The 72,089-nt window shown below is 41.0% G+C and overlaps 1 protein-coding gene across 1 annotated transcript; it reads right to left on the reverse strand.

Annotated features, from left to right (window-relative positions):
• Positions 1–4,498: 4,498 nt before the first annotated feature.
• LOC308365738 (E3 ubiquitin-protein ligase TRIM35-like) lies at positions 4,499–30,876 on the reverse strand (the record flags this gene model as incomplete). The annotated part of the gene is made up of 6 exons (XM_080839298.1): positions 4,499–5,040; positions 28,154–28,272; positions 28,358–28,380; positions 28,651–28,881; positions 29,952–30,047; positions 30,496–30,876. 6 exons carry the CDS (start codon positions 30,874–30,876, stop codon positions 4,499–4,501), a joined length of 1,392 nt encoding a protein of 463 aa, XP_080695424.1.
• Between the last annotated feature and the right edge of the window lie 41,213 nt (positions 30,877–72,089).

Here is a 72,089-nt window from a genome sequence, read left to right on the forward strand (position 1 = left end):
CAGAGCCCAGAGCCTAAACCCCCTTAGTGCATGCACAACGTCAACAGGGGCAAGGAAAAACTCCCTGTTGGGCAGGATGAAACCTTAAGCAGAACCACGGCCCATAAGTGGGGACCCATCTGCTTGAGGTCGGCCGGATGGAGACAGGAAGGTGGGACGGGGGGAAAGTGTCCTGTTGCGGTGTACTGTTCCCGCTAGGTATTTTACACGTCCAGTGTGTTAACGTAGTTCAACAGACAGCCAAACTCAATTTCACAAGCCAGGTAGCCAGCACCTTGCTCCTTTATTGATATCAGGTGAAAACATAACACACACGCAAGCACACATGCACACAGACACACACAGACAAACATACTCACACACAGACACACACACACACACACACACACACACACACACACTCACACACAGACAGACACACACACCCACACATCACTTTCACCTTTCACCTTCACTCGTGGGCATCTGTCCGTCACCCAGCATAAGCTACTTCACATAGCATCACTGTTTTATAAAACTATTTATTAATATCTTCTCTGAATTTCTCATTTCAGACTGTTGTATTTAGCAAAGTGTTATACAAATATAATATATGTTTAAATTAATTTTAGGTTGCAGTCATTAAATTATCAATAAAATATTTTAAGGTTATTTTTTAAAAGCACATATTCTTGTATTTTGAAAAGAAGCTTAAAAGGTTTTGTTTATTGTCATGACAGCAAACTGAAATTCATTTAAATAAATTAATAAATATGATATCCTAATATTTACTTGCACTTTTAATGTACATATTTGTGAATATAGATAAAACATTAATTACATCCAGTTACCATATCTTTCAGTAAATAGCTTCATGTCTCTTCAGTTTTTCAGCAGTCCTGCGTCTGTTTATCCTGTCATTTCCAAGGTCATACCTGCAGGCACTACACTGCACCTGCCAGTAGGTAGCACTGTTGGCATTCAGCACTAAACTTGATGTGCTGGATAAATACCCAGACTAAAGCCTTTCTTGCACAATCCTCCATGATGAAACCACAACACACACCTGGCTGAACTCAGAACTCAGAACTCAGAACTAATCTATTGATTACCTGAGGACGCCATTTTCTGATCAGAAGCTTTGGAAAGCATCAGTATGCAGGAATGTGCTACTTTTTGACAGTGTGGTTATGATGGATGAAGACAGTGTGATGGATGAGGACAGTGGGGTTATGCTGGATGAAGACAGTGTGGTTATGCTGGAAGAGGTCAGTGGGGTTATGCTGGATGAGGTCAGTGGGATTATGCTGGATGAGGTCAGTGGGGTTATGCTGGATGAGGTCAGTGGGGTTATGCTGGATGAAGACAGTGTGATGGATGAGGACAGTGGGGTTATGCTGGATGAGGTCAGTGGGGTTATGCTGGATGAGGTCAGTGGGATTATGCTGGATGAGGTCAGTGGGGTTATGCTGGATGAGGACAGTGGGGTTATGCTGGATGAGGTCAGTGGGGTTATGCTAGATGAAGACAGTGGGATTATGCTGGATGAGGTCAGTGTGGTTATGCTGGACGAAGACAGTGGGGTTATGCTGGATGAGGTCAGTGTGGTTATGCTGGATGAGGTCAGTGGGGTTATGCTGGATGAGGTCAGTGGGGTTATGCTGGACGAGGTCAGTGTGGTTATGCTTGATGAAGATTAAAGGAGATTGTGTTGAAGAGTTTTGCCACAGGATCCCATTTGTCAGCATCAGTGACTATTGGCCACAGCTCTAAGCAGATGACATAAAACATGAAAGACAATTTTGGCCAATTCGATTTTATTTTACTTTTGTACAGCGACAAAACAATACAATTTTCTCAAGGTCCATCATTCAAGATGAAAAGAAAAGGAATGCATCATATCAATGACAAGCCCATTCAAACAGCTTTTATTTATTTTTCTGATCTGCTCCACTGCTTCAGGACCTCAGAGTCTGATCAGACTAATGAAGCTGAAGCTGAGCTGCTCCACTTTTTCAGGACCTCAGAGTCTGATCAGACTAATGAAGCTGAAGCTGAGCTGCTCCACTGCTTCAGGACCTCAGAGTCTGATCAGACTAATGAAGCTGAAGCTGAGCTGCTCCACTGTTTCAGGACCTCAGTTATTCAAAAGGTTATTGTTAAACTATGGATACATTCACCAACTTCAGTTAGTGTTTGGAAAATAAAGTAAAATACTATCCTCTTAGGAAATCATGATGAATTAAACTACTCTCAACACAACCCATGCTCTTAAATTGGTTACAGATTCTCCATTACATTTATAATCATGAACACCATATTTCTGTCCGTATTTGCTGTCTTCAGATCATGTGATTCTTCCTCTATCTATGGATATTCTTAAGGCAGTAGCCACAGAGCCGGTCAATCAGAAATAATATGAAGACATTTTATTAACCTGGTAAAAGGAAGTGACATCATCTCTTGCTGTGCTGCTCTACCTTCACTGAAGCTCTCACTGGTAACATCCTCAGAGGAGAGAGTTTACAGGCAACATTTAAATATGGAAAGACAGATGTGTTTGTCTTTTTCATTAAATTAGTCTTGTCTCTTCAGTTATCAGAGCCTCTGACTGTATAGGTTTGTCTCCGTTCTTTTCTGAGGTCGTTCCTGCATGTACTACTATATACTTGACAGTAGGGGCACTGTTGACATTCAGGACAAAACAGGATGTGCTGCAGAGGTACCCAGACTAAAGCCCTTCTTACACAATTTCTGATTAATTTATTTATCCTGAGGGAAATATAGGCTAGACTAAAACCTTCTCACACAATTCTCCCTGGTTTAATCAAGCAAAAGAAAAACTAAATTGTATATTAACTAAAAACATTGTAAGGGAATATACATCTCATCTGTTACACATTGTCAGTGCTGGATGGTTCAGTGGTATGGCAGTGAGGACCATAGTGATGGTATTAAAACAATGATCAAGCTCAAAGCTGTTCTGCTCCACTGTCTCATGGACCTCAGTTATTACACAGATAAATAACTTAAAAACATGACTAAATTTCACCAACTATACGGGCCATTCTATCGAATTCGTGTAATATGCAGTCCCTCAACAATAAAATCTATTTACAAAACAATTAGGTATTTAGGCATAGATATTAAATTAGAAAATGTTATGGTCTATATAAACCCAATGCATTACATGAGATAGTGATAAGCTAAATATATACAAAATCATCATTTATAGGGTACTTTCTATTGGGAAGTAGCTGTCCCCAACCCTGACATCTAAATTTCAATGCCTTTAAATAACACTTTTCATTTTTTTTTATTTTTTTTCAATGATTTAATTTCAAAGATCTTTATGATTGGGTTGAAACAGAACTTGGAATATTTAGATTTATTGTGGGTTTAATTTTTAAATCAATTTACTATACTCAAAAAATCATGTCCCTAGTTTTCATGTCACTACCGAAACACAAGAGTTTTAGTCCATTGGCTGAGCCTGTGTTTTAGCCACGACTCTGCATTTTTGACCATGCAGTGACACTGCATCTCTGTCCCTCATGGTTGAATGGTAAGTAGCTAAATCCCATAGTTTTTATATAAATGTGTTCCAAAGTCTGAAAATCGACGTGTAACCTTAAGAATTGTCACTACCGAAACGCATGTTTTCTTAAGTAAACCTTTTGGGGTTTCATGGAAAATCTTATGTTTGTATGTGTGTACACCTCTTCAAAGATGTGTTTGCAAGCCGTGTTCTTGCTAGAATTCTTTATTTATGCTTAAAGTTAGCTAGAATTGTCACTACCGAAACAGTCACTACCGAAACATATGGTAGTGACCAGATGATTTTGGTAGTGACAAAATGAAATGGCAAGTAGTTCAATCCCATCATTTTTAAATAAATGTGTTGTGTGGACTAAAGGGAGGCCCAGAGCACATTTTGGATGATTTTGGGAGAGAAATGAACATCCATCCAACAGTGCAGTCACTACCGAAACAGTGAAGTCACTACCGAAACAGATAAATTGACCTTGAAAATTTGGTAAAAAATTCATTTCTATGGATTTCATTGTGAAAATCTTCAAGAAATATTTGTAAAAATACTCTTCAGAGAAGGGAAGGAAACACAATCTGAACAGGTCAATAATAATACTTTTTTACTATAGTAAATGTGATGTTTCGGTAGTGACAATTTTTGGAAGAGGAAAAACATTCCAACACATTCTGAAAATACAATATAAAACTTGACAGTTCTTTTACTAGATATGTGTACTTTAGATATGGTACAATATACATACGGACAAAGTTTTGGGAAAAAACCATACAAAAATTCTAAATATATCCGACATGACTTTGCATCAATTCGGTAGAATGGCCCATACACAAAGTGTGGAAAATAAAAGCAAGTAATTATTAGGATTAGGCATATTATGTTGAAAAGGTTTCTGTTAAGGTATTCATAATGAATGGGGACATATTAACAGCAAGTCATCATTAACCTGACAAAGGGAAAGGGACATTGGCTCTATCTGAACTGCTCTACTGTTACTGAGGCCTTTACTGGTAAGATCCTCAAAGGAGAGATCCTACCGATATTAAAGTATGGAAACACTCTCTCAGTAAAAGTGTGTGTGAGAGTGTGTAGGTGTGTGTTATTATCAGGGTCAGAGAATGACACCTTTCCTCTGTCCCAGTCCAGCTGCACTCTGATCCTCTGGAGTTTCTGCTTCACTGTGAGGAGAGTGGGGGGCTGTGGTGTAGACCATTCTATATATTCACCATCACCATACCACACAAACCACAGTCCACTCATGGAGTTACAGTCTCCCTTCCTCTGGCCAGACTCTGTCATCACACCCACACTCCAATATGTGTTCTCTCCAACCTCCACATCCCAGCAGTGAGTCCCTGAGTTAAAGCCCTCAGAGCCCAGGATGTTGGCATACACATCAAATCTCTCTGGGTTATCAGGAAGCTGCTGGTTCTCATCACCATATCTCACACTGGTCAGATCCTCAGACAGGATGAGTATCGGGTGTGCAGTGTTGGGATCCAGAGTCAAAGGAGCTGCAGAGTGAGAAACACAAATGGTTAAGGAAAGAGCACACAAACAGAGATACATGCACAAATACAAACTAGAGGTCATTATCTGTATCTGTATTTGTATCTGTTAAGCCATCAAAATGATCCATCTTTGGAACTGGATTCAGATAGAAGACCTGAAGTGGGTGTGGTCAGTAGTCATGTTTAAATCCCATTCATTTATTGTATTAATTAATTTATTACGTAATGCAATTGGTGTGCTTTCAAAGCATTAAACTGAATTATTTTATGTATTTATTATATTACTATTATGAAACATATTTTCACATCGTCATACTGTACTCTTAATCCCTCTTTATTTTAATTTGTAACTGGATTAAGTTTCATGAACTGTCTGAACCCCCAGCTTGTCCATGTCTGTGGTACAGTGAACCACATCGCCCTCCATACTTAACAGGGATTTCATCATCTTTGCTTTAACATCACAGTGCAGATGCGTGTGTCTGGGTGTGTTTGTTTGTGTGTGTGTGTGTGTATGTGTGTGTATGTCTGTGCATATATGTGTGTCTGTGTCTGTGTCTGTTTCTGTCTGTGTGGAGGGCTGTTCTCAGAAGGGCAGAAGCAAAGTTGCTATGAGCTCTATTAGGGGAGATGCCTGTGTGTGTGTGTGTGTGTGTGTGTGTGTGTGTGTGTGTGTGTGTGTGTGTGTGTGTGTGTGTGTGTGTGTGTATGTGTGTGTGTTTGTGTGTGGTCTTATGAGAACAGAAACAGATATGCTATGAGCTCTAGTAGTGAAGATGTGTGCATTGATCATGATGTTTGATGTATGGCCCCTTGTCTGTGTCTGTGTCTGTGTCTGTGTCTGTGTCTGTGTCTGTGTCTGTGTCTGTGTCTGTGTCTGTGTCTGTGTCTGTGTCTGTTACGATCACCTGTGCCCCTGCGCACCCTGCCTGCAGTCCCTATACTGGCCATATGGAGGCAGCAGGCTGTGGACCCACAATGGAGCATGATGAGCAGTGACTATCCACACCTAAAAGGACTGCCACGTCTGATGGGAGGCCCTTCTCAACTTCCGCAACTCTCACACATACTTTTGGCAAAAACTCCTACTCACCTACATACCCACTTCATGCATCCACGCATCTATGAACACCCTTAGACTTTTACCTTTGGATCAACCTTTTGTCGTTAATAATAGCCTTTTTGTTACAAGCTACGTTTTATGTTGTGACCCCCGAGCCGGTCGTTACATTGTCTGTGTAGGTGTATGTGTCTGTTTCAGGCAGTACTTACAGTATTGGACAATCTCCTGCATCTTCTTCCAGACTCTGAACTTCAGGTTGCCCAGGTGTTTTGCCACATTGATCAGAGCTCCTGAAACCCTCTCTGGATCCTGCAGTGTGCAGTGGGCTCTGGAATAACATTCAGGAGTCAGTGCTGCTGTGGGTTTGGGTTCAGAACCACAGAGAAAAGAGAGACAGGAGGCAGATCACTCACCTTTTCACTGTGCTCTTGTAGTTCTGGACAAACACCAAAGAACAAAAGATGTAAACATTGCATTAACACATGACATTAAATTATCCTACATTAACCACTTAAAGCAGCAATAAAGAGTTATTTTTCAAAACTAGCAAGCTAACTATCTAAAGGCATGCAAAAACCTTGAAAACACTACCTATAGCCCAGTTGATACTGATAGAAGCTTGCCAACACACTAACTTGTGTCTTTTGGCAGTATAGCTGGCAATGAGCTTACCAACACACTAACTTGTGTCTTTTGGCAGTATAGCTGGCAATGTCATGCTGTGAAAGTTTTTTTTCCCATTTTTGCAGGGTGTACCAGCCGTTACACAACACTACATAGGGCATATCTTGGATGGTTAGTGGGAAAGACACTGGCATTTATCTGTCCTTTCCATGACCATATGCTATCAAAATTAATTTGAGGATGATACCAAAAATTGTTACATAGTGTTACTTTAAAGGAAACTTGGGCAAACTTTTAATGCCAGTAATGCTCCCAGGATCTCAACTAGCGGTGCACGATTCAGAAAATGTCACAATTCGATTTGATACCGATTTTTAGGCTCACGATTCGATTCCAAATCGATTTTCGATTCAAAAACGATTCTCGATTCAAAAAAATTGATTCACAGTATGTAAATATTAGTGCTGTCAAACGATTAAAATATTTAATCGCGATTATTCGCATTTTTTGTCATAGTTAACTCAAAATTAATCGCGATTAATCGCAAATTAATTAAGCGCAAATTTTATTTTAATGCTCTTATCATGGAAAAGTGGATTGGCTTGCTTTATGCAATGTTTTATTTAATTGAAAAACAAAATTGCCAAACAGGGCAGTACAAAATAAATGTATAAAGTGCACATTTCAGACTCAGCCTATAGTGCAGTTAAACCATGGCTTAATATTTTCTTTTTTTCAAGTTTGCTGTGAACAAGGCCTCTTTTTTCAAAAACAATGAACCGTAACAGTTAGATTGCAAATAAAAGGTAAGCCTACTATTTCTGTGCTTTCAGCCAGCTGTCTGTTGACATTTTCAGAACACAGTGAAGCTCGCTTCTTTTGCACAACACAACTTTTAAAGGTAAACTTTCTATTCAAAAGCATTTGATCAACCATTTCGCCGTATCGCGCTCACCATCACTCAAACCGTTAGCATACAACTCAGTTTGCAAAGCCAAAAAGAACGTTTATCTTTAAAAAATAAATAAAAATAATCATATTTATATGAATCGATTTTTAGAATTCTATTAAACGATTTTGAATCGGAAGCACTTAAATCGCGATACGAATGTGAATCGATTTTTTTGCACACCCCTAATCTCAACACTATCATTAATTAATATATTAAGTCATTAAGAACTTCTAATCAGTATTACTTGCCGTCTTTATGGTAAAGTATAGGATATGTAATCCTGAGTGTGTTGTTTACATAATGCATAGCTTTTTAGCCACTGACCCATTCATGGAACCCTATATTACTATACTTTCCATACATATAGTGTATAAACCTTTTTTCTTTGTGGATTTAGAAATGATTTACTCCTGTTAATGACACTGGTTTAGGAAAAAAGAAAAACAGGATTGGTTCTTACCTGCAGAACTGTGATGTCATCAGCTCTCATCTTCTCTTCTATGGCTCTGATTGTGTCTGAAAGAGATGAGATCTCTCTGTTCATCTTCTCAATCTTCTCCTTCATCATCTGACTCTTCTGTTCCTCTTCCTCCCTAAGTGCAGCTAACCTGGCTGCCTCTTCATCTCGTAGAAACTGGTGAAGCTTCTCAAACTCCTCCTTAATCATTTTCTCTGTGTGCTGGGCCTGAGTCTGGAATAAAGTTAATAACAGAGAAAGTGTCTACTAAGGAATTCCTCTGGATTAACACACCTCATTAAAGCCCCTTCCAACATCTGATATTCTATTCATGCTTGATTCTTGACTCTCACCTTAATGTGTTTTGCTGTTCCATCATAGGTGAGTTCTACTTTTTCAAAAGCCTTTAGTTTTTCCTTCAAGGGATCCACTTTGACCTTGAGCTCCTCCTGGAAGAGAGAGATAGAGCGAGATAGAGCGAGAGAATGATACAGCTGTCTTTTACATGCAAAGCAATTAGTGACGCCCCTCAGAGATGTCTTGGTGACTATTCCAGCATTTGCTGGCATTTTTATGAAAATCCTGAATGTAAAATAAAAAAAGACAAATTAAATCCTACATGTCAGTGATTCTTAAATGTGACTTTGGCAGAACATGGGTTGCCACCCCTAAAGCAACAAATGGATGCATTTCAATGGGATGATTGTGAACACATTCTTGATGGGGCAGAGGAGTGAAATGATGGTGCTGCCACCAAGTGTTGAGTTACAGTAATAACAGCAACCACAGGGATTTTTTAATTTGTGATTATTATTGTTTATAACGCAGGACTAAATATTAGGCTGTAGCTTGTTGTTAATTAGCCAATACAAAATTGTTTTCATACATTTGTATCAAACTTACCTTGCGGTCAACTGCTGCTTCGGCAATGGGACTGAACTGGTGGTTCCTGTGGAGTTTTGAGTCTCTACACACCAGGCACACAAGCTGCTGACCGTCATGACAAAACAGCCTGAGTTTGTCGCCATGGAGACTACAGAGTGCTCCTCTCTCACCTCTCTCCTGTAAAAATGTCTCACACAGGTTTCTTAATGCAAGGTTGGTTGGTGGCTCAGCCTTTGATGACCTCCTCCTGCAGACTGGACAATCTCTGGATCCTTTGGTTTCCCAGAACTGCTGCAGACAGACTTTACAGAAGCTGTGACTACATGACAGAAGGACTGGGTCCTTGAAGATGTCAGTGCACACAGGACAGCAGAAATCTTCCTCTAGCTTCGAAGCCATTTTCCAAGAGTCAATGTAAATCTCATGCAAGCTTCCCTCTCGTTGTAACTTTTCCCAAAACTTTACTTTCACTTTCAGGAGTTTGCCAAATCCAGTCAGTTTCTGAGCTCTTGTGATTTTAACCTATGTATGCAAGCATGGCAACCTCTCCAACGTCTTTATGAAAACAATTATGTCCAGTTTGAGTGTTTTAAAATAGTCTCTCACCTGCTAGAACATTTGTAGAGGTGTAACGTGGAACAAAGCTGCCGTCTGTCACTGAGCTTCACTTCCTCATAACCAGTTTCCTCTATAAAGCTGTCAGTGTTGGCTCCTCCTATCTTCTCCCACACACTCTGCTCAACCCCGCCCCCCCTCTCCCTCTGTCTGCTGTTTGAGTATTTTTAGTTGATTCTCACCTGACCTGCTAGAGCAGTTTTGTGACGGTGTGACGGGGAACACAGCAGCTGTCCTTCACTGAGCTTCACCTCCTCCTCCAGGAAAGGAGAGTCAGAGGGAGGGATCTGGAGGAGCAGGGAGCTGATTAGTCAGGCTCACAACAATCCTCCAATAAACAGTTCTTTAGTGCCTCCTTGTCTTGAGGATCAGAGGTCAAAGTACCTGGATGAGTGAGCTCTAACTTACAGTCATAAACAGGCTTCATGTCAGTGTTTTTCCTTCACTATCCACAGAAATGTTGTTCTGATCTCATTCCTACTGCAGAACTGTTCCTTCACAGTTACACAGAGAGCTGTCTGTGCTGTGAATGACACCTCCAGTGTACACACTCTCAGCACATCCACTGTGTCTGATTTTTCAGTAACATTATCATATTCTTTAACCTTGGCCCTACTAAAAGCTGACATTATTACTTAGTCATTATTTTATTGCTCATGTGCAGTTTCCAAGGACTGGATATACAGTATAGGTATATATTAGTGCTGTCAAACGATTAAAATATTTAATCGAGATTAATCGCAGTTTTGTCATAGTTAACTCAAAATTAATCGCGATTAATCGTAAATGTATTAATCGCAAATTTGTATCTATTCTAAATGTCACTTTAGATCACTTTTTTTAATGCTCTTATCAACATGGAAAAGTGGATTGGCTTGCTTTATGCAATGTTTTATTTTATTGAAAAACAACATTGCCTAACAGGGCGGTACAAAATAAAATTATAAAATGCACATTTCAGATAAACAAGGACTCAACCTATAGAGCAGTTAAACCATGGCTTAATATTTTCTTTTTTTCAAGTTTGCTGTGAACATAGAAGTCAGGCCTCTTATTTCAAAAACAATGAACCATAACAGTTAGGTTACCAATAAAAGGTAAGCCTATACTTGACATTTTCAGACAACAGTAAAGCTCGCTTTTTTTTTGCACAACACAACTTTCAGAAGCTTTTTATCATCCATTTCGCCGTATCACGCTCACCATTCACTCAAACGTAACATTAGACTACTACACTGTTTGGGAGAGCAAAACGTTTTTTTATTTATTTTTTACAACGCGTTAATCGAGCGATAACAACATTTACGGCATTAAAATGGGCTTGCGTTGACGCGTTCAACTGACAGCACTAGTATATATATATATATATTTATTATACGGCTCTTCAGAATGTTCCAAAAAGTACCGTTGATTTGAAGGGGCCATCCCAACGTTCTTTCATACATTAATTCCTGCTAACAGACCGCTGCGAAACTCTGAAAAAATTGCTTTCACGAGAGCAAGCATAAACTGCTAAATACCAAATTCTCTTATCACATTTACAAACAGAAATTCAAAGTGCCTTCTGAATTATCTAAACGGCATTAAATGTACTAACAAGAAATATCTACTCACAGACAAATAATGTCCAAAGTCCAAGAGAACGTGATGCTCAAAATAAGTTCTATTACTTACTATTCTATTCTTAGTTCGATCTAGCAACTTTCTAATTACTATACGACCTCTTGTACCACTATCGCACCATGTCCTTAATACCAGCGTTGTTCAAGTACCGAAGAAAAAATGACATTAATTTAACTTCAGTTAATTTAACTTATCTGGAGAGGCACTGAGATGTAGACCTACGCTTATTAACTAGCATTAACCTGCCCCTGACAGGACTCTGTCCTAACTGTCTAGCTAGCTATCGTTAATACATGCATGCGTGTGTTATCGGCAAACGTTCAAGTTGTCATGTCAATCCATTTTTAAACGTATACTTGTGCATATTGATTGGAACTTCGTAAATGGAGTTTATAAAAACTACTTCTTTACATGTTCTTACTGCGTTCGAGAATGAGGTAAATCTCTTTACATTTCTTTTATCATAATGGTAGTGGTGAAGAGGACGAAACAATCTCACAACCTGACCATGTACTGGGCAGATTGACTGAAAGATGGAGCTGTCTGTAGCCCCGCCCGTTGGAAACAGCATGTGAACCAAACAACTTTGAGGAATAGGGGGATAATGATTTTTCAACACTTAAAAAGCACATTATTTTACGTTAATAATAAGCACCGCTTGTGTCATCGTGCGTTTATTTCATATTACTTTATTTTTCTCCCAAAAAAATGTTTGTTGGGGGGGACAACAAACTTCATGGTAGGGGGACACACGTCCCCCCCGGGATCTCCGCCTATGTTGTGAGTGTGTGATCTGTGTGCTTAAAGGCAACTCATCCACTATGCTTGTGTAGGTGAAATTGGTATCTTACCCAGTGAGCAGGTGCCGGGTGAATGTGGGTGCAATTGTGTTTGAATTGTGATATTGTCTTCACGATGGCCACCAAGACATACTGGTGCTGTCCTTGCAACAGCAACATTATGTTGGTAATCTCACCCGATTGGACAGGGATCAACCATTCAACAAAAGGCAGATCAATTAAATTGAACACCTAGGGGGCGCCACACAAAGTGTAGTGTTCTTCACAGTGGTCAAAGTAATGATAATCCACAAATCAGTCTCATTAAATATATCAGTCTCATTAAATATATTATACTATGTATATACTATGTAGCAAAACGTTTTTTTATTTATTTTTTACAACGCGTTAATCGAGCGATAACAACATTTACGGCATTAAAATGGGCTTGCGTTGACGCATTCAACTGACAGCACTAGTATATATATATATATATTTATTATACGGCTCTTCAGAATGTTCCAAAAAGTACCGTTGATTTGAAGGGGCCATCCCAACGTTCTTTCATACATTAATTCCTGCTAACAGACCGCTGCGAAACTCTGAAAAAATTGCTTTCACGAGAGCAAGCATAAACTGCTAAATACCAAATTCTCTTATCACATTTACAAACAGAAATTCAAAGTGCCTTCTGAATTATCTAAACGGCATTAAATGCACTAACAAGAAATATCTACTCACAGACAAATAATGTCCAAAGTCCAAGAGAACTTGATGCTCAAAATAAGTTCTATTACTTACTATTCTATTCTTAGTTCGATCTAGCAACTTTCTAATTACTATACGACCTCTTGTACCACTATCGCACCATGTCCTTAATACCAGCGTTGTTCAAGTACCGAAGAAAAAATGACATTAATTTAACTTCAGTTAATTTAACTTATCTGGAGAGGCACTGAGATGTAGACCTACGCTTATTAACTAGCATTAACCTGCCCCTGACAGGACTCTGTCCTAACTGTCTAGCTAGCTATCGTTAATACATGCATGCGTGTGTTATCGGCAAACGTTCAAGTTGTCATGTCAATCCATTTTTAAACGTATACTTGTGCATATTGATTGGAACTTCGTAAATGGAGTTTATAAAAACTACTTCTTTACATGTTCTTACTGCGTTCGAGAATGAGGTAAATCTCTTTACATTTCTTTTATCATAATGGTAGTGGTGAAGAGGACGAAACAATCTCACAACCTGACCATGTACTGGGCAGATTGACTGAAAGATGGAGCTGTCTGTAGCCCCGCCCGTTGGAAACAGCATGTGAACCAAACAACTTTGAGGAATAGGGGGATAATGATTTTTCAACACTTAAAAAGCACATTATTTTACGTTAATAATAAGCACCGCTTGTGTCATCGTGCGTTTATTTCATATTACTATATTTTTCTCCCAAAAAAATGTTTGTTGGGGGGGACAACAAACTTCATGGTAGGGGGACACACGTCCCCCCCGGGATCTCCGCCTATGTTGTGAGTGTGTGATCTGTGTGCTTAAAGGCAACTCATCCACTATGCTTGTGTAGGTGAAATTGGTATCTTACCCAGTGAGCAGGTGCCGGGTGAATGTGGGTGCAATCGTGTTTGAATTGTGATATTGTCTTCACGATGGCCACCAAGACATACTGGTGCTGTCCTTGCAACAGCAACATTATGTTGGTAAGTTCACCCGATTGGACAGGGATCAACCATTCAACAAAAGGCAGATCAATTAAATTGAACACCTAGGGGGCGCCACACAAAGTGTAGTGTTCTTCACAGTGGTCAAAGTAATGATAATCCACAAATCAGTCTCATTAAATATATCAGTCTCATTAAATATATTATACTATCAATTTGGAACTCTGATTAATAATTAAATGAATAACTACAAACAAAGTTACCTTATTAATTAAGTGTGGTTGAAGGTCATTGGAGTTCTGATTAGAAGAGGTTGACAATGTCCATTCTTGTGTAACATTAAATAAACCAGCGTATATAAATCAAAGTATTTATTTACACAATGATAAGAGAATAACACACAATATGTAATCTAGCTAACTAATTAATTGAAGGAGTATATGAATGTGTAAGGGAGAGGGAGTTTTTGTGTGCACTGTTAGGAGCACGCCTGAAAATATGTGTGTGTGTGTTCCTTTGTCTTGACCACCTTAGTTCTGCGTGCATGTGTGTGCACGTTCGTAAACATACATGTGTGGGGTGAAAAAGGACGAGCCTATATGTGCAGCGCGAAGTTCGAGTATGTGCTTTGCATGCATGGCTATATGAAGGCCAAATATGTAATCGTGTGTGCTTACGATGCCATGTTAGAAGAGGGAAATGGTTAGTAACGTATGCAAGTCCCGATGAATATGAGAAGCAATCATAACGTTAACCCTTAGATGGTGTGGCAAAGCCAACTACCAACTAACAATGAAAGTATATAGCAGTTATGTTTGGTAAACAAAACAGATACAATACATGAACAATGGCATATGTAAACAGTCCTATGCTTAGCCAGGTTGTGAATAAGCTACGATAGCTAACTGCCCAGTTGATGTTTACCAGTCCCTTGGAAAGAGTCGTGCTGGCGAATCTGACGCTGAGGAGGCAGAGAGGAGATGATGCTGTCCGTAGATGGAGAAAGTTTTCCTTGCTGTGAAGTCTTTGTTTCACTGCAGTTAAGGTCGGGGGAGTTGATCGCTCGGAATGTTGCAGAATCGCGAATTCTGTTGTGCCTCGTTCCCGTTACAGTTAGTTAGCTAGCAGGTCTTTTGTTAGCTGCTTTGCTAAGATTACTTCGTCTCAGTAAGTAGTTTGTGTTTGGCTAACGAGAGATCTTAGAGAGAGTCTTGTCTTTGTTGAGAACAAAGAGAGTAGGCCTTCACCAGTTGATGGTGGAAGGACAGAGATGCTCCTTGGCCGACGCCAGGAGGTAGAGAGAGATGAGCCTGGCAAAAGCCAGTGTTGAAAGAGAGAGAAAGTTGAATGAGTTCACCGCAACTTTAAAGGCAAAATTGCCTCACGATTTTATGACCTTGTTCGCAGTCAATGCTGTCTCAATGAAATGCAGATAAGAATGTCAAAGTGATAAGGGAATTGTGGGTAATGAGGTCTTTGGTGGGACTCCACCTACACTTGTGTGTAAGAGGGCTTTTTGTGTGTTTCTGTGTATGTGTTGTGAGAGAGTGTGTGTTGTGTATGTGTGAAGGAGGAAGTGGCTTATCACTTTTTGTGGTCACCACACAGACAAGTCAAAGCCAAACAGCGCTATTCAACTGAAATGAAATCTAGTTTCAAATCACAGCGCAAGAGCAGACTGTCAGAGCTCTCTGCCAAACTCAGCCAACATCATTCTTCAGCCAGGGCGAGGCTTGCTCAAGAGAGAGAGGCACCTGATTGGTCGCCTGCATTACCAGGAGGAACAGTCTTTGCAGAACTGGTTATCATGTGTTTACCAGCACAGAGGGAGGGAGAGAGAGAGAGAGAGGAGAGAGAGAGAGAGAGAGAAAGAGAGAGAGAGAGAGAGAGAGAGTGGAAGGGAGAGAGAAAACTGACTGCAATTTGCTTTGCTGAAACTCAGGGCTTGTGTCATTTCCATCTTTTGAACATGTCTTAGGAAGAAGTAGTTCCTCAAAACTCAAAAGCTTCCCTCTTGTTGTAACTTTTTCCCCGAACTTTAATTTAACCTTCAGGAGTTTGAGAAATGAAGTCTTGTTGGTTTAACCTATGTATGCAAGCATAGTAACCTCTCCTACGTCTGTTTGAAAACAACTATGTGCTGTTTGAGTGTTTTTCATTAGACTCTCACCTGACCTGCTGGAGCAGTTTTGTGACGATGTGACGGGGAACACAGCAGCCGCCCTTCACTGAGCTTCACCTCCTCCTTCAGGAAAGGAGAGTCAGAGGGAGGGATCTGGAGGAGCAGGGAGCTGATTGGTCAGTCTCACAGCAGTCCTCCAATAAACAGTTCTTTAATGCTAGAGAGAGGCACCTGATTGGCTGACCATAGCATAACCAGGAGGAACAGTCTTTGCAGAACCATGAGGGAGGGAGATAGAGAGGTAGAAGAGAGGGAGGGAGATGGGGAGGGGAGGAGAGAGAGAAATGTTTAATGCTTGTTTATTGAAGCAATATTAAAATCTTTACATTAATGCACTCTAAAAACATATAATGCATGAGGACATCCAATATAGACATCCTATAAGATCCACATGTATTACATCCTCAGATTGAAAAGACAACAGTGAGTCAGCCTGCCTTCATGGCAGTCAGGTGGTTGTGTGTGTATGGTGTTTTTGAATTGAACATTGGTGGTTGTGGCTGTGTATTTTCCACTGCTGGGGGGGCCTGGGCAGACATGGTCACAAAGAGATGTTTGAGATGCATATGGTTATGCATTACTGATGCTGTTAGGTGTTTCACATCCCTGCCTTATCATGGCCTTTGTTAACATTTCCTTCTCTGTCTCTGACCGTAGTCTGAGATTACAGGGGAGACTTTTGTTTACTGCTCCAGGGTCGCAGTGTTCTATAATCTAAACTCCGTGGTTAAGTCCCGTCTGCAGTAGATGAGGAAATAGATAAGCAACTTGTTTGGTCAGAGGATTCATTCTCCACACTGGTTGCACAGAGTTTAACGTTACACCAACATAACTTTGCTCCGGTCGCTACATCTAATCTCTCTGTATGCATCACTCTCTCTCTCTCTCTCTCTACCACACCCACCCTGCTCATGCTTAAAGGAGCCGCACCATTATACAACACCCTGTACAATTTGCAGCTAACTCTAGTCTTATCAGCTGGGCTGTAAAGTGCTCCCAGATAGCAATTGTGGTTCGAGGGGTGCTGTAGAATCAATTGTTAGGTCCTAAAATAGTGTGTGTATGTGTGTGTGTGTGTGTGTGTGTTTTCCAGTGATGATCTTCTCCTTGAACTGCTGCAGACAGGCTTTACACAGACTGTGACTGCATGAGAGGATGACAGGGTCCTTAAAGATTTCACAACACACAGGACAAGAGAAATCCTCTTATGCCTCTTGATGCAATTTTTTCTCAGATGTCTGTGTCTTCCTTACAATGGCTGCTTATACATTTGGCTTTTACTTTTTAAGTCACAGTTTGAAAATGATATCAGTCTCTAAATATGAAGATGAAAATCCAGACTAAATCCACAAGGCTATGTCTCCTCCTTCATGCAATAATGACTGCCTTGCTTGTTCAACATAGACATGTTACACACCAGAGAACTCTAATCACTTGAATCTCAAAGAAAAGAAAAACTCACTCAGCTCAGTTCCTCACCTCCTTGTCCAATGAGCCAGAGGGCGAGAAGAAGATTCTGATTGGTCAGTTCAACCCCTCCTTGCCCAGTCAAGGTGAACCAGAGGAAGGGAAGAAGATTCTGATTGGTCAGTTCAACCCCTCCTTGCCAAGTCAAGGTGAACCAGAGGAAGGGAAGAAGATTCTGATTGGTCAGTTCAACCCCTCTTTGCCCAGTCAAGGTGAACCAGAGGAAGGGAAGAAGATTCTGATTGGTCAGTTCAACCCCTCCTTGCCCAGTCAAGGTGAACCAGAGGGAGGGAAGAAGATTCTGATTGGTCAGTGTACGTAAAGTGTGTGTAAAGTTCAATGCACATTGCCATCTACTGGTGAAATGTGAGTATTGAATTTGCTACAGTAATGTGATCTGCTTGCAGAGTACACATTTAACACCAAACCATACCCTTTCTTACGTCGGCACTAGGTTGTTTCATAACTACAGCCATTTTGTGAGCATCTTTGAACATTTATTCACAAATCACCCAAGCTTTTCAATCATATTCACTATGGAACCTGAGGTCCTTATTGTGCACAGTGCAGGGAATGAATGATTGAACAAAATTAATTAAATAATGTCTTATTCAATTTGAAGCGTCTCTGACTTTTGTTTCATGTGTTCTATCTGATAAGAGGGTGGGAAATGTGATCCCTGGATCTCTGAGCAGGTGCAGGTTGTTCACATTTAACTTTACTTCTAAACCTGATTGTTCAAATCCTTGATTGTGATTGGCTAAAATCCAGCATTACCTTACAATTTGACCTGATTACATTCCATATTACTGCGCAGCGAATGGCAAGGCATTCATATAGCGCATTTCATACCCAGTGTTCCATCTGGCTGTTGCGTTGCTTCAAGGGTTGCGTGGCAACGATTTATTTAGGAACTATAATTTTTAGTGGCGGAAGAATGACGGTTTATCATTAAACTGTTGTTTCTTAAATTTAATTGTCTTTAATTATGAAACCATATCAAATATGTGTAGTAACAGGTTTAGAAAAGCAATAAGCCCCGCGAGTCCGTGCTTTGCGCTGATTTTAGAACAGGTAAGGGGGTTTAACGGCACTCCGCTTCGCGTCGTGCCTAACAACTCCCTTACCCGTTCTAAAATCAGCGCAAAGCACGGCCTCTTGGGGCTTATTGCTTAAATTTACATTTAATCATTTAGCAGACGCTTTTGTCCAAAGCGATGTACAAGGGAGGGAACAGTTAAGCTAAAGCCAGGGACGTGCACAGTCATTTTGAAGGGCAGTTGCTCTGCTCTGATTTTTGTCACCGCCGCTGCCACACCCCCGTCCCCTGGACGCATATTTTGCCTATATAATTTTAAACTCTCACTAACCGCCACTGCCACGCCCCCGTCCCCTGTCCCATGGACGCTTATTCGTGATCATTTTATTTAGGCATACATGAAGTTCTGCAGCCGTAAAACTATTCTTAAAATATATTTCCTTTGGAGGGGCAACTTATGTCGAGGACGGCGAACGCGCAGTTGCCCGAGCAACCTTAGAGAAATGAAAACCTGATGTAACAATAAATACTAATTTACGTAAGAAATAGAAAAACAACATAGAAAAGAAAAAAAAATGCAAGAATGAAACTGCTGTAAGTGAAAGGTAAGCACTAGTCAAGGTGCACCAAGGTGGAACTACAAATGAGAATAATCTGGTTTGCCGTACTTGCACAGACGGCAGTGCCAAACGACGCTCACTAGATGAGCGCAGCATCCTGGTTGTAACATTTGCCCTTACAAGAGCATTTATGTGGTTATGCTTGATTATGACAGTGGGGTTACGCTGGATGAGGTCAGTGGGGTTATGCTGGATGAGGTCAGTGGGGTTATGCTGGATGAGGACAGTGGGGTTATGCTGGATGAGGTCAGTGGGGTTATGCTGGATGAGGACAGTGGGGTTATGCTGGATGAGGTCAGTGGGGTTATGCTGGATGAGGTCAGTGGGGTTATGCTGGATGAGGTCAGTGGGGTTATGCTTGATGAGGTCAGTGGGGTTATGCTGGATGAAGATTAAAGGAGATTGTGTTTAAGAGTTTTGCCACAAGATCCCAATTGTCAGCATTAGTGACTATTAGCCACAGCCCTAAGCAGATGACATAAAACACGATAAAACATTTTTGGCCAATTTTATTCAATTCAATTTTACTTTTGTACAGCGTTAAAACAATACAATTGTCACAAGGCACATCATTCAAGAATTAAAAAAAAAAGAAAAAGAAAAATATAAATTACAAGCACATTCAAACAGATTTTATTTGTTTTCCCTCATCAGTGTTTGTGTTCTCAGCAGTCCTCAGAGTCTGATCAGACTAATGAAGCTGAAGCTGAGCTGCTCCACTGTTTCAGGACCTCAGAGTCTGATCATATTAATGAAGCTGAAGCTGAGCTGCTCCACTGTTTCAGGACCTCAGAGTCTGATCAGACTAATGAAGCTGAAGCTGAGCTGCTCCACTGTTTCAGGACCTCAGAGTCTGATCAGACTAATGAAGCTGAAGCTGAGCTGCTCCACTGTTTCAGGACCTCAGAGTCTGATCAGACTAATGAAGCTGAAGCTGAGCTGCTCCACTGTTTCAGGACCTCAGAGTCTGATCAGACTAATGAAGCTGAAGCTGAGCTGCTCCACTGTTTCAGGACCTCAGAGTCTGATCAGACTAATGAAGCTGAAGCTGAGCTGCCCCACTGTTTTAAGGACCTCAGCTATTCAAAAGGTAAACTAAGGCTTAATTCATCAACTTCAGTTACTGTTTGGAAAATAAAATAGAATATTATTCTCTTCAGAAAATCATGATGAATTAAACTGTACACTCAACACAACCCATGCGCTTAAATGGTTTAAAGATTATCTGTTTAATTTATAATCATGAACACCATATTTCTGTCTGGAGAATTTGCTGTCTTCAGATCATGCGATTCTTCATCTACCTATGGGTATTCTTAAGGCAGTAGCCACAGAACAGGTAATTCAAAATTCAAGACATTTGAACACCATGAACAAGTCATTATTAAGGAAGTGACATTATCTCTTGCTGTGTTGCTGTACTTTCACTGAAGCTCTCACTGGTAACACCCTCAGAGGAAAGAGTTCACAGGCAACATTAAAGTTTGGTAACACAGATGTGTTTTTGTTTTCATTAAATTATGTCTTCTGTTTTTCAGCGCCTCTGACTGAATAGGTTTGTCTCCTTTCTTTTCTGACGTTGTTCCTGCACTACTCTATACCCTGTCAGTAGGAATAGACTTTTAGCACTGTGAACATTCAGAAATATATAATGGAGAAGTACCCAGATACTGTAGATAGATAGATAGATAGATAGATAGATAGATAGATAGATAGATAGATAGATAGATAGATAGATAGTCAGGACCATAGTGATGGTATTACAATAATGATCAAGCTCAAACTGTTCTGCTCCACCATCTCATGCACGTCAGTTATTCAACAGATAAACAACTTCAAAATATTATTACATTTCAACAACCTCACACAAAGTGTGAAATAATAAAAGCAAGTAATTGTTATGTTGAGGCATATTAGATTGCATATGTTTCTGTCAAGGAATTCATGATGATAGGGACATATTAACAGCAAGTCATCATTAACCTGACAAATGTAAAGGGACATCAGCTCTATCTGAACTGCTCTACTGTTACTGAGGCCTTCACTGGTAAGATTATGAAAGGAGAGATCTTACCGACATTAAAGTATGGAAACACTCTCTCAGTGAAAGTGTGTGTGAGAGTGTGTAGGTGTGTGTTATTATCAGGGTCAGAGAATGAGAGCTCTCCTCTTTCCCAGTCCAGCTGCACTCTGATCCTCTGGAGTTTCTGCTTCACTGTGAGGAGAGTGGAGGGCTGTGGTGTAGAACGTGCTCCATATTTACCATCTCTATACCACACACACCAACATCCACTCATGGAGGCATAGTTTCCCTTCCTCTGGAGAGACTCTGTCATCACACCCATCTCCCACCATGTGTTCTCTCCAACCTCCACATCCCAGCAATGTGTCCCTGAGTTAAAGCCCTCAGAGCCCAGGACACTGGCCTTCATATCAAATCTCTCTGGGTTATCAGGAAGCTGCTGTCTTTCATCACCACGTCTCACACTGGTCAGATCCTCAGACAGGATGAGAGAGAAAGATGCAGTGTTGGGATCCAGAGTCACAGGAGCTGCAGAGTGAGACACACAAATGGTTTAGGTGGAAAGAGCACAAAAAAAGACACATACACATAATCAAACTAGAGGTCATTTTCTGTATATGTATTTGTTTCTGTTAAAAATTATCTTAGTTTGGGTCTGGATTCAGATAGAAGGCCTGAAGTGGGCGTGGCTTATGTCAGAAGTCGGGCACATACATTTTTTAACCTAGTATTCATTGTAGGGGTGGGCGATATATATCGTCTGCGATAATATCGTCATTGTTGTTCAAACGATGTGCAAAATTACATTATCGAGTATTTAAATGACTTCGCCAAAAACAATGACACGCACGGGGAAACTTTTCACATCATGTTCTTAATATAGCCTACGGAGCAGCAGCGCTCCCCACAACACGGCACTCACACGACTAGTGGGCCTACGTGATCACGTGACATGACTTCTCACATCCACTTTGCAACAGGTTAGCAGCGCATGGTGATGTCTGCTGTGCCTCCGTTGGTGTAGCATAAAACGTGAGTTTTATTAAAACATAGCATGTGTAATGTGTAACTATTTCATTCCGTTTGTTAACCTCTCCTGCTGTCTGTCGCTGAACGTAGTTGAATATTGCAGTGGAGTAAAATGCTCCATGGCCGAAGTAGATTGCATGTTATTAACTTCAGGGTTAAATTCCCTTCCTTTACGTCTGCTGCTGGTTAGTAAGTACAGACAGCAGGAAAGGTTAGCAAACGGAATGAAATAGCTACACATTACACACGCTATGCTTTAACAAAACTCACGTTACCCACATACTGGTTAACACTTTCACAGCATATAAATGTTTGTTGCTACATCCAAACTATGCGTCACCGTTGGTGCACCTTAAAGGAGCCGCACCATTTTACTAAACGTTATTGCAATGTGAATCATTTAATTTAAATATGCTTATTGTGTACTCTTGTGCGTTTAACAGCGCTTGTTTGTGAGAGAGAGCATTTAACTGTTGATGCCCCAGTTTAATAAAGCCAGGCTATTCATAAAAAACGTACGTCAATGTGGCATTAGTACTATGAACAGTTGAGAAATTGATTCCGTGGGGCTGTCGGACCGGGCCGGGCTCGTACAGAAAAATTCTTCCCGATCCATGCTCTAATGCTCATGTATTTGTATTTTTATACAATCCTAGACAGAATTTTAAGTTTAATAAGGCCATAAGAACTGCTATTGATGTGCAATAATTCTCATGGATGCATGGAGCACTTTATTACAAGAGTTCAATATATCTGCATTGCAGTTCAATTAAGTTATTTTTGTTTAAAGACAATAAAGAAGTGTTTTCCTTAAACATTGTGCCCATTATTGTAATCTCCAAGAAGGTATAACTCTGAGAATTCCAATCACATTTTTTTTTTAAATATCGTCTAATTATCGTTATCGTCAAAATGAAAAAAATATCGAGATATTATTTTTTTGCCCATATCGCCCACCCCTAATTCATTGGTGATATAATTGATGTGCTTTCAAAGATTAATAGTATGTGTGTGTGCGTTTGTCGTGTGTGCGTGTGTGCCTGCCGGCCTTATGAGAGAAGAAGCAGAGACGCTATGTTTGTGTGTGTGTGTGTGTGTGTGTGTGTGTGTGTGTGTGTGTGTTTGTTTGTGTGTGTGTAAATGTGTTTTTGTGTGTGTGTTTGTGTATGTGTTTGGGCGTGTGTGTGTGTGTGTGTGTGTGTGTGTGTGTGTGTATGTGCATAAACTTCAACTAGAGAGACATCCCATGCTTGCCGACCAGATACTGTGTGTGGAGAGGACGAAACCGATCTCCTTAGTTATTGTCCTCTGCAACTTTAACAAAGGAAATCTCACCTGCAAATACACAATGTGTTAAATACCCCCCCAGAGAGGAGAACATTCTGGATCACTGTTACACCACAGTAAGCAGAGCCTATCACACCATCCCCCACACTGCACTGGTAGACTCGGACCACATCATGGTCCATCTCCGATGCCCTAAAACCAAAGCCCTGTAAACCTGTTGTGAGGACATCAAAGCAGTGGAGCACTGAAGCTGTGGAGGACCTTCAGGCGTGCTTGGAGTGTACCGATTGGGAGGTTTCAGGACTGCTACAACAGTCTGGATGAGTACACAGAGGCTGTGACATCATATGTCAGCTTCTGTGAGGACAGCAGTGTTCCATCATGCACCAGGGTTATAACAATGACAAACCCTGGTTCACAGCTAAACTCAGAATGTTAAGGTTGGAGAAGGAAGACGTGTTCAGGAGTGGGGACAGAGACAGGTTTATAGAGTTGAAGCACAGGTTTAGCAAGGAGGTGAGAGAAGCTAAACGACTGTACTCTGAGAAACTCCAACACCAGTTCTCAGCCAGTGACTCTGCCTCTGTCTGGAAAGGGCTCAGAAAGATTACAAATTGTAAGCCTAAAGCATTCCACTAACAGTCCTGGGACAGTCCTGACACAATCCCCTGTGACATCACCACCCTCCAGTTCCAGCCCATTAACTGCACCTCCCCCACCACAGCAAAGGCCTGCACCTTTCCACAGCTGCTCACCTCATGCTCCCTCCCTCCCTCCTCCCCTACCACAGTGACGACTCTCTCCATCCTGGAGAAGGACGTAAACAGACTCTTGAGGAGACAGAACCCCGCAAAGCAGCCGGGCCAGACTCTGTCTCTCCCTCCATCCTGAAGCAATGTGCTGATCAGCTGTCTCCGGTGTTCACAGACATTATTAACACCTTACTGGAGATATGCCACGTACCAGCCTGCTTCTAGACCTCCACCATCATCCCAGTCCCCAAAAAAACAAAGATCACAGGACTCAATGATTACAGACCCGTTTCCCTGACCTCTGTGGTGATTTAATGAAGTGATGAAGTGCTGTTCCACCTCAAAGCCATCACTGACCCTATCCTGTACCCCCTGCAGTCTGCATACAGAGCTAACAGGTCTGTAGACAATGCAGTTAATATGACCCTTCACTTCATCCTCCAGCACCTGGACTCCTCAGGAACCTACTCTTACACATTGCACTCTTGTTTTGCATATTCCTGCATATACTGCACAGCTCCTCCACTTCATTTTCTGTAAATATCTCAGTCTCTCTATCCCTCTCTCTCTCTCCCTCTCACTCTCTTCATCACTCTCTCTCCCATATTTCTCTTCTCTCCCTCTCTTTTTCTGCTCTCTCTCCTTCTCCTCTCTCTCTTTCTCTCTCTATCACACTGACATTTTTTTACTCTTTACATTTTTAATATACTGTACATCTTGTTTTTCTTATGTTCTGTAGTACTTATTTTAGTTTTTGTGCTTATTGTGCGCACCAATATCACAAAGCAAATCCTACGAGGCGTAAACTTACTTGGCAATAAAAACAATTCTGTTTCTGATTCTGATTCTGGTGAGTGAGTGTGTGTGTGTGTGTGTGTTTGTGTGTGTGTGTGTCTGTGTGTGTGTTTGTGTGTGTGTGTGTGTGTGTGTGTGTGTGTCTGTGCTTGTGTGTGTGTGTGTGTGTGTGTGTGTGTGTGGTGTGTGTGTGTGTGTGTGTGTGTGTGTGTGTGTGTGTGTGTGTGTGTGTGTGTGTGTTTGTGTGTGTGTGTTTGTGTGTGTGTCTGTGTGTGTGTGTGTGTTACGTCCCTGGACATTCTGTGGCCTGTGCATACCAATCTGTATTCCGTGTTTTGCAGACAGTTCAGCAAGAAGGCTTAATTGCTGTTCCATCCTTATTGGGTGCGCGATCAGAGGCGGCCCCTTAAAAGGCGCTTTGAGACGTCACCAGAGAGTAAGCCTAAACGAGTTCCGCCCTGTTGCACTGACCCCCACCATCATGAAGTACTTCGAGAGGATGGTCCTGGCTCACCTCAAAAGCTGCTTACCACCCACACTGGACCCTTTCCAATTCGCCTACCGCAAGAATAGTAGTACGAAGGATGCCATCTCCAGAGCATTACACTCTGCCCTTTCTCACCTGGACAATATCAACAGCGATGTGAGGATGCTGTTCATAATTGTGGGCTTCAGGAAGAAAGAGAGCATATACACCCCCATCCACATCAACGGGGCGGAGGTTGAGCGATCCCCAGCTTCAAGTTCCCAGTGTGTCCACATCTCTGACACCTTTCTTTGACCCTCAACACCTCATCCCTAGTAAAGAAGGCACACCAGCGGCTCTTTTCCCTGAGAAGACTGAAGAAGGTCCATCTTTCTCTTCAGATTCTGGAGAATTTCTACCGCTGTACCATCGAGAGCATCCTTACAAACTGCATCTCTGTATGGTGTAGCAGCTGCTCTGTTGCCGACCGAAAAAGACTGCAGGGGGTGGTGAAAACTGCCCAACGCATCACCGGTTCCTCACTCCCCACCATTGAGGCTGTCCAGAGCAAGAGATGTCTGCGGAGGGCGCGCAGCATTGACAAGGACAGCTCACACCCCAGCCACAGACTGTTTTCCCTTCTCCCCTCTGGGAGGCACTACAGGGTCCTCCGTTCCCGGACCAGCAGGTTCAGGAATAGCTTCATCCCTGCATCTGTCACCCTACTGAAGTCTGCACCACGGTGTGACTGTTCTGGCCTCCTCCACCCTGGCTTGACTGCCACACACCCTCCTCCAGCCACTGGACATTTGCACCTAGCACATTTGTCTTTTTTTACTACAGTATATCCCACTTATTACTGCATTACCTGTATTAATTGTACTAACACCATACAATACTCATTACTTAAACATTATATAACTTCTACCTCATTCACCTCATTTAACTTATTACCACCACTAATACTTACACCTGCACTTTATATACTTCTCATATCTACACTTCTACCTCACCTGTTGCTAGTCCCAATTCTGTCATATTGTACCTATTTTATTTTGCATTTCTGGTTGGATGCTAAACTGTATTTCGTTGTCTCAGTACTCAATGTCAATAAAGTTGAATGTAATCTCTAATCTAATCTAATCTAATTAGGGCAGAAGCAGGACACTATGACCTATACTAGGGGGAGATGTGTGTGTGTGTGTGTGTGTGTGTGTGTGTGTGTGTGTGTGTGTGTGTGTGTGTGTGTGTGTGTGTGTGTGTGTGTGTGTGTGTGTGTGTGTGTGTGTGTGTGTGTGTGTGTGTGTGTGTGTGTTGTGCATATTTGTGTGTGTATGTTTGTATGTGTACCTGCTGGCTTTTGAGAGAAGAAGCAGAGACGAGAAGGGGAGATGTTTGTGTGTATGTGTGTGTTTGTGTGTATGTGTGTGTGTAAGTTTGTGTGTGTGCATGTGTGTGTTTGTGTGTGTGTGTGTGTGTTTGTGTGTATGTGTGTGTGTAAGTTTGTGTGTGTGCATGTGTGTGTTTGTGTGTGTTTGTGTGTGTTTGTGTGTATGTGTGTGTGTAAGTTTGTGTGTGTGCATGTGTGTGTTTGTGTGTGTTTGTGTGTTTGTGTGTGTGTGTGTGTGTGTGCGTGGGTTTGTGTGGGTGTGTGTGTGTGTGTGTGTGTGTGTGTGTGGGTGTCAAATAAGCTTTCAATTAAACTAAACAGTGGTGTATCATCCATTCCACTATCTATCATGTAAAATTGATTATATGCCAGCTTCTCTCTCCCTCTCTCCCTGTCTCGCTCTGTCTCTCTGTCTCTCTCGCTCTGTCTCTCTGTCTTTCTGTCTCTCTGTCTCTCTGTCGCTCTCTCTCTCTCTCTTTCTCTCTCTCTCTCTTTCTCTCTATTGGGGCTAAGCTCTATCTCAGGCCTTCTCTGGAAACGGTTCTATCAGGCTCTATTCTAGTCAGGCTATTGCTCTACTTGGGCTATTTGGGGCCTTTTTCTGAAAACAGCTCTAACGTCTAACGGCTTTATTGGGTGTAGCCCTCCCACCAATGATATGGCTCATACACTACACTAGGGGATAACACAAACAGGGTGGGGTGCACATTACAATCAACTCCTCTTTTGTTTATTCTTTACCAACCCAATGAGATCCCTTAATTACTCTTGGCGTGAAAACTGAAGAGCACATTTAAACATTTCAGAAGATTGACCTCCAGGAAAAGAAAACTCTTAGCAGCCCTGTCAGAACGGAAAAAAAACCTAATCATTCCCAAAAAGAATGTTTTGAATACAGTCCCATATGAAGTATTTTCAAAACCGCAGGGTGAGACAAGTAAGCTAACCGAGTTCAGGCAGGAGCAACACAGTTCCTTACCTTTCCTTTAAAAATTTGACTCATTTTCTTTTTCACCCATAAACCTGCGTCTGAGTCACTTCCGCTCCAGTTCCCCCTTCGGCTTGGCAGCACTTTTGATCTCTTCACTTGTCTTCAGATTTCTGTTTTCTTTTTGCTCTTATTTATGTAAAGCACATTTCATTGATTGTCTGTCTGTCTGTCTGTCTGTCTGTTTTTCTCTTTCTCCCTATGTGAAGGTGTGTGTGTTTGTGTTTGAAAGGGATATATTTCTTTTGGCGGCTTGTTTTGCTCTTCTTTATGCAAAGCAAATTGAACTGCCTCTGTGTATGAAATGTGCTCTATAAATACATTTGCGTCTGTCAGGCCATCCGTCTGTCTGTCTGTGTGTGTGTGTGTGTGTTTTGTGTTTGAAATGGATGTTTACACTTACTGTATTGAACAATCTCCTGCATCTTCTCCCAGACTCTGAACTTCAGGTTGCCCAGGTGTTTTGCCACATTGATCAGAGCTCCTGAAACCCTCTCTGGATCCTGCAGTGTGCACTGGGCTCTGGAATAACATTCAGGAGTCAGTGCTGCTGTGGGTTTGGGTTCAGAACCACAGAGAAGAGAGAGACAGGAGGCAGATCACTCACCTTTCCACTGTAATCTTGTAGTTCTGTGAAATGATGAAGGAAAAAAAAATATTTGAACATAATTGTTGTGAAAAAGTCTCATAATAAACCTTTATTTATTCATGGTGGTTGAGCAGCCCACTGCTACTTTTTGAAACAGACACACACAAACACACACACACACACACACACACACACACACACACACACACACACACACACACACACACACACAGACACACACACACACACGCACACACACACACAGACACACACACACACACCCTATGATAAGGACAGTAGATGGCTCTTACTTTTAGAAATGTGATGTCATCAGCTCCCACCTCCTCTTCTATGGCTCTGATTGTGTCTGAAAGAGATGAGATCTCTCTGCTCATCTTCTCAATCTTCTCCTTTATCATCTGACTCTTCTGCTCCTCTTCCTCCCTCAGTGAAGCTGTCCTGACTGCCTCTTCATCTCGTAGAAACTGGTGAAGTTTCTCAAACTCCTCCTTGATCATCTTCTCTGTGTGCTGGGTCTGAGTCTGGAATAAGGTCAATAACAGAGAAAGTGTCTTCTAGGGAATTCCTCTGGATTAAGGCGAGACACGGCAGGTGAAATATCAATTTTTTCATGCACTGGTCAAATTTGAGATTTTGGGCTAGTTTGCCTCTTTAACTTGTTATCTTTCATACTACCATAAAGAAAACGTCAAAATTACACATTTAAGTGTCTGTTTCACTGCATTTAGTTCAGCCGCGGCATCCATTTTCTCCTAACTTTACCAAGAATTCTCCCTTGAACCACGTTCCGCGTTTCGTCTTTTTACACAACATCTGTCATGTCTGGAATGACTTTAACGCTATGAGCCTCGATCAGAAGGCTGTGTAATCCAAATATGGGCATTTCCTTTCTTTTCAGCAACCAATCCTGACTTTCTGAAGGGATTCATTGGCTGACGGCGATTTTCTGCTAACGTGATTCGCTCAGTGCCCCACGTGTTGTCTTTAAATGCGGTTTTCTCAAAATGAGTGTTTTTTCATTTTTTAGGTACACATTTCTCAGCCTATGTAGAACCTAGGTACACCACACTTCCCAGTTTCACACATAGCATTGTTATGAAGACATCTACAGATGGATTTATTTATAAATTGTTCCTGGCCAGATTTATGGGTCATTTTACCTGGAAATCATGGCGAAAATAGGGTTTTTAAGGCCACGGATAGTATATTTTGATTTCCCAGGTCATAAAAGCAGATATCCTAAAATCCATCTGAGTATTTTTTGTCATTTGATATATAAACAAAATAAAAAAAGAATTTTGGTCCTGGCTTTATCACAGTTTAAGATTCATGTACCTGAAAGATATGCAAAAACGCGCATATTTAATGAGATCCAGCCTAATTAGCATAATTAAATATGCAAAATTCAAAAACTTGTAATACATTTTTTTCTTGTAATGATGTATGTAGTCAACTGGTAAAGTTTCATGGTGATCCCTTGTATTTACATTTTTTACCCTATTCACCTGCCATGTCTCGCCTTAACACACTTCATAAAAGCTTCTTCCAACATCTGTAGATATTGTATTCATGCTTGAGTCCTGACTCTCACCTTAATGTGCTTTGCTGTTTCATCAAAGGTGAGTTTTACTTTTTCAAAAGCCTTTAGCTTTTCCTTCAAGGGATCCAGTTTGACCTTGAGCTCCTCCTAGAAGAGAGAGAGAGAGAGAATAATACAGTATACTTTTACCGACAAAGCAATTTGTTCCAACATTTGCTGGCATATTTAGGAAAAGTCCTGAATGTGAAAATAATAAAGACAAATCAAGTTTCACATGTCAGTGAGCCTCTTAAATACAGCAATACTGAGTCAAATTTTAAACATGACTTTGGCAGAACATTGATTGTAACCCCTTAAGCAACAAATTAATACATTTCTGTTGGATGTTTTGCGAACACATTTGGATGGCCTTCTTGAAGGTGCAATTTAATGAAATGATAGTGCTGCCAACTAGTGTTGAGTTGCAGTAATAACAGCAACTACATTTTGAATATTGTGCTAAGCAAATTATGTTTATAATAATGGACTTAATATGAGGCTGTAACTTGTTGTTATCCAATACAAAATATTTTTCATTAATGATTTTCCAACTTACCTTGTGGTCAACTGCTGCTTCATCAGTGGGACTGCAGTTGTGATTCTTATGTAGTTTTGAGTCTCGACACGAGTAACACACAAGCTGCTGATCGTCATGACAAAACAGCTTGAGTTTGTCGCCATGGAGACTACAGAGTGCTCCTCTCTGACCTCTCTCCTGTAAAAATGTCTCACACAGGTTTTTTAATGCAAGGTTTGTTGGTGGCTCCTCCATTGATGACCTCCTCCTGCAGACTGGACATTCCCTGAATCCTTTGGTTTCCCAGTACTGCTGCAGACAGGCTTTACAGAAGCTGTGACTACATAACAGAACAACTGGGTCCTTGAAGATTTCAGTGCACACAGGACAGGATAAATCCTCCTCTAGCTTCGAAGCCATTTTCCAAGACTAAATGTAAATCTGGTGCAAGCTTCCCTCTCGTTGTAACTTTTTCCCAAACTTTACTTTCAATTTCAGGAGTTTGACGAGTCCAGTCACTTTCTGAGTCCTCTTGTTGTTTTAACCTCCGATGCAAGCATGGCAACCTCTCCAACGTCTTTATGAAAACAATTATGTCCAGTTTGAGTGTTTTTAAATGTTATTCTCACCTGCTAGAACATTTGTAGAGGTGTAACGTGGAACAAAGCTGCCGTCTGTCACTGAGCTTCACTTCCTCATAACCTGTTCCTCTATAAAGCTGTCAGTGTTGGCTCCTCCCATCTTTTCTCTCACACTCTCTGCTCAACCCCGCCCCCTCTCTCCCTCTGTCTGCTGTTTGAGTGTCTTTAAATTTAATTCTCACCTGACCTGCTGGAGCAGTTTTGCAACAATGTGACGGGGAACACAGCAGCCGCCCTTCACTGAACTTCACCTCCTCCTTCAGGAAAGGAGAGTCAGAGGGAGGGATCTGGAGGAGCAGGGAGCTGATTGGTCAGTCTCACAACAGTCCTCCAATAAACAGTTCTTAAGTGCCTCCTAGTCTTGAGGATCAGAGGTCAAAGTACCTGGATGAGTTAGCTCTAACTTACAGTTTTTTTACAATCGGATACACACTTAAATCAAAAGTGTAACACAATTATCAAAACCTTCACTCAAGGAGCAAAACAACGGCTCAGATCTGCACAACTATAAGCACATTTAAACATCACACTTTTTGCAAAACCATACAAACAAGTGATTTGCAAAGCACTAAACACACTTTTATGCTTTAGACAAAGACGTATATCAAGAGGTCACTTCCTTGCAATTCCAAAACACTGACTGCCAAATTACCACACTTGAGCCGGTCAAATAAACACAGCCATCAAGTGCCCAAACACATGATTGCTTAATTTTAGAAACAACAAACAGGTTTACAGTAAGCACTTTAGAAACGCAGCAGATGAGTAACTGTCATCTGTCTTCAACCAAAAGGGAAGGAGTCAGAAGAAGAAGAGTGAGGGTGAGAGGGGGAATCCACAGAGGAGGAGAAGGAGGAAGAGGAAGAGGCCGAGGCCATGCCATGAGGCTGAGGTCAAGGTGGAAGTAGAGGAAGAGGAAGACCTGAAGCAGGAGGAAAATGTGCTCAAAGAAGAAGAAGACAAAATGTATCAAATAAACTTGAAAGGAGGACAGGCCCATATTCACGCAAGAACAAGATAGAGAGATCATAAACATGCTTTTGGCCAATACGTAATGCTATCAGGCTCAGAGAAATTCAAGCAAACATTACAGTTTTTTACAATACAATAAACACAATTTTGACTCTCTTCCTCTTCCTCTTCCTTCCATTTTGGTTAAGTTTGGTGAACTCACCTGCTGCATTTTTATAGTGCTTAAAACTGATTGGTGTGTCTACAATTAAGCAATCTTGTGTTTGCACACCTGATGGCAGCGTTCAATCAACTGGCTCATGGGTGTGGTAATTTGATAGTCAGTGCTTTAGAATTGCAAGGAAGTGACATCTTGATATACTTCTGTGTCTAATGCATAGACGTGTGTGTTAGTGTTTCAAATCACTGTGTGTATTGTTTTGCACAAAGTGTGAACGGACTCATTGTGCTTACAGGGGTGCAAATCTGGGGCCGAGTTTTGCTCCTTGAGTGTAAGGTTTTGATAATTGGCCAAAACTTTAGATTTTAGTGTTTATTGTATCGTAAAAAACTGTATCGGTGACCATGCCATTTTCAATACAGTAATGTCCATCAGGTCTCTCAGTCAACACTGGCAACACTGACAAATCTGTAAACTTTACTGTAAATGGAATTGTAACCTGTACTGGAAACATCTTTTCACCTTTATCTGTTATTTGCTGAGCTTACAGTGTTATGCACACTACTGAAGTAGCATGAAAACTGGGACATGTTTTGTTGTGATTCTCCATGTTGACATGTTGACTGATTTGGGTATATGGAGAGAATTACGTCAATAATATTTTCATCAGCATTGGCCTTGGGTAGTGTTTTACTGTATTGTGTATTTTCACTTTCTCTGTGTACTTCACTTACACTACTCTAATCACTGAGAAGTAGTATTGCTAAAAGTGTTTTAGGTTTATAACAGAAGTGTGTAAGTGGTACAAACATAATTCACACACACACACACACACACACACACACACACACACACACACACACACACACACACACACACACTCTCTCTTTCTCTCTCACACACACACACACACACACACACACACAGACACACACTCACTCACTCACTCTCTCTCTCTCTCACACACACACACACACACAATCACACACACACACACAATCACACACACAGACACACACTCACTCACTAACACTCTCACACACACACTCTCTCACACACACACTCACCTTTCCACTATTCTCTTGTAGTTCTGTGAAAGCACAAAGGGGAAAATACCGAGAACACACATCACCAGCACAACTGAACAGAATTTCAGGGGATGTTAAGTGCCTTGGACGTTTTTCTGTATCTTTCCCCTGAACTATACTTTTCAATAACCTTTTCTCTGAGTTTCTCAGAGTGATCTTTGGTCTTCACGGTGTAACAGTAGTCAGGAATACTGATTACTGAATACTGACCAGTGAATGGACCTTCCAGACACAGGTGTTGTTATACTACACTATCACTTGACACATTCACTGCACACTGATGCCCATTTCACTAATTGTGAGACTTCTAGCACCGATTGGCTGGACCCTTGTTGAATTAGGTCAGTCTGTTTAAAGGGGGTGAATACTTATGCAATCACTTATTTTCGTTACATATTTTCATTTAATTTACATAGCTGTGTAGAAATCTGTTTTCACTTTGACATTAAAGAGGGCTATTTTGTGATTTTTTTGTCCAAAAAGCCAACTTATATTGACCATGACTGATTTATAAAAGCAATAAAAGGGTTAAACATCCAAGGGGGTGAATACTTATGCAAGGCACTGTACATAAACACATTAAAGTGATGTGTGAGTGAGGAAGTCTTTGTCATCATTAATTAACACATTAAAGTGACACATGAGTGAGGAAGTCTTTTCCAAACTCCTCACTCCCTCTCCCTGTTGAGTCACACTCATGACTGTCCAGTAGGGGGAGCTCTTCATGAAGAGATAGTGTGTGAAACAGCAGCAAACTTTGTCATGCCCTCAACAGAAGGACAAAATTGACCACTTAATTGTTTATATGGACAGAATGAACATAATTAATGTCCAAAACAGGCCTATAGGAATTATTCATTGCTGTCAGTTCCATCGAACAGCACAGAGAGCAAGAGTTGTTGTAAGTGTTGAGCACATGGCCAGAGTAATAGACAGCATGTTAGTCACACCGGGTCCAACCGTACAGGTTATTCTCTGAGCTCCACATTACTCACTGGACACCAAAAGCCTTGGCCAGTGTTTACAAAAACCCTTTTATCACCCCTGGCAACAAAGCACACCATTCCAAAGGCACTGTGAGGTGTGAAGCCGGGTCAGGTGTCTGGTGGAGAGGCAGGAGTGAACTTGTCTCTTGATCTTCTTAAAGCAGCAGTGGGGAGTGTGTCCATGGTGTGTCTGTAAGAACACCTCAGGAGGCAGAATGCAGTTAATGGGTTAACTTTGAGATTGCACAGCCACAGAGTAATACCTGGACTCAATCGCACACACACACACACACACACACACACACACACACACACACACACACACACACTAATCCCAGGACTCAAACACACACACACACACACACACAGGGAGGAGGAGGTGAGGGAGGAGCTACAGCAGAACTGGAATTATGACATTCGTCATTTGAGTGCTTTCTGCAACGAAGACAGAGCGATCAGTGGCATAGGACACTTTTACACATTTATATTAACGAGAAGACCTCCTCGGGGGGTTAGGTTCATATGAGCCTCCAATGTGGATTTATTTGTGTTTACTGAGTCTGATCTCCTTTCCTCTCTCCAACTGCTCAGGTACAGTATGAGTCTTTGTTTCCTCACAGTTTCCTGTTTGAATCTCCAGCTGCATAGCTGGTGAACTTAACAGAGATTTTCCTGAACCATTTGTTTTCATTGCGCCTAATATTGTAATCCACTTCATGGACACTCATCTGCTGGGCACACAGGGAACTATTTACACCCTACAGTCCATATGAGGTTCTAGATGAACATACATGACGATGCCGGTTAACAATCTTCGATCTGCTTACCGGAAGCCATTCTAGAATGTTGATGATGTCATACATGCCTTTGTTCTAGGTTCGATTTCCGATCGCTGCAAGTTAAACTACGTCACTTTGGATAAAAGCGTCTTCTTATTATACTTACTGCCTATTGTATGCCACTCAGACAGAAGTCCACTGACAGCGAACTTATCAAAAGAAAATACTAATCCCTTATTACCAGCCAGGACCAGGAACAGGAACAGTCACAGACACAGGCACAGAGGAAAAAGAAAGAGACAGAGACAGAGGTGATTTTCCCGAGAGCATAAACTTAAATTAAGGGCCTTCATAAATAGGCTACTAGATTCAGCATAATGTACACAGTAATTTAGTTTAAAGGTCAATGTCACATCATTTCATTGTTTCTGAAATCTCTAGCAGTGCTCTTCCAGACAGCACAGATGCACTGAGTTTCAGATCTAACCACATAGCACGTACTGTTATAAACAGAAGTAGAGAAGAACCGCCAATAAAAGACATAAGCATATAAACTCAACCCAGATATAGTCACACAAAGCATAAAACAAACGTGTTAACATGGGTGCTGGAATGAACAACAGATAACAAGAGAGCCAGATAATGAAGAGACTTATGGTTATGCTCAACGTGCATGGATGTTGCCTTGGAGGTGCGCCTCACTGTTCAAAGCAGTTACTGAGATACTGATAATGATGTGTGTTTAACACATTTGGCTGATAGGTGAGAATATATTTTTGACAGAAGAATGGCTGACGCTAAACTTTTAGACAAAGATAAAGGTACCACAAGGTGAATCAAAGGTTCTGAAAGTTTATTTCCACGTACACCTATAGGGAATCAGTTCCACATCAATGAAGACAGGGTAACGGATTGGATAAGGTCAGCTTTGGGAGGTCACAGATCAATGGGGGTGTGTTACAGTTGAGAGGTGGGACAGGGGTTTGTGAGTGGGAGGGGAGGTTACCCCACGGAAGCTTCCGGAAGGTCCACACACAAAGGCACAAAGGCAACATGTAAAATAGGTGGTGTGTATTAAATAACCCTGGCTGGAGAGGAAGTCTGGAAAGGTGCCGAGGCCTATTTTGCATAGGCCACGTCTGAGGGCCTCACCATGGGTGATATATGCCCATGGCAAACACACACACGGGAGAGCCTGCATGCTTGCAATGCACTTGTAAATATGTGAATCAATGGTAATATCAATTCCCATCAGGCTCAGGACAAAATCAGGGAAAGGGAGAGTCTTGGAAACAAGCATAACGCTCACCGTTTATGAGTCACTGAGCCAGCGGCACCAGAATTTCAGTTCTAGAAGAGGGAACCGGTAGGGATCTCTCTCCAGAGCCGTGTGCCAAGAGTTAAACGGTTTCTTTCTCCCTGTGGTCACACTCAGGGATGTATTACATATCAGGCCTATCGGGCCCAGGCCCATGGGGCCCCTAAGCCAGAGCCTCTGCGGGAATTTACTGTTATGTATCTCTTATTTGTGGTTGAAAGAGGTGTATTTTGTTGGTTTGCTGTTGGCTTTCATTAAGTGTACCTGTACTGTGTTAGAAATTGTGTACGTGCGCTGAAAATCCTGTTGGGGAAATGGAAACTGAGAAAAACTGGTTAGACTCAAACTCGGGTTCCCATGACTCCTTCGATGTCTGATGTTGACACTCCCACTTAAACCACTGCATTCCTCCCGACAAATGTTTCAGTTGTATTCAGTAGTGTGGATAGACAGGCCAGATTAGACTAGCGTCTGTATGTGTATGCATATGCAGCAGGTGACTCCTTCTACATATTAGTATTACCAAAATATTAAAGGAAAACAAAGCCTTGTCGCTTTTGATTTGCTGCTAGCATAGCATAGCATAGCATAGCATAGCTTGCACCACCAAATTTGTGTTAGGTTTCACATTTGCTGCCCAAAATGCAAATGCTTTTCTTTCTTTCAGCTGCGTAGGGGTTATATGGGTAGGCTGAGCAAAAAAAGGGCAGGTCATGTCCTTCTGTTTTCCCAGATCTTGAGATTGACTGTTGAAATGCAGCCACATTCTTTGCTTCATTGGCGTTCGAATGCATCCACTTCTGTATGTTTGTTGTAGCGATGCTGAGGGACAGCACAGATGGCTGGGCCTTTTTCAAAGGTGCTAAAATTAGGTGTGGGCGTGTCGAGGAGGCCTAGGAGTATCTGGCGTCTATGTCAACATACAGACGGTGACTCCCTCACTCTATTGTCAGTGAGTGTGCAAGAAACTTTAACCTGCCGCTGTCTTCTCACCAATCAGAAGAAAATATAGTGCCTAACACGAGCAGCTAATAAACTGAATTTCAACCAGAGAGTGAATAGTTAGTCAGAGATCATTGTTGTGGTAAGCAGTGGATGTCAACTTGGATTATAATTTGTTGCAAAATGATTTTGTTAGGTTGCCATTTCAGCAACAGCTAAATATTAAAGGGAATGGAGGGAGGCCGTTGACAGATATTCCTTTAGTGCAAAAAACAATAAAAAGTAAAGCTTTCCAACCCAATGCTAAGACTGCATGATTAACTGCTGCCTGCAAGGCGTGGCTTTCTTAGGTTTTGCAGTTTTAAGTATTTGGTTAGAGCAATTGTCATGCACGAGAAAGTCCCACTTTACATCTAGTCTTAAATTAAACCTATTCAGCAAAGTATGAATTGACTGATCAAGCTGTTGCTGTAAACGTCGCAAAGCGTAAAAGCCAGTTAGCTAAAAAGCGTGCAATAATGAAGAGGCTAATCAGTGTGGTGTTGTAGCAAGCTTGGAGAGCAAGAAGTGGCATTTGGTGGGCATGATGAATCTGCTCTTAGTCTGAACAGGGATCATTTCATTGAGCTTATTAGCGCCAGATAGTCATCAATCATTTCATCTCATTGAAAGAGAGGAGAATACATCTGTTGTACAAGTAAGTTGGGCAGGACCTGTATATATTTTTATACCTATCATCCAATATTTGTGAAAGAGACTTCCGTGTTGAGGAGAGAGACCTTATTTCCTGATGTTCAGTTTGTGTATAAAGGCCTACCTACAGGGTCAAGGCAGCCCATTTATCAAATCGTTTATAATTTTGATCGCCTCAATCCCACACAACATACATCGAATGACATTACCTGGATTATATCGTTCTCAATTTGGTCTCTGAAATCGGTTTTCTTAGTTTTTTGTTATGTGTTATGCTGTTCACAACGTCAGGTTAAAGAATCTTCCATAACTGGACTCTTATTTGTGATTCCTGCGTTATCCACAGATGGCAGCATACTGGAGGACCAGTTAACCGTGTTCCGTGCTCCAAACAGCAAACTGCAGTTCCAGCAAACTTCTCTGCTTGATGGACACGTGATATTTTCCTGCAACAGCCAAACACTGACGGACCAACCAAGACAGGACTGGGTTACACACACATTCACCCAAGAGGAACTGGAGGAGAGACGCTGGCAGTGTGTGAGAGAGTATCATGAGCACTTCACTTGGTTTAAGAGGATAGAGAAGACTATCGCTGTTACAACAGGTGGGCTATTGTCAAGATAGTTATAATTAAAAATAATATGAATGACATTATTTTGAGTGATTCTACCATTTTGTGATACGATACAATATTTTCTAAACCATTACAGAGTCTCTTCAGAGACGCCGTGGTTGTATGATCAACAGCTCAGGAGTATTTGCCTTTGATGAGTGGGGTGTCAATGGAGAGGACTTCTTGACCTTTGAACCCAAGACTCTTAAATGGACTCCTCTGTCTGACCTGGCAACCCCTGTGGCAGCAGACTGGAACAAGCAGGACTACTTGATCAGGAATCATGTGTATGGGGACTTTCTACATCAAATCTGTCCAAAGGCTCATGATACCTTGAAGTTGAAGAGAGCAACATGGATCAATGAATCTGCACAAACAGGTAATTTCTAGAGATCTGCAGAATTATGAAAAGAAGATGAGGCCGTAGGAGTATGTAGTATTTTTCTTTCATGTAGTTAGTTGACTAGGTTTGTGAGTATTGACAGTAACACTGTCCTGTATATGCTGTAAAAGTCCATGAGAAGGCTTATGAACGCACACTACAGATGACAGGTATTGAATCACGTAACAATGTAAAATTTTCCATCAAATACAGCCAAAAGTGAATACCAATTGTCGATACATTGGCAAAGTGGGAAATATGGATTTCTGCTTGAATTTAAGCTTCTTTGGGGGTCACTGTGGTGCAAGCCGATAAGCCCCCCATTAATGGGCCTCATTACCCGCGGGGACACACGTTCAAATCTGGCCTAATGTTGTTTCCCGGTCCTCTCCCCACCTCTTCTCTGCCTCGCTTCCTGTCATAACACTTCACTGTCCTGTCCAAATAAAGGCATAAAAAAAGCCCCAAAAATAAATCTAAATAAAAAGAAAAGGAATTTAACATTCTTTCCCAAATAATTCTAGGCCGTATTTGAGTTGGGTCATTGCCCTTTTGTCGGGTGAGGTTGGCACCCTTTAAACGCCGTTCCACAATCATACTTAATCTTGTGTTGGTTTCTTTTTTCATTCTAACCTTTTCCTGTTACTCACTTTTGAACTATGCCTAGAGGGGCAGCACATGCCAAAGAGGACCTGTGAGACATTATATGATGCATACAGTTCAATTAAAATATATATTGTTTATCATTTACCTTTTTATCTATACTTTAGAATTAGGCAACGGAGTGTGTCACTGGAACACAGGCATGATGGTATCAGAACATGGGCCTTTATACTTCTGTGTCTGAGCTCCATCAGCTGTTTCCAGCTATAATGGGCTTTAACTACATTAACAATGTCAAGGCTATATTTCTGATCAATTTAACATCATAGGACCAAGAGGATTAATTTTCGAAAAGCATATTTCAGTGTCGCCAAACTTTTCAACAGCAGTGTGTATTTGACTCACCCTACTAAACATTTGAAGGCAGATTATAATCATTTCAAGGTCCATAAAACATTTCTACTCTTCATTTTAGAAATGGAACTCCATCCAACTGCCAACCCTATCCCAGGAAGTACCTCAATGAAGAGTGTCATGTTACAGTGTCACGTGACAGGATCTGACCTATCAGGAGTCAGAATCCAGTTAACCAAAGATGGGGTTTCTCTGGACTATGGGGTGGAGCGGATTGGACCACGTCCCAATGGAGATGGAACCGTTCAGATGAGAGTCGGGGTTCTAACCACAATGGACACCAATAACCAATATGGATGTGAGGCTCACAGTGAGACTGTCAACAAGACTGTCCTGTTCGGTAAGATCAACATTGTGTCAAAGGTGAAGAAATTAACACTGTATCCACTAAGTGCGGAAGACCTTAACTGTAAACTCTGCTTTCACAGATGGCCCATTACTTTACAAAGAGGATATTGCCATTGGGACTGCCATTGCCATTGGAGCTGCTTGTGTTGTTGTGATCCTGGTTATTCTGATAGCATGTTGTTGGCGGAGGCAAAGAACAGGTAAGGTTTTGTGTGTTTGAGCAAAACAGCCCTGAATCCTAGTGATGTCACCATTACTGACTTCTGTCTCTGATGTTCACATGCAGGTTACAAACCAGCCCCAACCATTGGCATCTCAATGCCCCCAGCCCCAACCAATCACAGCTCCATGCCCCCTGCCCCAACCAATGGCATCTCCATGCCCCCTGCCCCAACCAATGGCATCTCCATGCCCCCAGACCCAACCACCATTGGCATCTCCATGCCCCCAGACCCAACCACCAATGGCATCTCCATGCCCCCAGACCCAACCAATGGCATCTCCATGCCCCCAGACCCAACCACCATTGGCATCTCCATGCCCCCAGACCCAACCAATAGCTCAAACATCCCACTTCCGAGATTTGAGATTCCGGAACCAGCTAAAGAACCCGCTCAGGCATTCACTGACAACCATGAACCCAGTGAGGTTCTAGCAGAGACCAACTTATGTTGAGAAGCACCTCAAAGCACCTCCATGCACAATCATCCCATCAAAGAGGGAATGTTGAGGAGAAAGCAAAACTAATTTAAGCATCTCCAAGCACATTAATCCCATCAAAGAGGGAATGTTGAGGAGAAGCACACCTTATGGAAGCACCTTCATACACAAAACTACCTCCAAGCACATTAATCCCATCAAAGAGGGAATGTTGAGGAGAAAGCAAAACTAATTTAAGCATCTCCAAGCACATTAATCCCATCAAAGAGGGAATGTTGAGGAGAAGCACACCTTATGGAAGCACCTCCATACACAAAACTACCTCCAAGCACATTAATCCCATCAAAGAGGGAATGTTGAGGAGAAAGCAAAACTAATTTAAGCATCTCCAAGCACATTAATCCCATCAAAGAGGGAATGTTGAGGAGAAGCACACCTTATGGAAGCACCTCCATACACAAAACTACCTCCAAGCACATTAATCCCATCAAAGAGGGAATGTTGAGGAGAAAGCAAAACTAATGGAAGCACCTCCATGCACCTCCAAGCACATTAATCCCATCTATGATGGAATGGTGAGGAGAAAGCAAAACTAATGGAAGCACCTCCATGCACCTCCAAGCATATTAATCCCATTTATGATGGAATGGTGAGGAGAAAGCAAAACTAATGGAAGCACCTCCAAGCACCTCCAAGCACATTAATCCCATCTATGATGGAATGGTGAGGAGAAAGCAAAACTAATGGAAGCACCTCCATGCACCTCCAAGCACATTAATCCCATTTATGATGGAATGGTGAGGAGAAAGCAAAACTAAAGGAAGCACCTCCAAGCACATTAATCCCATCAAAGAGGGAATGTTGAGGAGAAAACAAAACTAATGGAAGCACCTCCATGCACCTCCAAGCACATTAATCCCATTTATGATGGAATGGTGAGGAGAAAGCAAAACTAAAGGAAGCACCTCCAAGCACATTAATCCCATCAAAGAGGGAATGTTGAGGAGAAAGCAAAACTAATGGTACTACATCCAAGCACCTCCAAGCACATTAATCCCATCTATGAGGGAATGTTGAGGAGAAAGCAAAACTAATGGAAGCACCTCCATGCATCTCCAAGCACATTAATCCCATTAAAGAGGGAATGTTGAGGAGAAAGCAAAACTAATGGAAGCACATCCAAGCACCTCCAAGCACATTAATCCCATTAAAGAGGGAATGTTGAGGAGAAAGCAAAACTAATGGAAGCACATCCAAGCACCTCCAAGCACATTAATCCCATTTATGATGAAATGTTTAGGAGAAAGCAAAACTAAAGGAAGCACCTCCAAGCACATTAATCCCATCAAAGAGGGAATGTTGAGGAGAAAGCTAAACTAAAGGAAGCACCTCCAAGCACATTAATCTTATCTATGAGGGAATGTTGAGGAGAAAGCAAAACTAATGGAAGCACCTCCATGCATCTCCAAGCACATTAATCCCATCACAGAGGGAATGTTTAGGAGAAAGCAAAACTAAAGGAAGCACCTCCAAGCACATTAATCCCATCTATGATGGAATGGTGAGGAGAAAGCAAAACTAATGGAAGCACCTCCATGCACAAAACTACCTCAAAGCACATTAATCCCATCAAAGAGGGAATGTGAGGAGAAAGCAAAACTAAAGGAAGCACCTCCATGCGCCTCCAAAAACATTTATTCCATCAAAGAGGGAATGTTGAGGAGAAAGCAAAACTAATGGAAGCACCTCCATGCACAAAACTACCTCAAAGCACATTAATCCCGTTTTAAGGGAATGTTGAGGAGAAAGCAAAACTAATGGAAGCACATCCAAGCACCTCCAAGCACATTAATCCCATTTTAAGGGAATGTTGAGGAGAAAGCAAAACTAATGGAAGCACATCCAAGCACCTCCAAGCACATTAATCCCATTTTAAGGGAATGTTGAGGAGAAAGCAAAACTAATAGAAGCACATCCAAGCACCTCCAAGCACATTAATCCCATTTTAAGGGAATGTTGAGGAGAAAGCAAAACTAATGGAAGCACATCCAAGCACCTCCAAGCACATTAATCCCATTTTAAGGGAATGTTGAGGAGAAAGCAAAACTAATGGAAGCACCTCCATGCATCTCCAAGCACATTAATCCCATTAAAGAGGGAATGTGAGGAGAAAGCAAAACTAAAGGAAGCACCTCCATGCGCCTCCAAAAACATTTATTCCATCAAAGAGGGAATGTTGAGGAGAAAGCAAAACTAATGGAAGCACCTCCATGCACAAAACTACCTCAAAGCACATTAATCCCGTTTTAAGGGAATGTTGAGGAGAAAGCAAAACTAATGGAAGCACATCCAAGCACCTCCAAGCACATTAATCCCATTTTAAGGGAATGTTGAGGAGAAAGCAAAACTAATGGAAGCACATCCAAACACCTCCAAGCACATTAATCCCATTTTAAGGGAATGTTGAGGAGAAAGCAAAACTAATAGAAGCACATCCAAGCACCTCCAAGCACATTAATCCCATTTTAAGGGAATGTTGAGGAGAAAGCAAAACTAATGGAAGCACATCCAAGCACCTCCAAGCACATTAATCCCATTTTAAGGGAATGTTGAGGAGAAAGCAAAACTAATGGAAGCACCTCCATGCATCTCCAAGCACATTAATCCCATTAAAGAGGGAATGTTGAGGAGAAAGCAAAACTAATGGAAGCACATCCAAGCACCTCCAAGAACATTAATCCCATCACAGAGGGAATGTTTACGAGAAAGCAAAACTAATGGAAGCACATCCAAGCACCTCCAAGCACATTAATCCCATTTTAAGGGAATGTTGAGGAGAAAGCAAAACTAATGGAAGCACCTCCATGCACAAAACTACCTCAAGGCACCGTAATCCCATCAAAGAGGGAATGTTGAGGAGAAAGCAAAACTAATGGAAGCACTTCCAAGCACCTCCAAGCACATTAATCCTATCACAGAGGGAATGTTTAGGAGAAAGCTAAACTAAAGGAAGAACGTCCATGCACCTCCAAGCACATTAATCTTATCTATGAGGGAATGTTGAGGAGAAAGCAAAACTAATGAAAGCACCTCCATGCATCTCCAAGCACATTAATCCCATCAAAGAGGGAATGTTGAGGAGAAAGCGAAACTAATGGAAGCACCTCCATGCACCTCCAAGCACATTAATCCCATCTATGATGGAATATTGAGGAGAAAGCAAAACTAATGGAAGCACCTCCATGCATCTCCAAGCACATTAATCCCATTAAAGAGGGAATGTTGAGGAGAAAGCAAAACTAATGGAAGCACATCCAAGCACCTCCAAGCACATTAATCCCATCAAAGAGGGAATGTTTAGGAGAAAGCAAAACTAATGGAAGCACCTCCATGCAAATCCAAGCACATTAATCCCATTAAAGAGGGAATGTTGAGGAGAAAGCAAAACTAATGGAAGCACATCCATGCAACTCCAAGCACATTAATCCCATTTATGATGGAATGTTGAGGAGAAAGCAAAACTAATTTAAGCATCTCCAAGCACATTAATCCCATCAAAGGGGGAATGTTGAGCAGAAAGCAAAACTAAAGGAAGCACCTCCAAGCACATTAATCCCATCAAAGAGGGAATGTTGAGGAGAAAGCAAAACTAATGGAAGCACCTCCATGCATCTCCAAGCACATTAATCCCATTAAATAGGGAATGTTGAGGAGAAAGCAAAACTAATGGAAGCACCTCCATGCATCTCCATGCACATTAATCCCATTAAAGAGGGAATGTTGAGGAGAAAGCAAAACTAAAGGAAGCACCTCCAAGCACCTCCAAGCACATTAATCCCATATATGATGGAATGTTGAGGAGAAAGCAAAACTAATGGAAGCACATCCAAGCACCTCCAAGCACATTAATTTCATATATGTTGGAATGTTGAGGAGAAAGCAAAACTAATGGAAGCACATCCAAGCACCTCCAAGCACATTAATCCCATATTTGATGGAATGTTGAGGAGAAAGCAAAACTAATGGAAGCACCTCCATGCACAAAACTACCTCCAAGCACATTAATCCCATCAAAGGGGGAATATTGAGGAGGAAGCAAAACTAAAGGAAGCACCTCCATGCACCTCCAAGCACATTAATCCCATCACAGAGGGAATGTTTAGGAGAAAGCAAAACTAATGGAAGCACATCCAAGCACATTAATCCCATTTTAAGGGAATGTTGAGGAGAAAGCAAAACTAATGGAAGTACCTCCATGCACAAAACTACCTCCAAGCACATTAATCCCATTAAAGAGGGAATGTTGAGGAGAAAGCAAAACTAATGGAAGCACCTCCAAGCACCTCCAAGCACATTAATCCCATCAAAGAGGGAATGTTGAGGAGAAAGCAAAACTAAAGGAAGCACCTCCAAGCACATTAATCCCATCAAAGAGGGAATGTTGAGGAGGAAGCAAAACTAAAGGAAGCACCTCCATGTACCTCCAAGCACATTAATCCCATCTATGATGGAATGTTGAGGAGAAGCACACCTTATGGAAGCACCTCCATACACAAAAGCGCCTTCAAGCACAATCCTCCCTTCAAAGAAGGAACGTTGAGGAGAAAGCAAAACTAATGGAAGCACATCCATTCACAAAAGCAACTCCATGCACATTCCTCACATCAAAGTTGGATTGTTGAGGAGCAGAAGAACGATGTAGAACTGGGAAGAATAAAGTTGCCAAATGAAAGAAGGAGTCATGTCTGTTTGAGGGTGCAACATATGCATTTCATTACCAGGACTATGCTTTACAAAGTATGTTGAAGAATATTCTAGTGTTTCAACTCTTCCACTGTAAATATGTGTTTGTACGCCTTATTGACAATAAACAGCCAAACACATTCAACCCAAAGCCTGTTGTGGTGCCTCATATTGAGTCAGTCTTTCAGGCTTACATAAAATGGACGTCACATTATATGGCTGACCTCTTTCAGTGTTACTACATGCATATGAGAGACACACAGGGACACTAATGCAGGAAAGTCTCTTTACCCAAATCTTCCCCTGAAACACCCATCCTACACTTACATTACACAATGCTATCTCTGAAACTCATTACATTGTGTGAAATAACTTCACTAAAGAGACATCACTCTATATCAGGGGTTCCCAACCTTTTCGACTCCGAGGCCCAACTTTTCGTATTTGTAACAGGTCAAGGCCCAACAGACATCCCGCTTACTTTAGCGAATCTATATTCTATTAGGCTAATTTAATCTATAATCCATTAATTCTAATTGATATGCGATTGTTATGTGTGAGAAAAAGCAACATCAGCAACTGCCACAGGTGGAAGCCTAGAAATAAATAAAAGACAATCTAACTCTAGATATTGCATCAAAATTGTATTGTGCACCAGAAAACAACATAAATACACACAGAGAACTGAATTGCAGTAGGCCTAGGCCTATATGTGCACAGCAAACAAGCAAGGAAATCAAACCAGAAAATACCCAAAAGATAGCATGTACTCATAACAAGTGATGGAACATGCAAACAAGATCACTTAGCTAGGCCTAATTAAAATAGGTGATGCTTCAGACATGCAAACAAATAGGTCAATATAATGATTAGAACAATTTAAATAATAAATTAAATCTGTGGCTGCAATCTATTATCAACATAAATAGCACCAATCATTCCTGGGCAGTCGTTTGAGTAGCTGTCCACAGAAAAGCATATCCACTCCAATGATAACGCACAAAAATAGCACTAATGCAACGTTACTGACGTCCGTCGAATCCTATACATTTACGAGTAATCACTTCAGACATCATGTATTTTAGACACTGTTGTTAAATGGTATTTTTTTCGTGCTCTCTCGCCGTCAAGCAGGGAATATATGCGAAACACAATGCAGCCACTCGACGGGAATCGTAAGAATTATCCCCTGAAGCAATTCAGATCACCTCAGTCAGCCCATTGTCTTCAACTATGTTGCTTTTCACGGACTGGTCTAGTTATTTTCCTAGAAACGTCGTGGAGTGTGGGTTGGCATCCATCTAACCTAGGGTTGCTTTCTGTCGGGTGCTTTGCTTTAAGGTGATAACTTAACTATCTAAGGTCTATATCCCTCGTCCGGGATATTTTTATTTTTTTGTCAAAAAAAATGTTAAGCTCCGCGAGTTTGCACTTTCTAGTATCTGAGTGGGGTTTCTGCTGCTAAGGACCCACCCATTAGCAAATGACAGCTATTCATATGATAAGGAGATGGTGATTCAGTGATCTCCATTGGGTCATGGTGTGGCAAGATTCACTCCGGGGGTTTTGGGCCACAAAGACATTCTAGGGCCATTAGGATATGGCCTTTGTCTTTGCGAGAAGTGTCACAGGTTTGTTCACACCAACTCATCAATATGCATTTGTAGGGGCACAGATTTAGGAATGGCACAGGACACTCTGAAATTATAAATATGTGGTAATGAAACAAGACATACTTTCTGAATGCTAAACTAACATGTGTTTAGCCAACACCTATGTTTACAAGGCTCAGAAATAAAAAGTCTTGTGAATAAATCTTTACAATGTGTTTTTGTACAAAGTCTGAGCACCTCTGAAACAAGGTTTTTCCAAGGATATGTTCACATCTGATTTAAATTAAACTTTTTTTTACTACATTCCTTTTACTTACATGATATTATTGCTGAGGTCTTCTAGAATAGAATCATATATTCCATTTGTGCATCAATGTTTTTAGTTAAGCAAAATGTACAAAAACATCAAGGCATGTCAGACAACTTAGAAAAGTCTAAAAGGCCTTGGACCTTAGAGTGTTAAAGACGAGTTGCTTCTGTGACAGCTATGACAAATGCTACATACAACTTTAGATTTGTCGATTGTTCCGTCATTTTGCCTCTTAAACAGAAACTTTCCGCCAAAAAAATTCCTCAGCTCTCTCCATCTTTCACCGTCCCGGTCACTCCTGCCTAACTGACTGCAGTTACGCGCTGGTTTCGTGTCAGTGGTCAACGCACACCGGAAGTAAACAAAGTTGCGTTAACTGCATTCAAATATTTGTATCACATTAATCTTGGCCACAATAATATCATAGATGTACGCGTTAACTTTGACGTCCTTAATTAATATTGTTCTCAATTTCAAATCAGTTACTCGCTCTGCGGCCCACCAATGAGGAACAAAAAAAATCTGAAACATTTTCGCGGCCCAATGGATAGTGCCATTGGGAGACCCTGCTCTATATGATCATGTCCTGACTTCATGACCCTTTATTGGTAAGAAACTCTCTTACAGAACACAGTACTCAGTGACCCATGGCTGCTCCCTTGTGGTTATTAAGAGGTACTCCACTCAGGGCTGCAGTGAATGAAGTTTTTAAAGGGTTCATGAATGTTTGTCACAGAAAGCTGAGAAACTACTTATCGACACTGAGCCAGTTATACCTCAGAAGCTACACGAAATAATTATTTTGGAGCAAATACCATTTGTGAGTTAATGTCAACAAAATCAACACTCACTGACACTGACACTAATGTTGTTCCATTCAGCTTGTTTAGGAGAAAGAGACCAGAAAACAAGCCCAGGTTTGTTATCATTAATTAACACTTTAACGCGTGAGTGAGGAAGTCTTTTGTCATAATTTATTAACACGTTATTACTATTATCACAAGTGATGTGTGAGTGAGGAAGTATTTTCCAAAACGGACCCGCCACACTCCCTCTCCATGTGTGGAGTCACACTCATGACTGTCCAGTAGGGGGAGCTCTTCATGAAGAGATATTGTGTGGTCATACTCATAACTGTCCAGTAGGGGGAGCTCTTAGTGAAGAGATAGTTTATGGTCACACTCTTAACTGTCCAGTAGGGGCGCTCTTCGTGAAGAGATAATGTGTGATACATATCTTGTTCATGACTTAAAGTGCATATGACACCTCAATACAACATTTTTCAAATAAATAAAACAAAGGAGGTTTTACACAATCGATATATATGTTTACTTAAGATATATAAATATGCTTTTATATATAAATTAAATATTTGAATTCTGTGCCACTGAACTACCAACTTCTCAAGCACATGCACATTGTCAGAGGCAGTGTGGGACAAAAAAATCCACCAAGACAATTTTGTCTGCACCGGCTCACAACGAGCCCATCTGGCCCAAGTTACGTTCACTGTAAAAAGGCAGAGCGATACGCAGGTGCCATTTCCCATGAGGCTTTGCTTCGACCATTCTATATGAATTTTTGAAAAAAAAAAACTATTTAAATCGCTGGCCAATTTATACATGTGGTCATGAAAGTTATATAACGTCTGAATAAATAGAATTAGATCAAGATCAAGATTCAGGCTGCGTGCAGTCTTCAGGCTGCTTCTCGTGAGCTCATTGGCCTGCCAGGACTACATCTCCCGGCCGCCCCGATGGCCACTCCACCTCTGCACATTGTCATCGTTTTCAGACCTCTAGATTGAAGTGTTCTCACGCTGACGTCACATTTCAGGTAAACCGGCAACTGTTTTACGATAACAGTCGCGAAAACCACACTTTGAAACTCTGTACAAACTTCATTTTTCAATCTTCGGGGTTAAACATGACTTCAAAGTATTATGTTTTATGTATAGTGTTTATACTTATATGCCTTTTACCTTTTTTTTAAGGTGTCATACGCACTTTAAAGAGCCATGCTCATTGGTATGACAGTCAGAGCACATGCTGACCTGTAGTAATGGCACTCCCTCACATACATATTCCATGTACAACATGTACATCCTGAAATTATAGGTAGTGACTGAGAACAGAAGCAGAAAGTCCCACACTGTCACCAGGTGAACAAAGTACAGGGTGCCTGAGACACAGAAAATGTGTGTGTGAACGGCTGAAAGCATGACCACTAACCTGAGAGAGATTAGATGTGTAAAAAAGATGGAAACCATGAGTGTGAATACTGATCGCGAGGAGTAGTATACATTTCAGTCAGTGTATAGTTACTCTATGCATTAGAGTAAATGTAGCGTGTTCTGTGAAGCATAGAACATAGCCGGGCCCAGCGATAACAGAGGGCGGGCCGGTTGATGATGGAGGTGGGCCGGTATTGGACCAGCCAACTCCGTAACCCAATTGAGTATTTCCCGGCATTCCACTATGGCCAGTCCGTCCATGCACACACACACACACACACACACACACACACACACACACATGCACGGTAATGCCAGGATTCAAACACACACACACACGAACAGTAATTTCAGGACAGGTATTTCTAGCTAAACATCTCCAGACAGCTTATGTTGGAAAGTGAGGGAGGAGCTAGGCTACAGCTTTACTGGAATCATAACATTGGTCATTTGGGTGCTCTCTGAGACAAAGACAGAGCAACCATGGCCCACAGGATACCTATACACGTTTATACATTTAACTAGAAAACATGTGAAATGTTCGGAGGGTTAGGCTCATATGAGACTCCAATGAGGATTTATTTGTGTTTACTGATCTCCCTTCCTCTCTCCAACGGCTCAGGTACAGTTTGGATCATTTTTTCCCACAAAGTTTCCTGGTTGAATCTCCAGCTGACATAGGTGGTGAACTAAACTTTCTTGGTGTTTAGCGTATCTGAGATTTTCCAAAACCATTTGCTTCCATTGCACCTTATATTTTAATCCACTTCAAGGACACTCATCTGTTGTGCCCACCGTGGTGTATTTACACCCTACAGTCCATCTGATGTACTACATCAACATACAGTATATGCAGGGATGGATTACCAAATGGGCCTGCCGGGCCCAGGCCCTGGGGCCCATGAGCTCAGGGGTTCCCTAAGCCAGAGCCTCTGCGTGAAGTCCCTGTTATGTATGTACGTTTTTCATTTGCTATTGGCTTTAATTGAGTGTACTTGTGTTGTGTCAGAAAATGTGCATATGCACCAGGGGCGTAACTATAGACAATGCAGCCAGCTCAGTGGGTTATTTGGCAAAGCCGACCCTGCCATATTTCTTTTCGCGGACTTATGAGTGTTGGAGTGTCGCTAGTTTAATGCAACAGTGATCAAGGTTTACACCACGGTCATGGCCATATACTGTATGTGTGTTACAGAGACCTCATGCCCATGAAAGACAAGGCCACTGAAATGGGCTACACACTGAGAGACTCTGAAGACAGTGACATTTAAAAGAACAAAAATAGCAAACTAACTTTATAGTTCAGTCCACCTTGGAGTTTAATTCTCATGTAATGTGGCTTTAAGCTAAGTGACTTGCCTTGTAGTCTGATATGTTTTGCTGGTGGCAGGGGGGTAACAACAGACATACAGCTGCGGAAAAAATTAAGAGACCACTTTTACTAGTTTGGAGTCTTTTTTTACTATTTATTGGTATGTGTTTGAGAAAAATAAACACTTTTGTTTTATTCTATACACTACTGACAACATTTCTACTGAATTTCAAATAAAAATACTGTTATTTAGAGCATTATTTGCAGAAAAATGACAATTGGTAAAAATAACAAAAAAGATGCGGTGTTTCCAGATATTGATTTCTGATCTCTTCCTAAGTTAAAGCATTAGTATTGTGTAGTTTAAGAATCTATATGAACTTGTTTTCTTTGCATTATTCGAGATCTGAAAACATTCCATTTATTTTGCTATTTTGACCAATTGTCATTTTTCTGCAAATAAATGCTCTAAATGACAATATTTGTATTTGAAATTTGGTAGAAATGTTGTCAGTAATTTAAGGAATAAAACTAAAATGTTTACTTTACTTTAACTCATACCAATAAATAGTAAAACCAGAGAAACTGATAATTTTGAAGTGGTCTCTTAATTTTTTCCGCGGCTGTATTTTACAGATAGTTTATAATGGGTCTATGGTCTGTACAGAGATGATATACACATGCATTTTAATACCACCATAATCGAATGCCTGGTCTTTCAAGCAGTTATTTCATTTCCATTGGTGTTATCAAGTTCTAAGTTGCCTTTCTTATATAAGGTAGTGATTATGGTGACAGGAAAGCTTTTTCATGCCATATCTTTGTAAGTTTCCCGCTGACTTGGTTAACGCCCAATTGGCATCTCAAACTATTTGATTTTTTGAGAGATTAGCCAATCACAGAGTATTATACTGCACTGACTGGATTATGGATGTGCCAATCACAGAGTGTTATACTGCACTAACTGGATTATGGATGAGATAAAGAAAGTCCAGTGGGCATGTAGAGGAGGCCAGGGAATGTTTGGTGTCTATGGCAACGGTGACTACCACGCTCTAGTGTCAGTGAGTGTGCAAGAGACTTCAACCTGCCGCTGTCTTCTCACCAATCAGAATAAATAGTTACGTTTGCAGATTTATCTAATTTGGCTAGACCAATTGTCAGACACGAGAAAACACATGTAGTCCCACTTTACATGTAGTCTTAAATTAAAGCTATTTGGCAAAGTAAGGATTGACCAATCAAGCAGTTGCCATAAGCATCCAAAAGCACACTAGCCAGCTAACTGCTTATCAGTGAGGTGTTGTTCATGGGAGAGTAAGAAGTGGCATTTCATTGGCATGATGAATCTTATCTACAGTTGTGATTAAGTGAACCACAGATGTGTTGAGATGTAGCTATAATACAATAGTATGGATCTAGAGACTTGGGTGATACTAATAATGAGGTAGAGAATAGTAGAGGATTTGATGATGGGACATCCTTTGGTAGAAGGTGAATGAGTGGGTTACAGAAACACACACACACACACACGCACGCTAACGCTATACCTGCGCTGTCAACAGATGTCGACACACTGGAGGTCCAGTTCACAGTGTTCCGGGCTCCGAACAGCTCACTGCAGTTCCAGCAAACATCTCTGTTCAACGGACACGTGATATTTACCTGCAACAGCCAAACACTGACAGACCAACCAAGACAGGACTGGGTGACACACACATTCACCCAAGAGGAACTGGAGGAGAGACGCAGGCAGTGTGTGAGTCAGCAGCATGAGCACTTCACTTGGTTTGAGATGATAGAGGAGACTATCACTGTTACAGCAGGTGGGTGGTCATGATGATGATAATCAAAAATAATGTTTGTGATGAGGATATTGATCAAAACTAACTATTACAAAGTAATAATTATGATATAATTTTGAGTGATTCTACCATTTTGTGGTGTGATACAATATTTTCTAAACCATCACAGAGTTTCTCCAGAGACGTCGTGGTTGTATGATCAACAGCTCAGGAGTATTTGCTTTTGATGAGTGGGGTGTCAATGGAGAGGACTTCTTGACCTTTGAACCCCAGACTCTTAAATGGACTCCTCTGTCTGACCTGGCAACCCCTGTGGCAGTAAAGTGGAATATGCAAGACATCAGGAATTATATTTATAGCGACTTGGGCCAGATTTTGTGTCCCAAAACTCACAATACCTTGAAGCTGAAGAAAGCAACATGGATCAGTGAATCTGCGCAAACATGTAATTTCTAAAGAACTGCAGAATTATGTAAAGAAAATTAGGTCGTAGGAATATGTAGTATTCTTCTTTCATAAATTTAGTTGACTAGGTTTGTTTAGTATTGACAGTAACACTGTCCTGTTTATGCTGTAAAAAGCATATTTCAGTCATTCCAAACTTTTAAACAGTAGTGTGTATTTAACTCACCCTACTTAACATTTTAAGCTAGATTATAACTATTTCAAAGATTAAAAAACTGTTTTACTCTTCATTTTAGATATGGAACTTCAAATTTCTGTCAAACCTATCCCAGGAAGTACCTTCACACACTTACAGTGTCACATGACAGCCTCTGACCTATCAGGAGTCAGAATCCAGTTAACCAAAGATGGGGTTCCTCTGGACTATGGGGTGGAGCGGATTGGACCGCGTCCCAATGGAGATGGAACCGTTCAGATGAGAGTCAGGGTTCTAACCACAATGGACACCAATAACCAATATCGATGTGAGGCTCACAGTGAGACACTCAACAAGACTGTCCTGTTCGGTAAGATCAACATTGTGTCAAAGGTGAAATAATTAACACTGTATCCACTAAGTGCAGAAGACCTTAACTCTAAACTCTGTTTTCACAGATGACCCATCACTTCACAAAAATGCCATTGTCATTGGGACTGCCATTGCTGTTGGAGTTGCTTGTGTTGTTGTGTTTCTTGTTAAAATGTATCATTTGTGGTGGAGGAAAAGGTAAGGATTTCTGTGTTTGAGCAAAACAGTACTAGTGATGTAAGAGTCGTAGTGATGTCATCATCACTGATTACTGTCTCTGATGTTCACATGCAGGTCACACACCAGCATCACCCATGAACAGCTCCATGGTGAAAGGGGGGATTCGCCCATGGCACTTGACAAGCTACAGTCTACAACCGGGAATCTGAAGGAAGATATTACTTGTGATAGCATTAACACAATGCCCATTTAAAATGTCTATGTCAGGGTACTGGATATTCCATCTTCTGAACCATCACCTGTCTGAGAGGGAATGTTGAGGACAAGCACAATCCTCCCACTTCAGTCATTTGAGACTCTGGCTTTCAGGTCACGTGAAACGTTCTGGCAATAACAGCATTCATGTTAATACAGTTTTACCTGTAGCGTGAAAATGGACCTTATTTGATGATTTGAACTTGATGATTTGTAAACAGGCCCTTGTGAAAGGTGTCTCTCCTCTTCTCTGGATTTGTAGTCGGCTACACCAGTTAAATGTGAAGAGGTTCCAGCAGAGAGCTTCAACTACTGAACTACATTAATCCTGTCATACTGAAGTACAGACATGTCATGTTTGAGAGCTTTTTTACAGCACTTTAAAATCTTTTGTAAGCCTCCCCATTTCCTTATTCCCTGATGTCATTGTTGCTAACATGTCACATGTAAGTAGTTGTCATGGGAGATGACTTTTATTCTTGACTGCAATTTAATACCAGAACTATGCTTTACAAAGTATGTGGAACATTCTAGTGTTTCAAATCCTGCACTTTAAATATGTATTTCTATGTCTCTTGGGTTCCTTTTTCATAGTTGTATATTTTTACATATGCATATTTTTTTAAGTAACAGTATTTTGTCATTTGTTGTCGATATAAAACACATTCAACCCAAATCCTGTTGTGGTGCCTCACATTGAGTCAGTCTTTCAGTCTGAAGTGCTTCACTCCAAAGAGTTTAAGTGGGACTTACATTAAATGGATGTCCTCTTTGATAGTAGTTTTTATACCATATATTTGTTGGAGACTCAGTCTGAGATCTCAAAGTATAAAGACTGTAATGTTTAAATGATTGACAGAAGAATCTTAGGTGAAGCTGTTGAGTGAAACTTCTGTCTCTCCCTTGATGCACATCATTGTACAAAAACAGTGCCCCATGAATAGTGTAGAAACTCCCTTAGTGGTGACAGGTGTTTCTTTAATATCAGATATTAATCAACAGACTGATAACCCAGAGCAAACCCCTGTTCAAAGTAAACACCTTTTCAAAGTTCTCTCTATACTGTTGCCATTGGTAACAAGAGACAAGCTGCTCAGTGTGAGGTTTCGCATCATTTACTGCCCAAAATGCTGCATAGGGGTCATATGGGCAGGCTGACCAAAACAAAGGGCACGTCATGTCCTTCTGTGTTCCCAGATCTTGAGATTGACTGTTGAAACTCAGCCACATTCTTTACTTCAGTGGCGTGACAGTCCATCCACTTCTGCGTGTTTGCAGCAGAACTGCTGGGCATTTTTTAAGGTGCTAAAATTAGACGTGGGTGTGTCGAGGAGGCCTAGGAATATCTGGTGACTATGACACCATACAGATGGTCACTCCCACACTCTATTGTCAGTGAGTGTGCAAGAGACTTCAACCTGCCACTGTCTTCTCACCAATCAGAATACAAACTAATGGCTGTCTAAACATTACATAACATAGCCGGCTAATAAACTGAATTTCAACCAGAGAGTGAATAGTTGGTCAGAGTACTCTATATACCAGAGAGGGAATGTTGAGAAGAAGCACATCACAAACCTTCCACTTCAGTCATGCAACTGAGGCCTATTGCTAGAGAAGAGGCCTCTGGCATCCCACGTCTCCTCCCTTACCGTCCATCTGCTCTCAGTCTAGCGTTCAACTCCTTCAGAATTAGAAACAATTAGACATCCTTGGGTAAATGCTCCCTTACCATACCATCTCATGACCCTGACCCGTTACCTAACCCTGTTATTCTTTTCCCTGCCTGCACAAACAAAGCCTTGAGATGAGTGAACTCGTCAATATCAGTGAATGTTATTAGTATTGTTGTTAGTGCACGCCATTTATAAAGAAGGAAAAGGGAAAAATGCAATAATTTAATTTATTTCATTTTCCATTCTTACATTATCTACATTAAATTCCCTTTTTATTTTATTTTTTTTAATGTATTTTTGTATGTATATTTGTATTTATTTGTATTTTGGGGGCAACAGTGGTTCAGGAGCAAGACACTGAACCCCAAACCGCTCCCGAAGTGCAGGTGTGCACCTTAGATAGTAGCCTGTGTTCCCAATGATGCTACCTTCAGAGAAGGATACTAAATGGATGAATGTGTGAGGAGTATCTGGGTGTTCATTGGTTCATTGGTTCATTTGTGAGGAGTATCAAGGATACTTCATTGGTAGGACGGGTGCTTCTAAGTCGAGTTTCAGAGGCAAAACTCCTTCCTAGAACAAACAATGGAACACACTAGCGAGTTTGCTTCATTGGCCTATGGCACCTTACAAGGAAGAAAATACACATTTAAAATGTCTACTTCAGTATTTCATGGCACTGGATATTCCATCTTCTGACTGTTACCCCAGAGAGGGAATGTTGAGGATAAGCAGCACAATCCTCCCACCTCCTTCATTGGTGACTCCGACTTTTAGAATTGTTTTGTGAACTTTAAGATTACATTTAGTCATTTAGCAGACACTTTTATCCTGATGGCACACTGCACTTACTTGTCTGTTTAGCTTGTACTGCACATGGTTTTGGAAAAGGCTCAGTAGCACCTTTGTGAGCAGCGTCATGTTGAGTTACCCGTTTGATTGTAAATTGTGGTTATCCACTCTTTGTTTGTGTCATTATCATGTTTGTTGTAACTTTATGTGGTAACTTGGCCAAAGACACAGACTCTAAAGGTTGATTTATCAAGTTGTAGCTTGATATGAAATAACAGATGTAGCATTACAGTTTACTCAGGTACTTTCTCATGCACACAGTAGTGGAGTGGTGTTACTTTATACAACTTGTTTAAATCCTTGCACTGAAAGTCTCTTTACCTAAATCTTTCCCTGAAACACCCATCCTACACTTCATTACACAATGCCATCTCTGAACATCATTACATCATGTGAAATAACTTCACTAAAGAGACATCACTCTATATGATCCTGTCCTGACTTTATGACCCTTTATTGGTAAGAAGCTCTCTTACCAAACACACACACACACGCAGAGTCCCCCCCTCCCCCACACACACACATGCAGAGAGAGATAGAGAGAGCACAATAATTACAAAGAAAGACAGAGAGAGCAGAAGAGAGAGACTGATCTACATGTCACAATGTCCACCTTAATTTGCCGTCTGTCAGTACGTGGTTGAGAGGAGGTCAAAACGTGCAAGGAAATACACTTCTAGTCAAAATTAAATTTGAAAAAAGTACATTCGATAGACACACATAATCATGTTTACAGTGGTTAAAGGTGCCAGCTATCCCCTGCCTTGTTGGTAAAATCAGCATTAGGCTTTATTAACATTCGATTTCAGTTTTCTGTAAAGATCCTGAAAGTATCAGTTATCAGTTTTAGGCTCTGGGCTCTGGTAAGCGCCTAGAGGCAATTGTATTGTTATGGCGCTATACAAATAGGCTACAATTGAATTGAATTTAAAGGGGGAGATGTAATGAGCAGGTTTTGATATGTAATGCGTGAGCATGTGCGATGGTTATGCGTGAAGTTATACCTAGTACATTACCAACCATATGCCTTGGTCTCCAGTCCATTCCTTATTAATAAGAGTACTATAAAAAAGTCTACAAGAGAGTTTCATTTATTTTCTTCTGTTTAAACCTAAAGCTGTTTCTCGCTTGTCTCAGTTATGGCTTTCGCTTTCAAACGCTGCCAAGAGGCGCAGCAAATGGCAAATGAGGACCTGTAGCGGGATATTTAAAACCTACCTAGAGGCGCAGCAAATGGCAAATGAGGACCTGTAGCGGGATATTTAAAAATGGCGGAAGAAAACAGCTCATGGGAAGGGGAGGGATGGGTTTAGAAGGGCGTGTTGAAGACGGTGACAGCGAAATACCTTCAGGCTACCTTCGTAGTTTTGCGAAAGCTGCATGAATGACGGGGGTAGTTGTTCTGTTTTTACAGACTTGGATACCTATCGGACTTTATGTTGCATCCAGATATGTATTGAATGATTATTCAATTTTGGGCCAATTTGTATTTTGGAGTTGGCCTGATCAAACTTATAGAAGACATGTGAAATGTTACTTTTCGGAGGGATAGTCTCACCTGAGACTCCAGTGTGGATTTATTTGTGTCTTCTGATATCCCATAATCTCTCAAACGGTTCAGGTACAGTAACAGTTCAATTTCAATTTCTGTTGGAGGCCGGCGATTGTGGCATAGACGAGCGAAATGGGCGAAACGAGAGAAAAAAGTTGGGGGAAGTTTAAACCTATACTGAGGAGAGAATTTCCCAATTTGAATGTCTGCCCTGTTGTAGGGTGCAGTTGGCACCTTTTAAACGCCGTCCACAGGGAATAGCATGCCGTGAAATGGAGAAATGGCCTTATTTGTTGACAGGTCATTTCTACACGGCCACACCACCACCTTTCCCCCACACATTTCCCTTTAGTTACCACCTTTTTTTAGCCTTGATTTAAGTCTCTCACAACTAGTTTAATTTAATTCTGTTTTAACCTTTACCTTTTTCTCGCTTGTCTCAGTTATGGCTTTTCTTTGAAACGCTGCCTAGATTTGAGCAAATGGCAAATGAAGATATTAAATGACGGAAGTAGGCCGATCGGTTTGAAAGGGGGAGATGTAGTAAGCAGGTTTTGCCATGTAATGATTGCGCATGTTAATGATCAACCAACAACCATATGCCTTGGACTCCGGTCCATTCCTTATAAGAGTGCTAAGACATGGTGTCAGATGTGGGATTTGTAGTTTAGTGTTGTGAGTTTAGCCTACAAGTAGCAGAATAACCTCCATACCACAGCAGAGAGGATCAGGCAGTTAGGTGAAGTGCTGTATTCATATATAAAAGAAAAATGAGATGTGGATTGTATGTCTATATATGTGTTTTAAAATGTGTGTCTAGACATGAGATATTAAATATGAAGTTAATTTAAACTAGTTTACCTATGCTCATGTTTACAGTGGTTAAAGGTGCCAGCTATCCCCTGCCTTGTTGGTAAAATCAGCATTAGGCTTTATTAACATTCGATTTCAGTTTTCTGTAAAGATCCTGAAAGTATCAGTTATCAGTTTTAGGCTCTGGGCTCTGGTAAGCGCCTAGAGGCAATTGTATTGTTATGGCGCTATACAAATAGGCTACAATTGAATTGAATTGAAAGGGGGAGATGTAGGCCTAATGAGCAGGTTTTGATATGTAATGCGTGCGAATGTGCGATGGTTATGCGTGAAGTTATACCTAGTAAATTACCAACCATATGCCTTGGTCTCCAGTCCATTCCTTATTAATAAGAGTACTATAAAAAAAAGTCTACAAGAGAGTTTCATTTATTTTCTTCTGTTTAATCCTAAAGCTGTTTCTCGCTTGTCTCAGTTATGGCTTTCGCTTTCAAACGCTGCCTAGAGGCGCAGCAAATGGCAAATGAGGACCTGTAGCGGGATATTTAAAACCTACCTAGAGGAGCAGCAAATGGCAAATGAGGACCTGTAGCGGGATATTTAAAAATGGCGGAAGAAAACAGCTCATGGGAAGGGGAGGGATGGGTTTAGAAGGGCGTGTTGAAGACGGTGACAGCGAAATACCTTCAGGCTACCTTCGTAGTTTTGCGAAAGCTGCATGAATGACGGGGGTAGTTGTTCTGTTTTTACAGACTTGGATACCTATCGGACTTTATGTTGCATCCAGATATGTATTGAATGATTATTCAATTTTGGGCCAATTTGTATTTTGGAGGTGGCCTGATCAAACTTATAGAAGACATGTGAAATGTTACTTTTCGGAGGGATAGTCTCACCTGAGACTCCAGTGTGGATTTATTTGTGTCTTCTGATATCCCATAATCTCTCAAACGGTTCAGGTACAGTAACAGTTCAATTTCAATTTCTGTTGGAGGCCGGCGATTGTGGCATAGACGAGCGAAATGGGCGAAACGAGAGAAAAAAGTTGGGGGAAGTTTAAACCTATACTGAGGAGAGAATTTCCCAATTCGAATGTCTGCCCTGTTGTAGGGTGCAGTTGGCACCTTTTAAACGCCGTCCACAGGGAATAGCATGCCGTGAAATGGAGAAATGGCCTTATTTGTTGACAGGTCATTTCTACACGGCCACACCACCACCTTTCCCCCACACATTTCCCTTTAGTTACCACCTTTTTTTAGCCTTGATTTAAGTCTCTCACAACTAGTTTAATTTAATTCTGTTTTAACCTTTACCCTTTTCTCGCTTGTCTCAGTTATGGCTTTTCTTTGAAACGCTGCCTAGATTTGAGCAAATGGCAAATGAAGATATTAAATGACTGAAGTAGGCCGATCGGTTTGAAAGGGGGAGATGTAGTAAGCAGGTTTTGCCATGTAATGATTGCGCATGTTAATGATCAACCAACAACCATATGCCTTGGACTCCGGTCCATTCCTTATAAGAGTGCTAAGACATGGTGTCAGATGTGGGATTTGTAGTTTAGTGTTGTGAGTTTAGCCTACAAGTAGCAGAATAACCTCCATACCACAGCAGAGAGGATCAGGCAGTTAGGTGAAGTGCTGTATTCATATATCAAAGAAAAAAGAAAAAGAAAAATGAGATGTGGATTGTATGTCTATATATGTGTTGTAAAATGTGTGTCTAGACATGAGATATTAAATATGAAGTTAATTTAAACTAGTTTACCTATGCTCATGTTTACAGTGGTTAAAGGTGCCAGCTATCCCCTGCCTTGTTGGTAAAATCAGCATTAGGCTTTATTAACATTCGATTTCAGTTTTCTGTAAAGATCCTGAAAGTATCAGTTATCAGTTTTAGGCTCTGGGCTCTGGTAAGCGCCTAGAGGCAATTGTATTGTTATGGCGCTATACAAATAGGCTACAATTGAATTGAATTGAAAGGGGGAGATGTAATGAGCAGGTTTTGATATGTAATGCGTGCGAATGTGCGATGGTTATGCGTGAAGTTATACCTAGTAAATTACCAACCATATGCCTTGGTCTCCAGTCCATTCCTTATTAATAAGAGTACTATAAAAAAAGTCTACAAGAGAGTTTCATTTATTTTCTTCTGTTTAAACCTAAAGCTGTTTCTCGCTTGTCTCAGTTATGGCTTTCGCTTTCAAACGCTGCCTAGAGGCGCAGCAAATGGCAAATGAGGACCTGTAGCGGGATATTTAAAACCTACCTAGAGGCGCAGCAAATGGCAAATGAGGACCTGTAGCGGGATATTTAAAAATGGCGGAAGAAAACAGCTCATGGGAAGGGGAGGGATGGGTTTAGAAGGGCGTGTTGAAGACGGTGACAGCGAAATACCTTCAGGGTACCTTCGTAGTTTTGCGAAAGCTGCATGAATGACGGGGGTAGTTGTTCTGTTTTTACAGACTTGGATACCTATCGGACTTTATGTTGCATCCAGATATGTATTGAATGATTATTCAATTTTGGGCCAATTTGTATTTTGGAGTTGGCCTGATCAAACTTATAGAAGACATGTGAAATGTTACTTTTCGGAGGGATAGTCTCACCTGAGACTCCAGTGTGGATTTATTTGTGTCTTCTGATATCCCATAATCTCTCAAACGGTTCAGGTACAGTAACAGTTCAATTTCAATTTCTGTTGGAGGCCGGCGATTGTGGCATAGACGAGCGAAATGGGCGAAACGAGAGAAAAAAGTTGGGGGAAGTTTAATCCTATACTGAGGAGAGAATTTCCCAATTCGAATGTCTGCCCTGTTGTAGGGTGCAGTTGGCACCTTTTAAACGCCGTCCACAGGGAATAGCATGCCGTGAAATGGAGAAATGGCCTTATTTGTTGACAGGTCATTTCTACACGGCCACACCATCACCTTTCCCCCACACATTTCCCTTTAGTTACCACCTTTTTTTAGCCTTGATTTAAGTCTCTCACAACTAGTTTAATTTAATTCTGTTTTAACCTTTACCTTTTTCTCGCTTGTCTCAGTTATGGCTTTTCTTTGAAACGCTGCCTAGATTTGAGCAAATGGTAAATGAAGATATTAAAAAATGACGGAAGTAGGCCGATCGGTTTGAAAGGGGGAGATGTAGTAAGCAGGTTTTGCCATGTAATGATTGCGCATGTTAATGATCAACCATATGCCTTGGACTCCGGTCCATTCCTTATAAGAGTGCTAAGACATGGTGTCAGATGTGGGATTTGTAGTTTAGAGTTGTGAGTTTAGCCTACAAGTAGCAGAATAACCTCCATACCACAGCAGAGAGGATCAGGCAGTTAGGTGAAGTGCTGTATTCATATATAAAAGAAAAAAGAAAAAGAAAAATGAGATGTGGATTGTATGTCTATATATGTGTTGTAAAATGTGTGTCTAGACATGAGATATTAAATATGAAGTTAATTTAAACTAGTTTACCTATGCTCATGTTTACAGTGGTTAAAGGTGCCAGCTATCCCCTGCCTTGTTGGTAAAATCAGCATTAGGCTTTATTACAGTGCATGAAATGCCCTGTATTGTTATTCCTAGGCTTCTTCTTCTTCTTCTTCTTCTTCTTCTTCTTATTCTTGTTACCTTTTTCTGCGATTAATTCAGCCCGAACCGCTTAACGTAGAAACTTCATTCAAACTTTGTCGCGTAGGTCTTGTAAACGACACTTATGCTATGTATTTTTCACTTTTCTGAACTTTATACTTTTTAAGATATTAAAGAAAAACGAATATAAATTTCTCCCATTGACTTACATTGGGCCATTATGACATCATAATAGGGTCTTTAAACTGGCTTGCACCTGTGCTTTACTGACACCTGTGCCAAATCCAAGGAACCTCTTCTCTCTCTGTCCCTCTCAATTTAACTGTAACTAGGAACATTAAGACACCATCCATTCTCTATTTTTTTTCTCTCCATCTCTCCATCTTTCTCTCTCAGTCAACTTTCTCTCACACTCAATCTCTCTTCTTCACTCCATTTGTATCTCCTTTTTTCAATATTTTCACTCTCTCTTTATCTCTTCATCCAGAGCCACTCTTGTTCACTCTTCTTTCCTTCTTCCACTCTTCTTTCCTTTCTTATTTTCTTCTTCCATTTTTCTTTCCTTCTTCCACTCTTCTTGCCTTTCTTTTTTCCTTCATCCACTCTTCTTTCCTTCTTCCACTTTTCTTTCCTTTCTTCACTCTTCTTTCCTTCTTACACTCTTCTTTCCTTTCTTCTTTCCTTCTTTCACTCTTCTTTCTTTTCTTATTTCCTTCTTCCACTCTTCTTTCCTTCCTTCACTCTTCTTTCCTTTCTTCTTTCATTATTTCACTCTTCTTTCTTTTCTTCTTTCCTTCTTCCACTCTTCTTTCCTTTCTTCACTCTTCTTTCTTTTCTTCTTTCCTTCTTTCACTCTTCTTTCCTTTCTTCTTTCCTTCTTCCACTCTTCTCTTCTTTTTTCACTCTTCTTTCCTTTTGTCTTTCCTTCTTCCACTCTTCTTTCCTTCTTTCACTCTTCTTTCTTTTCTTCTTCCTTTCTTAACCTTTGCATTTCATGCACTGGTATTTCCTTCAGGAAATGCATTTTCTAGTTAACATTCGATTTCAGTTTTCTGTAAAGATCCTGAAAGTATCAGTTATCAGTTTTAGGCTCTGTGCTCTGGTAAGCGCCTAGAGGCAATTGTATTGTTATGGCGCTATACAAATAGGCTACAATTGAATTGAATTGAAAGGGGGAGATGTAATGAGCAGGTTTTGATATGTAATGCGTGCGAATGTGCGATGGTTATGCGTGAAGTTATACCTAGTAAATTACCAACCATATGCCTTGGTCTCCAGTCCATTCCTTATTAATAAGAGTACTATAAAAAAAAGTCTACAAGAGAGTTTCATTTATTTTCTTCTGTTTAAACCTAAAGCTGTTTCTCGCTTGTCTCAGTTATGGCTTTCGCTTTCAAACGCTGCCTAGAGGCGCAGCAAATGGCAAATGAGGACCTGTAGCGGGATATTTAAAACCTACCTAGAGGCGCAGCAAATGGCAAATGAGGACCTGTAGCGGGATATTTAAAAATGGCGGAAGAAAACAGCTCATGGGAAGGGGAGGGATGGGTTTAGAAGGGCGTGTTGAAGACGGTGACAGCGAAATACCTTCAGGCTACCTTCGTAGTTTTGCGAAAGCTGCATGAATGACGGGGGTAGTTGTTCTGTTTTTACAGACTTGGATACCTATCGGACTTTATGTTGCATCCAGATATGTATTGAATGATTATTCAATTTTGGGCCAATTTGTATTTTGGAGTTGGCCTGATCAAACTTATAGAAGACATGTGAAATGTTACTTTTCGGAGGGATAGTCTCACCTGAGACTCCAGTGTGGATTTATTTGTGTCTTCTGATATCCCATAATCTCTCAAACGGTTCAGGTACAGTAACAGTTCAATTTCAATTTCTGTTGGAGGCCGGCGATTGTGGCATAGACGAGCGAAATGGGCGAAACGAGAGAAAAAAATTGGGGGAAGTTTAAACCTATACTGAGGAGAGAATTTCCCAATTCGAATGTCTGCCCTGTTGTAGGGTGCAGTTGGCACCTTTTAAACGCCGTCCACAGGGAATAGCATGCCGTGAAATGGAGAAATGGCCTTATTTGTTGACAGGTCATTTTACTCCGTATACATTTCTACACGGCCACACCACCACCTTTCCCCCACACATTTCCCTTTAGTTACCACCTTTTTTTAGCCTTGATTTAAGTCTCTCACAACTAGTTTAATTTAATTCTGTTTTAACCTTTACCTTTTTCTCGCTTGTCTCAGTTATGGCTTTTCTTTGAAACGCTGCCTAGATTTGAGCAAATGGCAAATGAAGATATTAAATGACTGAAGTAGGCCGATCGGTTTGAAAGGGGGAGATGTAGTAAGCAGGTTTTGCCATGTAATGATTGCGCATGTTAATGATCAACCAACAACCATATGCCTTGGACTCCGGTCCATTCCTTATAAGAGTGCTAAGACATGGTGTCAGATGTGGGATTTGTAGTTTAGTGTTGTGAGTTTAGCCTACAAGTAGCAGAATAACCTCCATACCACAGCAGAGAGGATCAGGCAGTTAGGTGAAGTGCTGTATTCATATATAAAAGAAAAATGAGATGTGGATTGTATGTCTATATATGTGTTTTAAAATGTGTGTCTAGACATGAGATATTAAATATGAAGTTAATTTAAACTAGTTTACCTATGCTCATGTTTACAGTGGTTAAAGGTGCCAGCTATCCCCTGCCTTGTTGGTAAAATCAGCATTAGGCTTTATTAACATTCGATTTCAGTTTTCTGTAAAGATCCTGAAAGTATCAGTTATCAGTTTTAGGCTCTGGGCTCTGGTAAGCGCCTAGAGGCAATTGTATTGTTATGGCGCTATACAAATAGGCTACAATTGAATTGAATTGAAAGGGGGAGATGTAATGAGCAGGTTTTGATATGTAATGCGTGCGAATGTGCGATGGTTATGCGTGAAGTTATACCTAGTAAATTACCAACCATATGCCTTGGTCTCCAGTCCATTCCTTATTAATAAGAGTACTATAAAAAAAAGTCTACAAGAGAGTTTCATTTATTTTCTTCTGTTTAAACCTAAAGCTGTTTCTCGCTTGTCTCAGTTATGGCTTTCGCTTTCAAACGCTGCCTAGAGGCGCAGCAAATGGCAAATGAGGACCTGTAGCGGGATATTTAAAACCTACCTAGAGGCGCAGCAAATGGCAAATGAGGACCTGTAGCGGGATATTTAAAAATGGCGGAAGAAAACAGCTCATGGGAAGGGGAGGGATGGGTTTAGAAGGGCGTGTTGAAGACGGTGACAGCGAAATACCTTCAGGCTACCTTCGTAGTTTTGCGAAAGCTGCATGAATGACGGGGGTAGTTGTTCTGTTTTTACAGACTTGGATACCTATCGGACTTTATGTTGCATCCAGATATGTATTGAATGATTATTCAATTTTGGGCCAATTTGTATTTTGGAGTTGGCCTGATCAAACTTATAGAAGACATGTGAAATGTTACTTTTCGGAGGGATAGTCTCACCTGAGACTCCAGTGTGGATTTATTTGTGTCTTCTGATATCCCATAATCTCTCAAACGGTTCAGGTACAGTAACAGTTCAATTTCAATTTCTGTTGGAGGCCGGCGATTGTGGCATAGACGAGCGAAATGGGCGAAACGAGAGAAAAAAATTGGGGGAAGTTTAAACCTATACTGAGGAGAGAATTTCCCAATTCGAATGTCTGCCCTGTTGTAGGGTGCAGTTGGCACCTTTTAAACGCCGTCCACAGGGAATAGCATGCCGTGAAATGGAGAAATGGCCTTATTTGTTGACAGGTCATTTTACTCCGTATACATTTCTACACGGCCACACCATCACCTTTCCCCCACACATTTCCCTTTAGTTACCACCTTTTTTTAGCCTTGATTTAAGTCTCTCACAACTAGTTTAATTTAATTCTGTTTTAACCTTTACCTTTTTCTCGCTTGTCTCAGTTATGGCTTTTCTTTGAAACGCTGCCTAGATTTGAGCAAATGGCAAATGAAGATATTAAATGACTGAAGTAGGCCGATCGGTTTGAAAGGGGGAGATGTAGTAAGCAGGTTTTGCCATGTAATGATTGCGCATGTTAATGATCAACCAACAACCATATGCCTTGGACTCCGGTCCATTCCTTATAAGAGTGCTAAGACATGGTGTCAGATGTGGGATTTGTAGTTTAGTGTTGTGAGTTTAGCCTACAAGTAGCAGAATAACCTCCATACCACAGCAGAGAGGATCAGGCAGTTAGGTGAAGTGCTGTATTCATATATAAAAGAAAAATGAGATGTGGATTGTATGTCTATATATGTGTTTTAAAATGTGTGTCTAGACATGAGATATTAAATATGAAGTTAATTTAAACTAGTTTACCTATGCTCATGTTTACAGTGGTTAAAGGTGCCAGCTATCCCCTGCCTTGTTGGTAAAATCAGCATTAGGCTTTATTAACATTCGATTTCAGTTTTCTGTAAAGATCCTGAAAGTATCAGTTATCAGTTTTAGGCTCTGGGCTCTGGTAAGCGCCTAGAGGCAATTGTATTGTTATGGCGCTATACAAATAGGCTACAATTGAATTGAATTGAAAGGGGGAGATGTAATGAGCAGGTTTTGATATGTAATGCGTGCGAATGTGCGATGGTTATGCGTGAAGTTATACCTAGTAAATTACCAACCATATGCCTTGGTCTCCAGTCCATTCCTTATTAATAAGAGTACTATAAAAAAAAGTCTACAAGAGAGTTTCATTTATTTTCTTCTGTTTAAACCTAAAGCTGTTTCTCGCTTGTCTCAGTTATGGCTTTCGCTTTCAAACGCTGCCTAGAGGCGCAGCAAATGGCAAATGAGGACCTGTAGCGGGATATTTAAAACCTACCTAGAGGAGCAGCAAATGGCAAATGAGGACCTGTAGCGGGATATTTAAAAATGGCGGAAGAAAACAGCTCATGGGAAGGGGAGGGATGGGTTTAGAAGGGCGTGTTGAAGACGGTGACAGCGAAATACCTTCAGGCTACCTTCGTAGTTTTGCGAAAGCTGCATGAATGACGGGGGTAGTTGTTCTGTTTTTACAGACTTGGATACCTATCGGACTTTATGTTGCATCCAGATATGTATTGAATGATTATTCAATTTTGGGCCAATTTGTATTTTGGAGTTGGCCTGATCAAACTTATAGAAGACATGTGAAATGTTACTTTTCGGAGGGATAGTCTCACCTGAGACTCCAGTGTGGATTTATTTGTGTCTTCTGATATCCCATAATCTCTCAAACGGTTCAGGTACAGTAACAGTTCAATTTCAATTTCTGTTGGAGGCCGGCGATTGTGGCATAGACGAGCGAAATGGGCGAAACGAGAGAAAAAAATTGGGGGAAGTTTAAACCTATACTGAGGAGAGAATTTCCCAATTCGAATGTCTGCCCTGTTGTAGGGTGCAGTTGGCACCTTTTAAACGCCGTCCACAGGGAATAGCATGCCGTGAAATGGAGAAATGGCCTTATTTGTTGACAGGTCATTTTACTCCGTATACATTTCTACACGGCCACACCACCACCTTTCCCCCACACATTTCCCTTTAGTTACCACCTTTTTTTAGCCTTGATTTAAGTCTCTCACAACTAGTTTAATTTAATTCTGTTTTAACCTTTACCTTTTTCTCGCTTGTCTCAGTTATGGCTTTTCTTTGAAACGCTGCCTAGATTTGAGCAAATGGCAAATGAAGATATTAAATGACTGAAGTAGGCCGATCGGTTTGAAAGGGGGAGATGTAGTAAGCAGGTTTTGCCATGTAATGATTGCGCATGTTAATGATCAACCAACAACCATATGCCTTGGACTCCGGTCCATTCCTTATAAGAGTGCTAAGACATGGTGTCAGATGTGGGATTTGTAGTTTAGTGTTGTGAGTTTAGCCTACAAGTAGCAGAATAACCTCCATACCACAGCAGAGAGGATCAGGCAGTTAGGTGAAGTGCTGTATTCATATATAAAAGAAAAATGAGATGTGGATTGTATGTCTATATATGTGTTGTAAAATGTGTGTCTAGACATGAGATATTAAATATGAAGTTAATTTAAACTAGTTTACCTATGCTCATGTTTACAGTGGTTAAAGGTGCCAGCTATCCCCTGCCTTGTTGGTAAAATCAGCATTAGGCTTTATTAACATTCGATTTCAGTTTTCTGTAAAGATCCTGAAAGTATCAGTTATCAGTTTTAGGCTCTGGGCTCTGGTAAGCGCCTAGAGGCAATTGTATTGTTATGGCGCTATACAAATAGGCTACAATTGAATTGAATTGAAAGGGGGAGATGTAATGAGCAGGTTTTGATATGTAATGCGTGCGAATGTGCGATGGTTATGCGTGAAGTTATACCTAGTAAATTACCAACCATATGCCTTGGTCTCCAGTCCATTCCTTATTAATAAGAGTACTATAAAAAAAGTCTACAAGAGAGTTTCATTTATTTTCTTCTGTTTAAACCTAAAGCTGTTTCTCGCTTGTCTCAGTTATGGCTTTCGCTTTCAAACGCTGCCTAGAGGCGCAGCAAATGGCAAATGAGGACCTGTAGCGGGATATTTAAAACCTACCTAGAGGCGCAGCAAATGGCAAATGAGGACCTGTAGCGGGATATTTAAAAATGGCGGAAGAAAACAGCTCATGGGAAGGGGAGGGATGGGTTTAGAAGGGCGTGTTGAAGACGGTGACAGCGAAATACCTTCAGGCTACCTTCGTAGTTTTGCGAAAGCTGCATGAATGACGGGGGTAGTTGTTCTGTTTTTACAGACTTGGATACCTATCGGACTTTATGTTGCATCCAGATATGTATTGAATGATTATTCAATTTTGGGCCAATTTGTATTTTGGAGTTGGCCTGATCAAACTTATAGAAGACATGTGAAATGTTACTTTTCGGAGGGATAGTCTCACCTGAGACTCCAGTGTGGATTTATTTGTGTCTTCTGATATCCCATAATCTCTCAAACGGTTCAGGTACAGTAACAGTTCAATTTCAATTTCTGTTGGAGGCCGGCGATTGTGGCATAGACGAGCGAAATGGGCGAAACGAGAGAAAAAAATTGGGGGAAGTTTAAACCTATACTGAGGAGAGAATTTCCCAATTCGAATGTCTGCCCTGTTGTAGGGTGCAGTTGGCACCTTTTAAACGCCGTCCACAGGGAATAGCATGCCGTGAAATGGAGAAATGGCCTTATTTGTTGACAGGTCATTTTACTCCGTATACATTTCTACACGGCCACACCACCACCTTTCCCCCACACATTTCCCTTTAGTTACCACCTTTTTTTAGCCTTGATTTAAGTCTCTCACAACTAGTTTAATTTAATTCTGTTTTAACCTTTACCTTTTTCTCGCTTGTCTCAGTTATGGCTTTTCTTTGAAACGCTGCCTAGATTTGAGCAAATGGCAAATGAAGATATTAAATGACTGAAGTAGGCCGATCGGTTTGAAAGGGGGAGATGTAGTAAGCAGGTTTTGCCATGTAATGATTGCGCATGTTAATGATCAACCAACAACCATATGCCTTGATATAAAAGAAAAATGAGATGTGGATTGTATGTCTATATATGTGTTGTAAAATGTGTGTCTAGACATGAGATATTAAATATGAAGTTAATTTAAACTAGTTTACCTATGCTCATGTTTACAGTGGTTAAAGGTGCCAGCTATCCCCTGCCTTGTTGGTAAAATCAGCATTAGGCTTTATTAACATTCGATTTCAGTTTTCTGTAAAGATCCTGAAAGTATCAGTTATCAGTTTTAGGCTCTGGCTCTGGTAAGCGCCTAGAGGCAATTTTATTGTTATGGCGCTATACAAATAGGCTACAATTGAATTGAATTGAAAGGGGGAGATGTAATGAGCAGGTTTTGATATGTAATGCGTGCGAATGTGCGATGGTTATGCGTGAAGTTATACCTAGTAAATTACCAACCATATGCCTTGGTCTCCAGTCCATTCCTTATTAATAAGAGTACTATAAAAAAAAGTCTACAAGAGAGTTTCATTTATTTTCTTCTGTTTAAACCTAAAGCTGTTTCTCGTTTGTCTCAGTTATGGCTTTCGCTTTCAAACGCTGCCTAGAGGCGCAGCAAATGGCAAATGAGGACCTGTAGCGGGATATTTAAAACCTACCTAGAGGAGCAGCAAATGGCAAATGAGGACCTGTAGCGGGATATTTAAAAATGGCGGAAGAAAACAGCTCATGGGAAGGGGAGGGATGGGTTTAGAAGGGCGTGTTGAAGACGGTGACAGCGAAATACCTTCAGGCTACCTTCGTAGTTTTGCGAAAGCTGCATGAATGACGGGGGTAGTTGTTCTGTTTTTACAGACTTGGATACCTATCGGACTTTATGTTGCATCCAGATATGTATTGAATGATTATTCAATTTTGGGCCAATTTGTATTTTGGAGTTGGCCTGATCAAACTTATAGAAGACATGTGAAATGTTACTTTTCGGAGGGATAGTCTCACCTGAGACTCCAGTGTGGATTTATTTGTGTCTTCTGATATCCCATAATCTCTCAAACGGTTCAGGTACAGTAACAGTTCAATTTCAATTTCTGTTGGAGGCCGGCGATTGTGGCATAGACGAGCGAAATGGGCGAAACGAGAGAAAAAAGTTGGGGGAAGTTTAAACCTATACTGAGGAGAGAATTTCCCAATTTGAATGTCTGCCCTGTTGTAGGGTGCAGTTGGCACCTTTTAAACGCCGTCCACAGGGAATAGCATGCCGTGAAATGGAGAAATGGCCTTATTTGTTGACAGGTCATTTCTACACGGCCACACCACCACCTTTCCCCCACACATTTCCCTTTAGTTACCACCTTTTTTTAGCCTTGATTTAAGTCTCTCACAACTAGTTTAATTTAATTCTGTTTTAACCTTTACCCTTTTCTCGCTTGTCTCAGTTATGGCTTTTCTTTGAAACGCTGCCTAGATTTGAGCAAATGGCAAATGAAGATATTAAATGACGGAAGTAGGCCGATCGGTTTGAAAGGGGGAGATGTAGTAAGCAGGTTTTGCCATGTAATGATTGCGCATGTTAATGATCAACCAACAACCATATGCCTTGGACTCCGGTCCATTCCTTATAAGAGTGC

Source organism: Sprattus sprattus, assembly GCF_963457725.1.
Source record: "Sprattus sprattus genome assembly, chromosome: 5".
Classification (NCBI taxonomy): domain Eukaryota; kingdom Metazoa; phylum Chordata; class Actinopteri; order Clupeiformes; family Clupeidae; genus Sprattus; species Sprattus sprattus.